Source organism: Arvicola amphibius, chromosome 2 (assembly GCF_903992535.2).
Source record: "Arvicola amphibius chromosome 2, mArvAmp1.2, whole genome shotgun sequence".
NCBI lineage: Eukaryota > Metazoa > Chordata > Mammalia > Rodentia > Cricetidae > Arvicola > Arvicola amphibius.
Genome location: NC_052048.2, coordinates 4,294,245 through 4,366,333, shown reverse-complemented (window position 1 = coordinate 4,366,333; position 72,089 = coordinate 4,294,245). Strand labels below are relative to the sequence as shown.

General features: G+C 44.7%; 1 protein-coding gene across 1 annotated transcript; it reads left to right on the top strand.

The window, feature by feature from the left end:
• The first annotated feature begins 25,014 nt into the window (after positions 1 to 25,014).
• Positions 25,015 to 69,639, top strand: Sspn (sarcospan). The gene is given in 5 exon segments (XM_038319981.1): positions 25,015 to 25,258; positions 63,292 to 63,378; positions 68,934 to 68,981; positions 68,983 to 69,156; positions 69,159 to 69,639. Coding segments are annotated over 5 exon segments (651 nt in total). The 5' UTR covers positions 25,015 to 25,060; the 3' UTR covers positions 69,303 to 69,639.
• Positions 69,640 to 72,089: the final 2,450 nt, after the last annotated feature.

Below are 72,089 nucleotides of genomic sequence, written 5' to 3'. Positions count from 1 at the left end.
AATTTGAAGCGAGTTTGAACTACCAGGTCTGCCAGAGCTATGGAGTTGCACTCTGTCTCAAATAAAAAACAAAAGCCAAGAAAGATACATAAAGATGGGATTAATAAAAGGGACATGTGAACATGACTGTTCGCTCCAGTGCAGCACCAATGACGGACCAAAGAAAGAATCCACCCAAGTTTAGCCTGGTGAACTAACTCTGTGGTATTTTGGGGTTACTTACAGGAGTGTGGCTGAGAGGCCACTTACAGGGTCTCTGGTTATTCAGTGGCAGCAGCCCCAACAAGAAGGTCACCCTAGCCTGGGTGAAGATGTGTGGGAGGTGAGGAGGATGTGTGGGAGTCCCTAGTACTCCCTACACTGCCTGCGGGGTGGGGGGTGGCAGGGGGCTCCACCTTGGCTCCCTACACAGCCTGGGGGGAGGGCTCCACCTTGGCTCCTTACATAGCTGGGGGAGATTCTACCTTGGCTTCCTACACAGCCTGAGGGGGCTCCTACCTTGGCTTCCTACACAGCCTGTGGGGGGGCTCCACCTTGACTCCCTAAATAGCCTGGGGGGATTCTACCTTGGCTTCCTACACAGCCTGTGGGGGGGCTCCTCCTTGGCTTCCTACACAGCCTGTGGGGGGGCTCCTCCTTGGCTCCCTAAATAGCCTGGGGGGAGCGACACTCGGGGCTCCACCTTGGTGCCCTCTCACATGGCCTATTTACTGTTCTCTAGCCCTGGGGAGGTACCTTGTTACTTTTGTAAAGGAGCCTTGTAAGTTTCAGGTGATTCCTGAGGCCCTGTAAGGTTCCCTTGATTTTAGGATATGCCCTCCAGCAGGGAGTGTCTCAGAAGGACAGGGGCAACCACCCAAAGCTGTTTTGTTTTCAAAGTAATCAGGAGGTTGGCATCGGAAGTGAGTGGGAAGACACTAAGAAGTTACTATGAAGCATGCTTAGAGATGGGAGTAAGGGACTTGAACAATTCCAGAATGGTGCAGTGGACGATCCCAGTGCCCAGTGTTCGGCCCAGCTGGATTGATGTACTCGGCTTCCCATGTGAAGGAAACAGCATTGCGCTGCAGAGGGCCCTCTGTCTTCTCTCTGATGCGGTGGATGCTGTGCTCAGGCAGGTTAACCGTCTTCAGTTGGTGTTGATTGAGCATCAGCGTCAGGGTCAAGGAGTGGCTGTGGGGTCCTGCTGCTCTGACCGCGATTCAGAAAGGAAAGAGAAGAGGAGCAAGAGGAAGGCGTGTGTGTTTCAAAGAAAGAGTCTCTTACGACTCATTAAACTAAGGACATCGTGTAAAAAGCTCTCTGAGAAGAGCGTGTACCCTAGACATGATATGATGGTAACACAGTGTGCCTGTGTGTATCAAATATGGTTTTAAATTAAATTGATAATTGTCACCTGTAGAGAAATATGATATCACTAACAACATTTAAAGGCAAGGAGTATGTATGTGTGTATATATGTACATGTGTATAAATATATGTATATGATATATGTGTACATATATGTGTATTTATATATGATGTATGGGTGCACGTATGTGCATGTACATGTAAGCGTGCATATGATGTATATGTGTATGTATATGATGTGTGTATACGTGTGTATATGGCATAGATGTGTATTATGATGTATATATGCGTCAGTGTATGTATGTATATTTATAAATGATATGTGCATATATGTGTTTATGTATATGTATATATACAAATTCCATTTACCAGTAACTACACAAAAAATCATTCCACTCATTTGAAGAGAAATTTTATATAACAGGTTTTTTGAAAATGGAAAAACTTTCAAAAGAAAATTATACGTTTATTAGACTCCTGGATCCAAAACACATTTTTAAAAAAATATACCACAGCTATATACCAGTGTGCACAGGGGAGAGGCACCCTGAAGGAAGTGACATCTTCATGAAAAAGCGTGTTTGCAAACATTCAAATCTGTGTTTCTGGTCGGGCTCCCATGGGAAGCCATCACTCTGAGAGGGAAGGAGCTCAAACAGCACTGCTGGTAGGTCTGAGCATGCTCCGAGCTGTCACCAGCTCCTGTGGGTAAGTCACTCCCTCCCAGGAGAGGGTAGAGTCCCTGCAATTCAGGCAGCTGGGTGTTGTGAGTGGTCACACTTGGAATACAGGTTCAATCTTACTTTGCATTTGATTGGCAAGAAAGACCCCTTCAACCAACAGGTCAGGCTAGGAGATCTATGGCCCTTCCATCTCCTAGGCATTGCCTCCCGACTGCCTGCTCATAAGTGGCCTTGGGTGGTGTCAGCAGACCTAAGTCCTGGGCTCCCTTGCTTGAACCAAGGTTTTCCTGTGTAGTCCACACTACCCTTGAACACAGTATAGTAGTTTTATTTTTTGATTTTTAAAGAAGTATCTATGTTGTTGAAGCACTATCAAAATAGCTCAGCCATGGACTCAGCTTGGGTGTTCATAAACAAATGAATTAAGAAGGGAAAATATAGTAGATATACATAATGCATATTATCTAGCAATAGAGGGGAATAAAATTATGCATTTTGGGGAAATGGTTGGGATTGGAGTCCATCATTTTAAGTAAAGTAAGTTAGACTCAGTAACATAAATATCACAGTTTTGTCATGCATTGATCCTAGACTCTCTCGGTCCCTCTCTGTCCTTCTCAGTCTCTGTCTCTGCCCCCCGCCTCCCGTGTGTGTGCGCGTGTGTGCATGTGTGTGCGTGTGTGTGCGTGTGACATGAAAGTCGAAATGATTCCCTGAGAAAGGGAAGGGGCCTGGAGGAGGGGTGGAGAGGAAGGGGAGGACATAGACAGGGACTGTGGTCAGAGTAGGTGATATAATGAAATTAAAGCATCTTTATTGAACTTATCACCATGGACAGTGAATATAAGATGATAAAAAGATCGTAGGCCTTTTGCAAATAATTTAAGGTGATGGCGGTCATCCAAGGGCAAATATCTGCCGGTCATCTCCCTGGAATCCAGAGGAAATGTCTGAGATGCCTCAGAAGCACTCCGGTACGCAGCAGGCATTTCTCCAGTTTTGAAACGCTCAAAGAATCAATCCTTTCTAGTCAGTTTTTGCCTCTGTCTCTGTGTGGCCAGCTTTCACAGACAGAAGCCTCTCAGGTAATATGTAAATTATTGTTGACTGTGAAGATTGCCTGAATTGAGACTAATGACAGGCATCATGGGGAGTTTGAAACAAATAATTACCGTTTCCTGATTTTACCGTTTGGCCCGGGGAGGGCGGGGAATGCTGTGGAAGGAATGCCCAAGGACGGAGAAAGCTCAGTGCTCAGCTCAGCCTCTGACTTCAGTGTGGGCTTTTTGAAGACCTTAAACACGTGAGTCAAGTTTTGCCCAGAAAGATTTTCCAAATTTTTTTCAGCATGAACCTGTCAAGCACTAGGCTTTGGGAGTGATTCCTGAGGGAAGCCTGAAGCCTGTCCGGGAGTCTTGGGACACCCAGACCCTCATCGTCCCTTCTGTGTGGGTGTAGAGCGCAGGAAGGAGGGTTTGGGATGCTGAGGGATGTCTGTGCTGCTGCCCTGCTTTCTGAGGTTGGCCCTGGACGGTCTGCGCTCCTAGAACAGGCACTAGCAAAGCTCCCTGCATATCCAAGATGGTGTCATAGGGTGACATGGTGCGTGGCTGCAAGGTGGTTGCTGCCTCCTTGGTCGGCCCACTCCAGATGATCACCTTTAGTCAAGATGGCAGGGAAGTCATGTGACATTGGTCTTTTCTAATCCTAGCAAAGATGGCTGCCATACACGTGGTTGCCCAAAGATGGTGAAGTCACATGACATCCACCTTCTCCAACCCTAGCAAAGATGGCAACCAGCCGTGTGGCTGTGTAAAGATGGTAGCAATCCAAAATGGAATCATGCCCATGGTTCCTTTAAAATTACACATACAGAGATATCAACTCCCAGTATTAATAGTTTTAACATTTATTTTTCAGATTTTATAGATTTTTAACCATATCCAATAAAATAAGCGTATAAATCTGTAGTGCAGAATGTTCACATAAACAAGTCTAATTCTTTTGGTGGTTCTCCTATGCTTTCTCTAACTCATCACTAGGTCAGGTGACTCAGACTGACAGGGCACAGAAGAAAGTTCCAAATACACCCGTGTCTAAAGGGAAAGCCTTAATCCAAGTCTAGAGCCAGCTTTCGAATAAAATAAAGCAGTATAAAACAATTTCAATGCTGTCTACACCCAACAAACCTCTGAACGCCTGCTAACCCTAATCCAGTGACCAGAGAGCTCAGAGGTAGATTCTGAGCCCCAGCCATAAATGCAGCCATAGCAGCGGCAATGACTGGCATCTGGCAACAGCAGAGACAGCCAAAATATTTAATCCATTTCTGTCTCAGATCCGTGCTTATAACAAAACTTAAAGACGACACACCAAAAAACACAGACAAAAGTTTCCAATGAAACAAGGACACACGACTCTCTCGAGAAACAGACAGATGAAACTTTCCAACAAGACAGACAATGCAACAAAACTTAGACACACCAGAAAACGTGAGACTAAAACTTTAAAACCAAACAAGCATATGCAACGTTCTCAGACACAGACAGACAGAACTTTCCGTGGGAAACAAAACTTTCCAACCAGATCCAGAACCAGATGGGTATATGCACTGAACCTGGATGGAAGGATGTTGGGGTCCTTTTGAACCCCTTCTATGTCCCAGGTGGGGACGTGCTTTCTTTCTAGCATGGCAGCTCACTCCAGTAGTCCACGAACTGAAGGCAGTCACAGAACTTTGAAACATCTCAATTCACCTGCCTCCTGAAGTGAACCCTTAGCTCCAGAATTCCAGAGTGAATGTCCAGCATTAGAATTTGTATGGGTGGCGTGAATCTCACCGGGACCTCCAGAAAACGTTGACCCCACTAGTTGAGAATAAGGCCACTACCGCAATTTAAAGCAATATTTAAAGCGAGCTTTAATTAAATACTGGCCAGGTGGTTGGGCTCTAGCCAGATCTGTCTCTAGGTTTCCAGAAGATGGCCCCACATCAGGTTTTGCAGTGGTTTAAGCATTTCCCATCAGGTCCTGTCTGGTGCAAACGCATATCCTGACGTACCTCCAGCGGACATCCAGTCGGGTTGAGTGTGTATCCTGACATATTTCCTGCCTGTGAACCTCCTGCCCACATGTGATCAAGCACACCCAGTAGAGATGGTCAAACAAATCTGTTTAGGGGGTGAAAAACAAGCGATTTGTGATCTCCCCTAAACAGTAGCTTCCAACATTTCAAGAAATATGTCTTTGAGCAAGAGACTTGTAAATCAGAGATATTTTTGTTTCATGGAGTCCATAGGCATAGTAATTAAAATTGGAAATGTAACTTTGGCTCACACATCTGTCTCGGACATACTGGACTGGAAGTCCTCAGATGCCCTAGGGAGGGGTTCCAAGGATAGAGAGAGGGAGTCAATATAGAGAAACGAGTTTTCAATGCTGAGCATTTGGGCAAAAGCTGAGACCTCTAAGAAGCAGTGGGAATGAGGGGCAAGATGAACTTCTGCAGATGCAACAGGACTGCCAGTGCTTGCCCAGCTCTCCACAGAGTGGGGTGGTGTGTGTAACAGCTGTGTGTGTTGCGATGTGTGAGTGTGTGCGTTGGGTATGAGCATGTGTGAGCGTATGTGTGGAGGGCAGAGGTCAATGTCGAATATCTTCCTCAACCCCTCTCCGCTTTGTTTTGTTTTTTTTTTTTGAGACAAGGTCTCTCATTGAACCTGGAGTTCACTGATTCATCTTGGCTAGCTGGCCCATGAGTCCCCGGATCCCCACCTCTGCCTCCCCAGTCCTAGGATTATAGGCATTTGCCACTGTGCCTGGCTTGTTACGTAGGAGCTGGCATCTGAACTCAGATTCTGGTGCTTATACGGCAAGCATTTTGCCAACTGAGCCTCTGGCATGGCCTAAGTAACTGCATTTATCTGTATGTTTGACTGTGTAGAGTGTGAGCTGGCATTGGCCCTATTGTGTGCAGTAAGATGGGAGTTTGAGGAGGATGAGCTAGCGTAGGTTATTCTTACTCTCTCAGTGTCAATCTAGTACAAAGCTGAACCAAGAAACTCATCTTCAAATGCATGCATTAATTCCAATTGCCCTAATTAGGAACTGTCCTGGGCCATTAATGGGCCAGCTTCCTTCCCTGACTTCCAAGCAGAGTTTGGAACAGGGTGCTATTCTGGGTACCCTTGTATTTCCTGAGACAAGAGGGTTGATTAGCAGATTGAGCCGCTCTCCCAGCAGCAAGGCGCTATAAGACACCGACAGAGCATCCCCACCGCCCGCTTCACCCCTTGTTCTTTAGTTAGCCTCCATCATTACTCTATGGCTTATGATTTGCTGACTCCAAATAATCTAGAGGAAATCTGCTTCAATGCAGAATCCAATTGGCTGTGCTTTAGAATCCAATGAATATGGATTTATTGAGAAAATTCCTCTTTCCATTCGGGAGTCTTTATTCTATCCTTAATATCAACTACGAACCAAATGGGGCAGACTCTGGGAGCATTGTCTTTGCCCTTTTACCAACAGAACCAATAAGGAGTGGAAGTGTGCTTGTCTGTTAAACATGGCGTACCTTCTGCTGTCATGCCGGCCATGGGAGCTCCTTGAGCAGGAACTGTTAATCCGTATTTTACAGATGTGGAAACCAAGACCAAGTATCCTGGCCAGAAGCCACTTTAAGTGACAGAGATTGAGTTCAAGTGTTCCCGGTTGGCTCTCTAGGGCTCTTAACTACAGCACCATTACAGTCAACCCTTCTGGGTTTTGTTTTGTTTTTCAAGACAAGATCTCTCTGTGTAGCTTTGGCTGTCCTGAAACTCTCTCTGTAGATCAGGCTGGCCTCAAACTCACAGAGATATGCCTTGTGGAATACTATTGTAACTGGGAAAAGATGTGTTACAATTGTTTATACTGCATTAGTTTAATTATGTAAAGATATGTTACATTTGTTTCACCTTGACTGACTAAGGCACCTGATTGGTCTAATAAAGAGCTGAATGGCCAATAACTAGGCAGAGAAAGGATAGGCAGGACTGGTGGGCAGAGGGACTCAATAGGAGAAATCTAGGCTTGGGAGAGGAATGGGAGAAGGAGAGAGAAGAGGGAGGAGAGGATACATCTGGGGCCCTAGAAGCCAGGCAGCCACCAGACAGCCAGACACGAGAAGCAATGAAAGTAAGAGATACACAAGCAGGAAGAAAGGTAAAAAAGCCCCAAGGCAAAAGGTAGGTAAAGAGAAACAGGTTAATTTAAGTTACAAGAGCAATGAGCCTAAGCTAGGCCAAGCATCCATAACTAATAAGAAGTCCTCCATGTCGTGGTTTGGGAGCAGTTTGGTGGCATAAAAGAAATAACCTGCTACGCTGCCTGACTTTGCCTCCCGAGTGCTGGGATTAAAGGTGAGCATTATGGTTGCTGCCTCTGCTGCCACCACAGCTGCCATTGCCACCGCTGCCACCACCACCACCACTTCCTGGCTCAGCTAACCCTTCTCTGTCTGAATCTGATGAACCATGCTATTGTCATGACTGTCCCTCTCTCTGGGCAACGTTCCTATTCTGATTCTACATGCATGTTAACTGGATCCCTTTGGCAGCTGCTGTTTCGACCCCTGTGGTTTGTGCTCCTGACTGGATGGACACTTCTGGCACTTCCAGGCACTTGCTCACACTTAGGCAAAGAGCTGCAGATGGGGTGACTTCCAGCTTCCATGGGTGAAGCTTCACGATGAGATGTGAACTGTCATTTCTTTACTTTTGATAATAATTTTTAGAGTTAGTAACGGAGCAATAGGTTTCATTATGACATCTTGATGTATGTACATACCTATCATATGTATGTATGTATGATGTATGTATGTATATATGTATGTATGTACATATGTATATTATAATTGTGCTTTGTTCTTATTCATCCCTATTTTCCCCCTCTTTAATGATGCCCCCGTATGTATGCAGATCTGTTTCCAAGCTCTTTCCTCTCAAAACTGCAGCTGCAGAGCCCGGTGCCTCCCTAGTACTCCCCCACTTGGAGCCCCGACACAGATCTCAGCTGTAGCCCCTCTCTTTGGGGCTCCCCAGGGCCACTTCCCTGCCAGGTTGTTCTTGTTCTGACGGTACCCATGTACACAGGTGCCTTATTATTTTCTCTAAGTTCTTTCCAAGTTTTTCTCTTCTTTAAGGCTATTTCTGTAGGGTTTGGGGTTCACACAAAAATATGCTTGCTTGCTGGACGGGAAGCCTTCTCTTGGGAAGTTATTTCAAGCATCGATGGATAAGATACTCTATCTTAGAATCTTATATTTCAATAAATTTGGAAATAAAATCCCAGAAGACTAAAATATATTGCCACGGACTTTTATTTCCCCTGTTATTATGCTGACCATGGCTCCTGTCTGTGGGCGATTAATCTAAATGGTGCCCTCAAGGATGGCTGAAAAAATGAAGACTTGTTTAAATGATGCCACAGAACAGGCAGACACGGGACATCGCAGAAACAGATATGGAACGGAAGTGCTTGGCTTTCTGGATTGAGCTGACAGGTTTCTACTGGACCATCCTGGTTAGAAGAAGCAGAGAGTCTGTGGATGAAAGCATTGTGGGGGGAATGGCACTGCTTAAACTGGTCTCCGTGAAAGTAAATATGCCTCAGTTACAGCCTAGTAAATACAAAACAAAAATAAACCAGCAAAACTCCTTGCAGTAACTGAAAAACGCCAGGCGTTGGCTGAGACTGAATGCAGACTTCCAGGGTATCATCACTCCTTTATTGCACACACAGTGATCTCTAAATATCACCTTGGCTAAATATTGTTTTTCCAGCTCTACTTAAACTGCAAATACTGACCACATCTTCCTGTGATTTCCTGTGGATAGCTTTATAGGGAGTGTGATTGACAGTCAATGACGTGCACATAGAATGTGCCACTTGGTAAGGTGTGTGTGTGTGAGCATGTGTGTGTGTGCACGCATGTGTGTGTACTTGTGTGAGAGTGTGCGTGGAGGCCAGAGGAGGTCCAGGTATGCTATCACTATTCACCACATTGCCCTTTGATAGGTTCTCTCATTGGAGCGGAAGTAAGGGTGTCAGCTAGCAAGCCCCACTCCCCCTTCTCCCAACATTGAGACTGTAGGTGCAGTTAGTCACACTCAGCTTTTACATGGGTGCTGGGGATTTGAACTCAGGTCCTCATGTGCGTGCAGGAGTCTGCTCTTACCACTGTGCCTTCTCTTCAGTCCCTGCCCAGTCTCTGAGGCATGGAGTGATTTCCCACTGTGGTTTCAGTTTGCGCCTGTGTATGGTGGGTTAGGAAACATTTTTCAGCTCTTGACTGGCCATCTGCTTTCTTCCACAAGGGTTCTGTCCAAACCGTTTGCTTATTTTCATTGGATCACTTTTGTAAATTGCTGAATTTGAGAATTCTTTGAGTATTTTTGGTCTAGGTTCTTCCTCCCAGTCTGTGAGTTTTCTTTGCATCCTCACTATCTACCTGGTCTTATTTATTTATGTGCATGGTTCATCGTGAACTTTATTTTTTTTTTGTTTTCTTTATGTTTTGAAAAGATTTTTAATTTGGAGAGCAGCAGTGCACTGTGTGGACCTGGATGTTCTGGAACTCACTATATGGACGAGACTGGCTTCAAATTCACAGAGATCTGCCCGCCTCTGCCTCCTGAGCTCTGGGATTAAAGGCGTGCACTACTACATCATGATAGTTACACTTATAACTGGTACATCTAGATGCTCAGCTATATAGAAAAGCTGAGTTGGTGCCAAAATAATAGTTCAGTAAGTGTATTCTAACGAGACAGTTTGCTTGAACTATTAGTCCATAATGGGAAGTTTAAGTGTGCATAATTCATAAAGATTATTTTTATTGACATTTATTGAGCTCTACATTTTTCTCTGCTACCCTCCCTGCTTCTCCCCTCCCCTCTTCAGCCATCCCCCAAGGTACCCATGCTCCCAATTTACTCAGGTGATCTAGTCTTTTTCTATTTTCTACTTCCCATGTAGATTAGATCTATGTAAGTCTCTCTTAGTGTCTGCATTGTTGTCTAAATTCTCTGGGATTGTGGTTTGTAGGCTGGCTTTCTTTGCTTTATGTTTAAAAAACACCTATGAGTGAGTACATGTGATAATTATCTTTCTGGGTCTTGGTTACCTCACTCAAAATAATGTTTTCTAGCTCCATCCATTTTCCTGCAAAATTCAAGATGTCGTTATTTTTTTCTTCTGTGTAGTACTCCATTGTGTAAATGTATCACAATTTTCTTATCTATTCTTCGGTCAAGGGGCATTTAGGTTGTTTCCAGGTTCTGGCTATGACAAACAAAGCTGCTATGAACATAGTTGAGCACATGTCCGTGTGGCATCATTGAGCATCCTTTGGATATACCCAAAAGTGGTATTACTGGGTCTTGAGGAAGGTTATTTCCTAATTTTCTGAGAAATCGCCACACTAACATCCAAAGGGGTTGTGCCAGCTTACATTCCCACCAGCAATGCAGGAGTGTTCCCTTTACCCCACAACCTCTCCAGCATAAGTTGTCATCAGTGTTTTTGATCTTGGCCATTCTTACAGGTATAAGATGGAATCTCAGAGTTGTTTTGATTGGCATTTCTCTGATGACTAAGGATGCTGAACATCCTTAAGTGTCTTTCAGCTATTTTAGATTCCTCTGTTGAGAGTTTTCTGTTTAGGTCTGTACTCTATTTTTTTTTTTGATTATGTGATCTTTTGGTGTTGAATTCTTGAGTTCTTTGTATATTTTGGAGATCAGACCTCTGTCTGATGTGGGATTAGTGAAGATCTTTTCCCATTCTGTAGGCTGTCGTTTTGTCTTGTTGACCATGTCAGAAGCTTTTCAGTTTCAGGAGGTCCCATTTATTAATTGTTTCTCTCAGTGTCTGTGCTGCTGGGGTTATATTTAGGAAGTGGTTCCCTGTGCCAATGCATTCAAGTGTATTTCCCACTTTCTCTTCTTTAAGATTCAGTATTGCTGGCTTTATGTTGAGGTCTTTGATCCATTTGTACTTGAGTTTTGTGCATGGTGATAGATATGGGTCTATTTTCATTCTTCTACATGTTGATATCCAGTTATGCCAGTACCACTTGTTAAATATGCTTTCTTTTATCCACTTGATATTTTTTGCTTCTTTATCGAAGATCAGGTGTTCGAAGATGTGTGGATTGATATTCGGGTCTTCTATTCGGTTCCATTGGTCCTCCTGTCTGTTCTTATGCTAATACCAGGCTGTTTTCAGTACTGTAGCTCTGTAGTAGAGTTTGAAGTCAGGGATTGTGATGCCTCCAGAAGTTCTTTTATTGTACAGGGTTGTTTTGGCTATCCTGGACTTTTTGCTTTTCCATATGAAGTTGAGTACTGTTCTTTTGAGGTCTTTGAAGAATTTTGCTGAGATTTTGATGGGCATTGTGTTGAATCTGTAGATTGTTTTTAGTAAGATTGCCATTTTTACTATGTTAATTCTGCCTACCCAAGAGCATGGGAGATCTTTCCACTTTCTGGTGTCTTCTTCAATTTCTTTCTTTAAAGATTTAAAGTTCTTGAGTTCGAGGCCAGCCTGGTCTACAAGAGCTAGCTCCAGGACAGGCTCTAGAAACTACAGGGAAACCCTGTCTCAAAAAACAAAAAACAAACAAACAAACAAACAAAAAAACAAATAAAGATTTAAAGTTCTTGTCATACAAGTCTTTCACTTGTTTGGTTAGAGTTACTCTGAGATATTTTATGCTATTTGTGGCTATTGTGAAGGGTATTGATTCCATAGAGATTATTTTCAAATTAAAGATTGTGATAAAAAACTAATAATTTTAGTAAGTACATTATAGTGTAAGTATAAAATTTGTTTTTATTCTCAGACAGGAACAATTCAGATCTGGAAATTCTTTGTGCATGCTCTCTTTTTTGCTCCCTCGCTCTTGCTCTCTCCCTTCCTCTGCTTTTCCTCTTTCCACTTACAGATCCTTCCGTCTGTTTCTGGCTTGTGGTCTCCCGCTCTCGCCATGAGCCTCTACACATACAGTTTCCCTTAGTTGTCTCGATCTGAATTGGTGTTGTGTAACTCTGTGGGTTTGTCATATGATAGAAGAGCTGCATTCACTAGGTGGCTCCTAGAACATCTGGTTTTGTGACTCATAAATGCAAGGGGGAGTTGATGCTGGGTGACGGTCTTTAGCTATTTACAAGATTAAATTCTTTCAGTGACACCACAGCCATCGAATTAATACAAGTAAAATAAAGCCAGTCAGGCAGTCTATGTCTATACTGGAATCGAGACCTGCCTGTGGCACTTTCTGAGCAAGCTGACGCAGTAAGTTCTGAATTAAAAGTCTGTTTGAGGGATGGGGAGCTGGCTTAGTGAGTGAAGTGCCTGAAAGCATGAGGATCAGAGTTCGAATCCCCAGCACCCATGTGAATGATGGATGGGCATGGTGGTCCATCTATAACCCCAGGGATGCCCAGAGTACCAGACTGTGAGAGACCCTGCATTAACATGAGAAGTGACCTCTGACCCCCACACATGATGAGTGGACACACACACACACTTGTGCGTGAAACAACACACATGAACATGCATACATACAAGCATGCATACCACATCACATATACATACAAAACAAAGACAATAACAAAACTCTTTAGTCTCTGCTATTGCTGTCTTAGTCGCTTGTCCAGATTAATGGTAGCCGTTCCTCCATAAACAGCTGGTTTTCATGATCTAGATTCCTTCAATGTCACTGCTTTGGCACCTTGTCCTGTGTAGTGGGAGCAGTACCCCCAAATTGATAAATACTTCCGAATAATTTCCCTCTTCTCTGGTTCCCAGTTCTCCTGCTCTGTTTACTCTGCTGCTTCACTGCTGGACCATAATGGTGGCCTCCTAGCGGGCGCCCCTGCTGCCTTTCTTCCCCTCTAGGTCCACTGTCCACGCTGTAGCTCCTGGCATCCTCACCACATGAGTCCAAGCACCTCACTTGCTCCCCAAGTTCTTGCATAGTTTTTACGACCTTAAGAATAAAGTCGAAGTTTCTCACTGTGAGCCTTTCAAGGTCTTTGTTGGACTCTACCTTAAGGTAGAGCACCACTGTAGGAAGAGAGACTGGGTAGAGTGGATGTTCTAATGGAGCAAGGGAGGAGCAGGGGGGTAGGGGTTTGCAGAAAGCACATTATGCATTTGTATGTGATCTGCTTTATGAGACGCAGTGCCATGTGTCACACATACAAGTAATTAAAGAATCTCAATAGCTGAGCAGTGTTGCGTTGTGGTAAAGACCCCAAGAGAAGATGCAAAGGAAATGACGTCAGTTGCGTGGCCACACCGCTCTTGTGCACCATCTTACTGCTGGTGTTCCCTCTGGGCTTCTAGCAAACTCTGGGAATTACTGGATATGAGAATTGCACTTCAGTGGCTCGTTATTCCAGCTGAGGCTCATTAGGGCCTGGCTGTGGGATTGGCTGATGTGTGGTTCTAAGGGCTCAGGTACGTGCTGGGCCACTGGGAATTTTCATCTATAACCGTCAAGGATGTTCAGCTTCAAATAGTCATGCTACCCCATGGCCACAGTCAAGGTCACCCTGGGGGAGGGACTGGGCAGCTGAGAGAAGTCCCCAAAGACCCCAGCTTGTTTACACTCACTAAAAGTCCAAGAAATCCCTGAAACTGTAAGTCAGAGACGCTTACCCTGGAGCTGAGTCCCCAGAGTGTAATGACTTTAAGTACTGTGGACTCTTCACGTATCAGGAGGCAGAGAGTGGAGAATGCCAGTTCTGGAGCCCTAGCCTGTAGATCTGTCATCCACATTCAGGGTTGTTCCCCCCGCCCCAAGTTAATCATCTCTGAAACATCCACAGAGACAGCCAGAGGTCTGTTTCCCAGGTAGATTCCAATTATAGTCAAGTTGACAGTGAAGTGGAGCCCACAGACCTCCCTTCCAATTTTTCATTTCTCTCTACATCCTATATGTTTTGTGCATGTGATATACATCGCCATTAAGAGTGAGAAAAGACACTTGTGTGCTTGGATTAAGTTTGCAAATGCTAGCCAAGGGTAAGAGCCCTAGCTGCACAGTTGGGCAAGTTAAGACCTGCGGACCAATGGTTACGCGGTAGCGATGCAGATATGGGGTGTCATCCAGCTTGAGTGGGGAGATGTGAGGATGGAGGGGAAACTAGAAAAAAACATTAAGAGCAAATTCTGAACTCCTTGGTTAAAATTCGGGGGATGTTCTTCAGTGGTAAAGCCACTATAAGGAGTCTTTGTTCCAGTAAGCAACTTCCCACCCGTGTTCATGTGAGCAACCCTAATTAAACTCAGGGTAACAAACACAACCCATGACTGTGCTGGAAAGAGGGGGGCACTTGAGAAGGGGGTGGAGAGAAGAAACAGTCCAATGGGACTGTGATGAGGGAGGGAGTGGGGAATGGAAATGGCCAAGATACATTGAAACCACATATGAAATTGTCAAAGAAAAATAAAAGTATAGGAACAGTGACACGGGACAGGTTGGATGCAGGGAACAGCAAATGGAACTGAGTCCAGGTCGGGTGCAGCTATGATTCTGAACACAGATCCAGGAAGTTGGGAGATGCCCACCAGCCTTGACCCCCACTCCCACCCCCTCCAGCCCCGCTGACATGTTCCAGTCAGGTTTCTAGTGAGCCTGGTGCCTGCTGCATTCTCTGAGTCTGGTGTGGGATAAAAACCTGAATGTCTTCTGAGGAACTTGAAGACACAAGACCTGTAAAGACCTGACAGCGGCATGGTTATCTGGGTCGGTTTAAATCGTGTGCACTGCAGAGACTCGGGTCTTCCGTGAGAGAGGCAGAACAGTAAACACGTCCGTCACAAGAGCTCAGGGAGTGAGTCAGATCATGGAGATGGGGTGGAAGGGATTCGGTCTTGCTTATGGCTGGATCTCATTCACAGTGATCCGCTGGTTCTTTCTAAATATGGAGTAGGGACCCACAACACAGAGTGCAATGGTCATTTGGTCTAAGAGGAGTCCAGAGCAGGGTGGGTCTCTTTCCCCAAAGGCCTGCTGTTTCTCACATGTGCATAGGAGGCCTTATTCACTAACACGGCAGTCAATGAGAGTCCCGCCAGTGTATTGTCAGTAGCTTTACAGATCCAGGATCAGAAAGGTTGATTCCATGGTGCAGCCTTGGGCTCAAATGCCTCCAAAAAAGGGGAGGGGAGCTTGTGGAATTGTGCTAGTACAGTGGTCAGAAGTCATTAGAAACAGCTAAAAAGCCATGCTTAGTGAAGGAGTCACCCAGCTGTGCCCGGTCATGCTCACACAGACATGTACAATGTTGTATGTTTCCCCCATGATTCTCACAGCTTAGGCATTGAAACCCCTAAACGCTGAACTGTCTTAGCAGGCATGTATTCATGTGTACCTTTAGGAAAATAACCCCCCTCTGCTGCCACCTTTCAGTGAGAAGGGTCCTGTGGGTCCCAAGTAGAGGCTGTCTCGTCTCCCCCAAGACCACCCCACGCTCCTACAGCCTGCTTTGGAACCAGAGAATCCTGGGAAGATGAAGCGTGGATTTGGGTGAAGTTGACGAACTTGTGTTTCTTTTCCTTCTCCAGTGTCTCCCTGGAGGTGTGAACAAATCCTGAAACTGCTAAAAAGAAAGGCGGAGTGAAGGAAGGAGGCCACGCGACGGGCCCGGGAGACGCAGAATCCAAGCAGGAGGTGTTGAACATTTGTTCACAGATCGGGCCCATGACGGCAAGACTTCTTTTCTTGAAACATGGAGCTGAGTGTCCTGACACCTCTCGACATTAGGCTGCTCAGAGAGCCTCGTCAGGAGCGGCAACCAGGATGAGGCTTGCGTGTCACCTCCCACACTACCCCCAGAAGACCTGTCCTACAAAATGACACACACGAGCACATGCCCCCCAGGTGTGGGCTCAGCAGGCAAGTAGGCAGTGCACCTCCTCTCCAAGAGAAAGCAGACGCAACTGACGTCAGCTTAAATAGTTACATCCAGGTCCATGTCCTGGGATACATGCGGCGCTATTTTAAGACGCACAGAAACTTGAAAGGTCTGTGAGGCCTTTGGGGAAGAAAGAGGAGGAAACTAGACACGCACACTTTAGCTCCTCCTGACTCCTCCAGCATCTCCCACATGGGTAGGAGCTCAACTTCCACTGAAGAACCCAAGCACGGCTCTGTGTACGAGTGTGCAGCAGGTGTTTGACGGACACAGCAACTGAAGACAAATGAAGACAAAAAAACTCGTGAGCTACTTAATTGTTTGCTCCTCTGGAAAGAAAGCAATAACATTTCCAAGAGAGCCAGGTGAGCTGACAACAGGGCTGTCTGAAATCCCAGCACTCCAGAGTTTGTATGAGAAAGGTTTCAATGAATTCCACCTCAGCCTATGCTACATAGTGAGTGCTAAGCTAGCCTGGGCTGTAGGGGGGACCCTGAATTGGCAACAAAAACTCCAATAAATGGAATGGTATGAGTTGGGATTCCCCTCTGTCTGCTGTGAATATGTTTTATTACCATTGGTTAACAAAGAATCCACTTTGGCCTATGGCAGGGTAGAGTATATGTTGGCAGAAAAACTAAACTGAATGTAGTAAGAAAGAAGGTAGAGTTAGGAAGACACCATGTAGCCACCCAAGAAGCAAGAGGTAACAAACCATGAGCCTCGTGGTAAAATATAAAATAATAAAAATGGGTTAACTTAAAATGTAAGAGCTAGCTAGGAATATGCCTGAGTCTTTGGCCACAATGTTGTAATTAATACAGTTTTTGTGTGATTATTTGGGTCTGGGTGGCCAGGAAATGAAAACAAGTCTCCGTTCACACTGGTACAGTGGCAGACACCTGTATCCCAGCATCCTGGAGGCAGAGGTAGGGTGATCGCAACCAGTTTGGTCTAGATCGTGAGTGCCCCTCTCATAATAACAAAACAAAACAAAAAAGTCCAGCTGTCTGTCAATTCCGCCAGCACTGTGCTCAGCTGGACCCTCTAGAACGTAGCCAGTGTTGCCAGGAGAGCAAATGAGTCAGCCTTGGCACAGACTCTTTGGCAAGGTTCACACTTGTGCTGAGTGTTCAAAGCTCAACCTTCTTTCTCATCCAGCCCTAAGGGAAGAAACCGTGGTCCGGAGAGCTCTCTCCTTTTAAAGTCTGGCTGTCTTCACTCGTTCTCTGGTCTAAGAAGATGCTCTGGTATCTTCTTAGATACCAGAACTGAGGGAACCCTTCCTTTGTTGTGGTCTTTGTCTATCAGGACTCTCTGTTGTCTTTTACTTGGAGCCATGGTAACAGCAAACACCCTTGAAGATCATCACCCCGGGGCCAGGGTCGAGGCCTTTCTCATTGCTGGAGGGGATTGGTTGACAGTTGTGGCCCTTCCATTCCACCTTGTTCTTAAGACCAGGTAATATTATAGTCCTGTTTTCCCACTAGTGACTCAAAACACGGAGTGCCGTGAGAACACGTCAGCAAACGCCGTTTCTTCAGAAAATGCAGGTCAGTTTATAAAAGCGATCAGATGGGCAGTGTTTTCTAAGAGCACTCGGTTGTGGAAGCGGAGACACTAATTGTAGACCAAAGTTTAGTTGCTTTTGTACTTTGTCGGGCAGTTGAACCCAACTTGTCCAGTGGGGTTATCACCTTTGGCCAGAAAATTGATCACCTGATAGAAATCCATCAACTAAATCCAGAGTACTGGTGTGTGCCCCTGGGACAGTTCTGAGAAGGTGACATGGGGTGATCTGGAAAGAACTCACAGACTGACCCTAGGAAACAGAATGCAGATGCACAAAGCTGCCGGTGTCCTTCTCTGCAGTCGCTTGGAAAGGCATGCCCCGGCACAACGTGGCTGTCACTCAAATAAATTTTTAAATTGTTCTTTAAGAATTGCCTTTGACGGATCTCTGAGTTCGAGGCCAGCCTGGTCTACAAGAGCTAGGTCCAGGACAGGCTCTAGAAACTACAGGGAAACCCTGTCTCGAAAAACCAAAAAAAAAAAAAAAAAAAAAAAAGAATTGCCTTTGAGTGCTGACAGCTCCATCATTTTTCTCTGTTTTTAAAATGGATTTGTACTATTTAAAATTTGAATGTCAATGAGTGTGTCTGCATGTATACCATGCACATGCGTGGGTGCCTGCAGAGGCCCGAAGAGTATGTCTGATCCCTGGAACTGGACTTCACAGTTGTGAGCCACCATTTGATTGCTAACAACCAAACTCTGGTCCTCTGCAAGAGCCGTATGTGCTCTTGAGCGCTGAGCCATCTCCTTGGTTCCTGTGGCTTCTGATGTTTTCAGAGGATGGACTTAACAGGAGGGATGACGGCTGTTGTTTAGCAGTAAGCAGGAGAGGCCTTGGGTGCGTGCTGAGCCGATTTGCAGTCAGCACTGACATTTGCCGGGAGTGAGGTCATGGGAAACTGGTGAACTGAAGCATTGGATCATTCATATTTTCATTCATTCATTCATCTCAGCAGCCAGTCCTCGGATCCCGGGAATGTGTGGTGAGAGCATTTAGGCATCAGGGATGAAGTCAATATCTCTCACCTCTTGCTTTAAATCTCTGCTCTAGGTTCATGATCACCATTTAAAAAAATAAACAAAAGCTACATTGATAATTATCAAATTTCCCCAAGAGAAATTCTGAAGGTTCTTGAATATCTGTAGTCTTGGCAAGTCAACATTGAACTTTGCATGGACCGAGATGCAGAACCTCTCATTTCAGAGGCATCCTTTGGTGCATGGTTTGCTAGTTCGGTGAATTCATTTCTTCCTTCCCTCCCTCCCTCCCTCCCTCTCATTGTGTCACACTGTTTCTATGGAGATACACACAAATATCTGTTCATCCCAGACAGGGAAACAGTAACAGCCAAAGCAAGGAACCCATGAAAGTCCAGTCGGTCAGTAGTGAGTGTGCTGGGGTCACTTACAGGAGCAGAAATCACTCAAAGGCTGCTGTGCCACCAAAGTCCACCCCAGTGTGGGTGCTGGGTCAAGATCGAAACCGTGGAGTGCAGGGCACAGCTGCAGGGGCTCCACAGGCAGGAGACCGCCTTTTCCAGATAACTCAGCCCCTCCTGGTGTCTGGTCTGCCAGTATCTCCCAACAGTTCTTACTGCTTATGTACATCGGGTGGGGTGGGTGGGGCGTGTTAAAGAGTCTGTTCAGTTTCAGAGACTTCAGAAGTCTTTGAGTTGCTTACTTCATAAGCTTGATGAGCTTCCCTGAAGGATGAAAGGCGTGAAACCTCTGAGGAAATTGCTATCCAACACCTTCATGTCTTCCTTCCTTCCTTCCTTCCTTCCTTCCTTCCTTCCTTCCTTCCTTCCTTCCTTCCTTCCTTCCTTCCTTTTCCCTCCCTCCCTTCTTCTCTCCCTCCCTCCCTCCCTCCCTCTCCTCCTCCTTTTTTTTGGGGGGGGTAACTTCTGCATGAGAGACACCCAAGTGAGAATCTGTGATTGTGAGCTCTGATTTGGGCTGAAGTTCCAGTTTAGTAAGGCAGCCAGGCTGCTTTGTAGACACGTGAACACCCCAGATGACGGTGTGCGGATGGCCAGGCAGAGGTGGTGCACGCCTTTAATCCCAGAACCAGGGAGGCAGAGGCAGCCTTGCCTACAAGAGCTAGTTCCAGGACAGTAGGACTGCTACACAGGGAAACCCTGTCTCGACAAACCGAAAAACAGTGTGCTGACTATTAACTAGGACCTGAAACCCCAAGTTGTGAGTGCTGGGGAGGGGGCAGTAGTTCAAGATGGCCTCGGAGGGACACTCCAGAGAGCGTCCATTTCTGATGCTTAGATGCTGTCACCGGCTCTGCCACTACCATTTTTTCTTCTGTTAGTTTTTTTCTTGTTTTCCATTGACCTGATAGTGACTCCTAGGGATTCTAAATTTAGTCAGGCTGACAATGAAGATTAACTATCAAAGTTAGGTTATCAAACATTTATTATTTGTTTGGTTTTGAGGTGGGGTTTCATACAGCCCAGACTGGCCAGGAACTTGCTATGTAGCTGGGGCTGGCCTTGAATTCCTTATTCTCCACCTTCCAAGTTCTAGAAATATAGGAGTGTGCCACCATGCCAAACAAAATGTTTTTGAGGTACCAGAGATCAGTAACTTCCACAAAATAATTTGAAATAAACTATGCACATTATATATGGAGAACCCTTTTGATTTTAATGTAAACTTCACGAAGCATCCTGAAGAATATTATAAAGAAAAAAAAAGCAGAGGGTAGGGAAGACAGCATCAAGATGACAGCTGATAGCTACTGATCACTTACAATTGACCAGTTATCAATAATTGATTGACAGTTGAGGTGAGATTAACAGTTTACAGAAATGGGGGTGAGAACAAGCCAACCCCACAGTGGTTAGTTGTAGATCCAAAGTTAACATGAAGAGCTGTGGTGACTACGTATGGAACTAAGTGCAGGGGACTGAGTCCGTTGAAGGTGTAACCATCACGCATGTTAACGGTGACCAGAAATACCAGTCTGGCCTTACGGCAGTGACTTGATCATTTAGCTGGGGAAGGGGATTAGTTGTCAAAATGAGACCCTCAGAGTTTGTGCATAGCACATAGAATGTTTACAGTGACTTTATGGTATTTTTGATGTTGTTCTATAGAAACCCGATTATCATTCATCCAAGGTGAATTGGTCCAATGTTTCTTAAAGACAACAATGGACAGATAAAATATGCAGTCAAAGATTTCCAGATTTGTTTATGTTGGAAATATTAGCCAGATCACTACTTAGGATCTATAAATTCATTTTGAGAGGCTGGGGAGACAGCTCAGTGGTAAAGAGCTCTCTGTGCAAGCATGGGGACTTGAGTTCAATCCCCAGCATCTACATTTAAACACCACACACAACTTTGTGTGTCTAAAATTCCAGCCCAGGGGAGTCAGAGACAAAAAGATCTAACAGCCAGCCAGGCTGAACCTGTGAGCTCCGGGGTGAGTGAGAGACGCTGTCTCAGAAAACAAGGTGGAGAGTGACTGAAGTGGACACCCAGCATTGAGTCTGGCCTCTCATGTGTATACAGCTAATGCAACTGCACTTGCTCATGCCCCTGTACACACACATGAACATGTACACATACAAGACATTTAGAAGGAACATACAATTTCTCTCTCACCAAGGAGGTACAATGGGGCTGCATATCACGAGAGTGCATGGTGTCTGCCTCATGGGCTCATGGGCCCACACCCCTGCTGATCTCAGCACCTTAAAACAGTGACAGGAAATATATACAGAGAAAAGCATTCCCTTAGCATGATCAACTGCTTAGGTACATATAAATGCAGTCTGTGCAATCAAACCCCCAAGTCTTTCAGCTCAAATATCAGTGGAAAGAAAGAAATTTAGGTTTAACTTTTCAGGTTTTAGCCATGGGTTTAAAGGGGAAAAAAAACTAGAGCAAACCACTTGCCCCATCTTGGGAAATTCCCACTTAAATAGATACAGTGTCAGATGGTGTCTAGTCTCGACAGTGCATTGGTGTGCACACATACCTGCATGTATGAATGTGCATCTTGTGTGTGCAGTGTGCGCGGATGCCAGAAAAGGGCACCCAATTGTGGAACTGGAGTTAAGAGTGGGTGTGAGATGCCCAATATGGGTGCTGGGGATTGACCCCAGGTTCTCTGCAAGAACGGCAAGGGTCTTTAACTTCAGAGCCGTTTCTTTAGCCCTAGGGATGGATGTGTTGTTTATCTGTGAACTTGATACAGCTAGGGTCATCCACGAAGAGGGACCCTCAGTTGAGAAGATGAGTCCATAGATTGGCCTCTGAGTAAACCCGTGGGAGCATTTCTTTTTTTTGTCTGTGAGAGCCCCAAATTTATTTATTTTTTTTTGTTTATTTATTTTTTTATTAAAAATTTCCATCTCCTCCCTTCCTCCTTCCCCTTCCCTCCCCTCCCCTCTACCCATACTCCCACTCCCTCCCTCTCCAGGCCAAAGAGCCATCAGGGTTCCCTACACTATGTTGAGTCTAAGGTCCTCCCAACTCCCTCCAAGTCCAGGAAGGTGAGCAACCAAACTGACAAGGCTCACACAGAGCCCGTCCTTGTCGTAGAGACCAAGCCCATTGCCATTGTCCTTGGCTTCTTGGTCAGCCTCCACCGTCAGCCACTTTCAGAGAGTCCGGTTTGGTCGGATGTTCCATCAGTCCCATTCCAACTGGACTTGGTGACCTCGCGTTAGTTCTGTCCTGCCGTCTCAGTGGGTGAACGCATCCCTCGCGGTTCTGACTTTCTTTCTCATGTTCTCTCTCCTTCTGCTCCTCATCAGGACCTTGGGAGCTCAGTCCGGTGCTCCAATGTGGGGCTCTGTCTCTATCTCCATCCATCGCCAGATGAAGGTTCTATGGTGATATGCAAGATATTTATGAGTATGGCAATTGGATCTGGCCTTTTCCGGCTCCCTCTCCTCAGCTGCCCAAGGAACTGGCTGGGGGCATCTCCCTGGACACCTGGGAACCCCTCTAGAGTCAAGTCTCTTGACAACCCTCAGATGGCTCCCTTAATTAAGATATATGCTTCCCTGCTCCCATGTCCACCCTTCCTATATCCCAAGCATCCCATTCCCCCAAGCTCTCCCCATCCCCGTGGGAGCATTTCTTGATTAGTTATTGGTGCAGGGTGGGACAGCTCACTGGCGTGGTGACATCCCTGGGCAGACGGTCCTGGGTCCTCCAGGAGAAGCCAAGCTGAGAGAGCCAGGATGAACGAGCTAGACGCAGCGTCCTTCCATGGCTTCTGCTTCGCTCCCTGCCCTGACTGCCCTCATGACAGACTGTGACCGGAAGCTTGTAAGCTGGAATAAACCTTTTCCTCCCCAAATTGCTTTTGGCCTCTTAGCAATTAATTGTGGCGTCTTAGCACAGCAATGGGAAGGCTGGCTGGGACAGTGGTAGTGCAGTAGCGTATGTGGCAAAGCAATGCTTGGTCTTCCTCTGCAGAGGTCCCTGTGCTCCCGTCAGCCCTAGCCTTGAACCTACAGCCCACCTGCTCCCTTCTCTGCAGTGTCCAGGAACACGGGCCAGTGCTGCGAGGCCCAGCTAGGAGCTACGCTAGATGAATGAATAACTAGTTATAGTTTGCTGCCCCACTGTGATTTTTTATTAGATTTATATAGAAAACACAAGGTTTTTTTTTTTTGGTTTTATGTATTTATGATTTATTTATTTATTTTTGCTGGGCTGTCCTCGTCAGTGGGAATCATCTTCTGTTTTAATACCAGCTTTTGTCTGTTCCTTCTGGAAATCCTCATGGTTCTGTGACCCCCAACACTGATAGTCGCCTTCCTGGGCTGCACTGGGCCCCTGGTGAGTGTGGCAGGGATCAGGTCATCCTGATTGGGAACTGAATGTGTGCTTTGGGTTCTGCTTCTGACTTACTGACGTAATCTGTGAACCATATTTTTCCTCACTGGTGTCTAGAAAAAGCGTTAGGTGAGTGTCGCATGTCGTTGACTAAATACCTCCGCACCGCGCGTGGATGCAGCAAATAGTAATTAGTTCGGAATCCTGAGGGGGCAGTGGGAAGTTAGACTTGGCCATTTCAACCTGCCCAGGAATAGGTGCCATTTATTTCTTAACATCTTGGAAACATAATTTCCTCTTGAATAAAGTTTCTGAATGTTAAGGTGACCGTACAAAAGGAAGTCTAAACTCCGCCCCCAATGGGACTAATTCTTAGAGGTTTCATGCTGTAGTGTGTCCTGAATGCTGCTGTATGAAGACGTACAGAAACGGGAATAATTGGGATTACCTATCTGTTCTGTGCCTTCTACTGGGGGGATCAGATCTGTAGCCACCTGCCCTAGCACAGTGAAGGTGCTAAAAGTAGCTCTTAAAGGTTGCCTGGGTGCAACTGTGCATCTCTGTCTACAGTGCTCAACACCCCTAGACACGTAGTCAAAATGTGGAGACTCACTGGGGGCCTCAAAGACACTATTATAAGAGCTTTTAAATTCAGGGGCTGGGTGTGGTGGTGCACACCTGTAATTCCAGCGCTTGGGAAGTGGAGGCAGGAGGATTAAGAATTCACAGTCTCGGGGCAATGGTGGCGCACGCTTTTAATCCCAGCACTCTGGGAGGAGGCAGAGGTAGGCAGATCTCTGAGTTCACGGCCAGCCTGGTCTACAAGAGCTAATTCCAAGATGGGTTTCAAAGCTACAGAGAAACCCTGTCTCGAAAAAAAACAAAAACCAAAATAATAATAATTTCAGGGTCATACAGCAAGTTTGAATCCAGCCAGCCAGGGCTGCAATACCAATACAAATGAGGACAAAGAGCTTTTTTAAACAAACATGGGGGAGGTGTCACCATTAGCCCAGCCGCTCTGGGAACAAAATTATTCCATTGTTAAATTATTATTATTATTATTAATTATTATTATTATGTGTATAGCGTGTAAGTCACGTGTGTATGAATGAGGTCAGGGATTCAGCTTTTCTGGTTTTCCCTTTACACTTGTGGGTCCTGGAGATCACACTCAGGAATAAAAAGCAACTCAGTGGAGAAAAAAATATTTTACTTTTTTCTGTCCTCTTCCCTTTTTTTCTTTTCCATTTTCTTTATTTTTCCTCCTCTGCTCCTTCCTTCCTTCCTCCTCCCTCCCTCCCTTGTTAGTTGAACTACAAATTTAGGAAAAAAAAGCATAATTTAACTTTTGGCAATGACTTCACAGCTGTTAGTGCAGCCGAGCCCGTTTTTGTGTCCAATGATCTATTAATTAAACTCAAGCGGTTTCAGCATTCATCACCTTTCTTGCATGTCCTGGAAACTAAAAAGCACAGCGGGCTGGCATTCCTATCACACAGATTCCAGGCACCCGGTCCCTACGCGTTGGCAGTTGGCGACCCCCCTCGGGTCCCCCTCGGCCTCTGGTGGCCTGAGAGTGTTTTCCACATTTGCTCAACCCCTTCGCTGTCGACCAGGCAGGCCCAGCCGCGGCCCAAGCACAGCCACCACAGCCACCACTGACCGGAACATGGGGCGCAAGTCGAGCCCCGGGGCGCAGGAGCGCGTGGACGAGGAGGCGCGGACCTGCTGCGGCTGCCGCTTCCCACTGTTGCTGGCGCTGCTGCAGCTGGCTCTGGGCATCGCGGTGACCGTGCTGGGCTTCCTCATGGCGAGCATCAGCCCCTCCCTGCTAGTCAGAGACACTCCGTTCTGGGCTGGGATCATTGTAAGCATCGAGTCTGTTCTGCCTAAGCGCCAGCGGGCATGCCAAGCCGCGTGGCGGAGTGGAGACTAACCCAGTTGCATGCGCTCCCCCACCCCATCTGCACCCCTAACTGCTTGGAGAGTGACTGTGGGCACACTTGGGCTCCCTGCAGCCAGGCTGGACTCAGGGGATTCTGGTCTCCTCCTGCCTGAGGCTGCTTGCTCCTCCCAGGGCCCTGGCTCTCAATCTGCTGGAGCAGGAAAGGCCCAGTGGGTTATTTTGCACAGCCTCTAAGACAACTCTGAAGATCCACCCTGCGTGGCTGGGTCTTGACCCATTGCCCAGTCCCACGCCTGTCTGTCTAAGTAGCACAAAGTGAAGCTCAGCTTGGGAAAAGCAGGGTAGGAAAACCTGAACTTGGAGTCACGCTGGTTTTGTTAAACTTCAATGCCTTGTTCTCAGGCAGGGCCGGAGAACACCCGCAAGCACAGACCAGACCTACACAGTGTCTGACTATGGCAGAAATGTGTTAGGGACTGTCTTAATTGGCATCCAGCACTGTGAGTTAATGTGGGAATTCTTTAAGGTAAAATAGGTTCAGCTTACTGAATACCTACTGTGTGCCCGCCCTTCTGGAGATCTACCCTTGTGTTGTTCCATACCTCCGCTTTTAGGGAACAGTCCTCAAGCCAGAGAAGCCAGGCCGGCCCCGCCCAAGGTCATGAGCTCTGAAAGCATTCGGACAGCCAGGGTGGCATCTCTGTAGTCAGAGTCTGGCTTGCTATTTTAATACCATTGTATCTAAAGCCAGTGCTAAACTCTCTGACAGGTTGTTTCAGTTGATCGTGAAACAGTGAGGATTGTTACTCCTCTTTGGACAAGAGGAAGCCCAGTAAGATCAAGTAAATGACACCCTCACGCCCAGAAGGTAAAACGGCCTCAGGAGAGACCATCATTGGCCCTTCTGCCTTCCAGCTCAGACGGTCATTACTGTTGCTGACCACACAAGGAAACCCCCAACATAGCTGTGTACGGTGCAGAACTTAGAGACACCTGATGCATATGCATGGGTGCAGATATTTTTAAATTAAGATTATTTGAGCTCACAGATCTTTAAAGAGGAATTTAAAACATTTAATTCGTGTCCCGAGAATTCCCTTGAAATTATCGTGATTGGAGTTTTCTAAGCCAAATGATTTTAAAAATAACTTCTCGCTTAGACATACTGGATATTTTAGTCGCCTCGATGGCTGTCAACAGACTCTGGGTGTGGGGGGAAGATATCTGTCCTTGAAGGTTAGACAAATGAAAGGGTCAGGGATGAAACTGGTTTTGAGAACTGACTTTTATCTCATCTTCAAGACCAGTTCCAAAGAAATGATGAGAAGAGACAAAACCATGTTTTAATGTTCAAGGCATGATACAGAAATCCTGAAACCTGGGGAATCCAAAGCTCCTGTGAGGTTTGCCTAATGGCTTCCTGGGTGTGGCGCAGAGATGCTTCTACACAGCAAGGGACTCTTTCTCTTGTTTCTTCTTCATAGCCTAGGGTTCACTTGAAGCTCCCCCACAGCATGGGGCCCTGCTTGAGTTTCCCTTCCACAGAGAATCTGGGTAGAGTAGTGTGTGCATCCAACACAGATGTCCCCAGCCTACTGAGGGAGCCTCTGAGACACCAGGTGGGGGGCACGTCTCATCTCAGCAGGATGAGGGCTGTGGGCAGTGTGTCACTGTCTCCCAGACACAGGGACCCTGTGCTTGCTTGACCACAGTGGGTGGTTGGTCTCAGGGCTTCCAGGCTGCCAGGAAGGGAGAGGCAGGAGGCAGATGGTGAAGGGCAGGTGTGTAAACACCACACCAGGTGGGGAGTCCCGGCTCTAACATTATTTGCTGAATAACTGTGCGTAAGTTAGTTAATGTCTCTAGGCTTCAATTTTGGGGGCTTGGGGTCATGTTTCTGTCTGTCTGTCTGTGTCCATGTATGCACACATATGTGTCTAGGAGGGCACGCACGCACACACACACATATACATGTCTGTCTGTCTGTATGTATGTATGTATACCTGTGGAGGTCAGAGGGGCAATGCTGTGATGTCTTCTTCAATCATGCCCCAACCCTGTTTTTGAGGCAATGTCTCTCACTGACCCCCAAAACCTACCAACTTGGCTAGATTAGCTGGCCAAGGAGCACCCCACCCCCGATCTCCCCATCTCTGATGCTGCCTTGATGAGGTCACAGACACCTGTAGCCACACCTAGCTCTTTATGTGGGCGCTGGGGTTCTGACTCAGGTCCACACGTTTGTGCATCAGCCGTCTCCCCAGCCCTGGTTTCTGCTTCTTTATTACTAATATAGTAAGTCCTACCCCTTAGGGTCACCCTGAGGAGATCAATACACAGGAAGCAGCCCCCAGCACAGTGCCAGCCCATAGCTAACAGGATGACTGACCCACCATGCTTTAGGTTTGGGGAACAGACCCTGCTGGTGATGCTCATCAAGGTCCATCCCCCTGGGGTCTTTTTCTGTTGAGGATGCAGAGTGGTTGTAGTCTGGTCTAGCCTAGGAGGTCCTTAAAAGTTGCCCTGTGCAGAGGCTCCGTACCAAACTCCTGGCCGAAGAGAGCCACACCCACTTCCGGAATGCAGGCGGAGGTTCCCACACTGTCCACAGCTGTGTGTGCTTCATATTTTTGTTTATCCAAGCAGTCTCTTGGCATAAGGATTGGCTTCGGTTTTCAGACTCTGCTGTCCTGTTACCTTGAGGTCTGGGTGATGGCATTTCCTTCGTACAGCTCGGATACCTGGGTGAGCCCACACAGGGGGCTTCTTCTCTTTGGCCAGGGCCTGTGTGACTTGTTCCGTGACCTTGTACTAAAGGGGCCTTGGGTGATTTATGCTTGGAAATTTCAGGTGTGTAAGGTGGTGGGGGACCACTGTGACTCCGCTTTTGAGTTACCAAAGATTTCCGTATAGGCGAGGAAGACATTGAATGTGGCTGCGGTTGGGGCTGTGACACACCTCAGAGTCCTTTGTAGGTGGCAGAGGTTATAAATCACCAATGATAATGAGAAGAGAGGCGGTATCTCTGAGGACAAATGGGGTTGTGGGCAGAGCCCCCAGGAGAGCGACGGTGGTCCTCTGTGCCTGCACATTCTTTCTTTATTTACTGTTTGAATCAGATTACCGATCTAGGTTTTAATTTTATGTTTGGTCTTCAAGACAGGGTCTCATGTGGGGACTTGACTTAGCCAACTTTTTGTAGCTAGCCTTGAATTCCTGATCTTTCTACCTCCACGTCCCACATGCCCAAGCCATTTCATTTCTCCTTATGCCAGTGAAGGAATCCAGTACTGTGGGAATTGAGCAAGCGCAGTTCTGATTGAGATGTCTTATGTGTTTAAACTTGGGTTTATTCTTCTCTGTTCAGTAACATGTGTTAGGGGCATCTGCCTGCATCTAAGATGGCATTCCCACAGCTGGGGGACATCTCCAGTTGCTGATGGACTGGCCCCTCATCACATCTGACAGTAATGAATAGCGCCCATTAGAAATGTACCCCACACCCATCTCTACTTGGAGTCCCCAGCGGTGGTTTATTTTTGTTGGCATCTCTGCCCTAAAGTCAATTTCAGCGCCTGTTCCCACATCTCCCCTCCCCTGAGGACATTGTGATGTTCTGGTCTCTAGTACCAGCTCATCTCTACTCACCAAGTAGGCGAGGCGGATGAGAACTTCCTCTCATCTTCCTGCCTCTGCCTCCTGAATGCTGGAATTGCAGGCGGGTGCAGCCACTCCCTGCCTACTGCTATGTTCCTAAGCTGCTAGGCCTCTCCCTCCATCGTCCCCACATCATGTCCACTAGAATCCAAACTCTGAGATACAAGTCATATTAGTCCTGTCAAAATTTAAGGCAAAAGCTTAAAAGAAAGGGAATTGTGTTTCCTGTATTCAACGGCCGTCACGAAACCCATCGAATGAATGGGAATGATGAGAAATCCTGTTGGCTATTTCCTGAACAATGCCAGGAATAATGGTGCATGGAAGTTATCCCAGCACTCTAGAGGCTGATGCAGGAGGATTGCAAGTTTCAGGCCAATCTAGACAGCAGAGTGATATCCTATCTCAAAATATAGGCGCACATACACACAAAGATTTCAATATTTCTAATTTCAATGTTTCAATTTTAGATTTCTCTGGGGGATTAGAAATGCATTTGGATGTTTCAGATTGGCTTAGGACTTGACATAATGAAAGAGAAACCCATGGATGGCCGTTCTTAAGAGAGAATTGTCAGAATGGGGGCTCGGTGAGGATTTACCGTGAAATTTGCAAGCGGATCTAGAACACGTAGAAAGTCAGGCTGAGGTGTAGTTATTGTTTACAGTTCACAACTAGAGGAAGCTAGATGCACGGTGTAGCTAAGGAGCTCCACCATCACGAAGACCGGCCGGAAGGGCACAGGTTTGGTGCTGGCTTTCATAAAGTTAGGAAGCCAAGGGGACTGTCACTTTCCACACAGGAGTTCTGAGATTTGAAAAATTAAATCTGGAATAATATTTTTAGAAACACACTGTGTAATAATTTATTATTTTTCATACTAGGACTTTAATATGTGTTCCCAAACCCGGTACAACACCTTGGGTACCACTGGGTGACAGGTTTTATTACGTGACTGTCAGCACAGGGTTGTTAGAACGCAGGAATAATGAGTACAGGGCTCATCCAACCAATCCCCACGGAGCACACATAACAGATGAATAGTAAGAAAATAACTTGATAGCCATGTGAAATTCTCACATCAAATATAAAAATTTTAATGAGTATATGAAAATAGCATGGAATATTTAAGAACTTCAGGGTAGAAGAGGAAGGTTAGGACAGAACAAAATCCACAAGAGACAAATGGGCTAAAACTTTGCTGGTAGGCCACGACCTCGTGGTGATATACAGAATTATAGAAATGGGTTAAATTAAGATGTAAGAGTTAGACAATAAGAAGCTAGAGCTAATGGTCCAAACAGTGATTTAATTAATACAGTTTCTGTGTGATTATTTCCGTTCCGGGTGACAGGGGCAAACAAGAGGCTTCCTCCAACAGTGGGAGGGTGCTAAGGACCTAAAGATGCGTCCTTCAGTTAATGAGGAAATGCTGCCATTTCTGATATATTTAAAAAATCTTTCACTTCAGATATATTCCACTCAGAAGTTTACCCAGAAGAGTGTCTGGATACATCTTTGAGATGTCAACGTGAGTCACCTGAGTCTCTGATGTTTTTGCAAGAGTAATTCTAGTGCATAAACTTTGGGGGGGTCTAACTGAAAGAAAAGGGAAGTAATATATGATTTAACCCCCTACCCACTAAGCTGCAGTGTGTCCCCTAAACATAATTTATCGCACTGAAATCTATTTCTCTCAAGCTTGCTGTTATCCACAGTTTCTGTCTGAACTTATATATCCCCACTTTAAAGTAATAGAACTGCATACTGAAGTGAGAGAAATTTTAGCTATAGCATTTAAGAGGACTCTAAAGTAAGAATAATATGTTGTTATTGCTGCCTGCGTCTCTGAGCTCCTGGAATGTTCAGAACACTAACACATGATTTCCAAGATGTTTCAAAGTGGTTTGTGGCTTGCTAATCGTTTAGAGGACCAGAGTTTGGTTCTCAGCACCCAGGTCAGGTAGTTAACAACTTCCTGTCACTGCAGCTCCAAGGGATCTGATGCCCTCTTGTGGCCTCCGCAGGTACCTGCATGGACATTTGCATACACACTCACAAAATAATAAAGTAAATCTTAAAATAATAACTAAGTAGTAATAACAACCACAATAACAACCACAGAGTAGATGAATTCACTTGGCTTAGTTTGCTTTTCCATGGCTACAATAAATGACCTCTGGGGCTGAATGTGCCGGAGTTGGCTGGTGGTGGCCATAAGTCCCCTGCGAGGGAAGCAACGGGTAAATCTGTAATTTTCAGTCTCAGCACCCACAGATTTCTGATACGCTGCTCACTTCTCGCTTGCTGTGAGGAAATGTCTGGACTCCCAGAGCCATCCTTGCCATTTCTGTTAAGATCGCTGTCTGGTTGGCTGGCTTGTGTTGCTGTGCTCCGAGATAAGACATCAGCATTAAAAGGACGTGTGCAGACCATGCTAAAGACTCCAGCCTGCAAATCTTGATGCAACTCCAGGACAAGATTAAAACTCAGTCACTGGACACGAACTAGGTAGATGCAGTCCCATCTGGGGAGCCCTAGTCCATATCAGTCTGAAATGCCAGTCACAAAAACTAGTCAGAATGTGGAGCTGTATGGGGTTGGAAGGGGTCTCAGGATACCATGGGTTTTTTATTTTACCGTATTTCCCTAGTTTTCACAGTGTGTGTGTGTGTGTGTGTGCGTGTGTGTGTGTGTGTGTGTGTGGTGTGTGTGTGTACATGCCATGGCACGTGTGTGGATGTCAGAGGACAGCTTTGGGGCTTTGGGGACTTAGTTCTTTCCTCCCACCATGTGAACCCTACAAACCAAACTCAGGGTTGGTTGTAGCAAGTTTAGCTTTTGAACCATCTCGCTGGGCATGCTGTTTTGTTTTTGAGACAGGGTTTCATGTATCCCGGGTTGACCTTGAACTTCTGATCTAACTACTTTTCTCTCCCCACTTCTGGAATTATAGGCCAGTGTCACTGTACCTAAAGAGAGCGACGCTTTTGTTCAGTGACTTGTAAGCAGGTTCCTTGTCGAATTGCTGAAGGCCTTAGAGTTTCCTAGTGACTTGCTGAAGGCCTTAGAGATTCCTAGAACAGTGAGCGAAAATTCTCAGTTGATGAAAGCCAAAATACAGTGTGTGTGTGTGTGTGTGTGTGTGTGCGCGCGCGCGAGTGCACGCACGCACACATGTGCATACTCATGCCTTAGGGAAACATTTGGAAGAGGTTGCTTTTTAAAAAAATGATTACATCATTTACTACATTCCCTTTCCTTCCTCTAATTCCTCCCTCAAATTACTGGTCTCTTTCTCTTTAATTGTTATATGCACACACACACATAAATATATATGTATATATTACATATATGTGTGTCGTAGGTTTTTATTGCTATGAGTTGCTATGACCACAGCAACTCTTATAAAGGAAACATTTAATTGAGTTTGCTCACTCACAGCTTCAGAGGTTCACTCCATTGTCCTCATGACAGGGAGCATGGCAGTGTGCAGGCAGACATGGTGCTGGAGGTGAGAGGTCTACATCTTGACTCAGAGGCAACAGGAAGTCAACTGACTGTCACACTGAGAGAAGTTTGAGCAAGAGATCTCAAAGCCTACCCTCACAGTGACACTCTTCCTTCAACAAGGTCACACCTCCTAATAGTGCCACTCCCTTTGGGGGCCCCCAAATACTTATAGTCATATTATAATGCAAACAAAATGCATTCAGTCCAACTTCAAAAGTTCCAGTCTTCTCTAACAGTGTCAAAGTTGTTACAAAGTCCAAAGTCTTTTCTGAGACACAGCAATCTCTTAAGTGTATCCCCCTTTAAAAGTCAAAAGGCAGATCACAAAGTTACCATTCCAAAACACACGGAAGGGAGCATAATGAGGAAATACTGAACCAAAGCAAGACCAAACCCAGCTGGGCAAACTTCAAACTCTATATTGAATAGCTCTTCAGATCTCAAAATCTGAGAGTTAGAGATCTTAATTCAGCTTTATTGACTAATCTTTTGGGCTGGTTCCACTCCCAGTTAGCAGCTCTTCTCAGCAGGTGTCCCATGACTCTGGGATCTCTAACATCTTGGATACTTCAAGGCAATCCAGACTTCAACTTCACATCTTCGCACAATGGCCTCTCTAAGCCTTCATTCAGAGCCATCCCTAGTACATGTCTGGCCTCAGGGGTATTCCGTCGGTGAAGAGGCAACTTCCTTAACCCATTTCTTCTATCCTTAATATTCGCAACCCTGTGGCTGAAGCTGCCAACTTCTGCTGTTTGCTGGGGCTGGAACGTGGCCCCTTTGTTCCACTGCATCTTCACCAGCTTTCTGTTTTCCACATTTGCTGCCAAAGCTTGGCTGTTCTTGAACTTGTTTGATGCATTTTTCTAATTATTCTTTATCAGTAAAAACTTAAGAGTCAGATATTAGGGTAAGAACCTGTTTGATCAGAGAAGCATCAAAGAAGCAACCAGTGACCTCCTATCTCTTTTGTTCCTCCATCCAAAAGGATCAAGATCTCTAGCGCTGCCCTACTAATTCTTGTGTCTGTTTGTCCTCAGTCCTCCAAAACCTCTATGATTAATTTTGGTCAACTAGTAGCTAGTTCTGACCTCTGATTAAAAAAAACCTTTAATATCAGTCTTGGGAGTGTCAGAATGCAATCAAAATATTATACAACATCCCCCCCCCTTTGTCTAAATAAAAAGGAGGGTTTTAACTCTGAAACAAAAGAACTATATACAATAAGAAAAATTATCAGGTAACAATTACATTTACAGTGTCCAGTACATTTGGATTTGGCAAATTCAGAGAAAATACTCCATTATCTAACCTATCTTAGTGAGTTCCAAGTTTTGCACTTAATTCACTTCCTATCCTAACTTGTATTACCACCCACGCTATTCTTTTATGTATATCAACCTTAAATACTTTATACCTCTTTCATGAGTTTTTTTTCTGAATTTGGTAGCAAGGAAAACTATAAATATAATTATCTAGTCTTCAACTTCTTCAGAGACTTGTGAAGGATATAAGATTACCTGAGTAAACAGGAAGTGCAGAGCAAACAACTTCCAAAAATATAGAAATGACAAAAGCAGCTGGCTGCCTGGAGAGTCACTTGAGGTTCTCCATAAGATTATGACATTTATCTTCAGCCTACAGGCTTTGTCTGACAGACTTTTCTGTGAAGCAGAAATTTTAAAGGCCTGTCCTACCTTGTCTTGGCAAAGTTTGGCAGTCAGTTTTTTTGTGTGTGTGTTTAGCTTGTTCTATTTGGACAGTATACTGTCAGCTGTCAAGACAAGGACAAATTTGGCAACAAAGAAAGCAAACTCCATATGGAGTTTCTTCATTGCCCATCATCTTCCCTAAGGTAAATTGGTACTGCCAGGAGAAGACGTATTTCATTGTCATGAAAAGCCTTATGTTACTAAAAAAAAAACATCTTAAATGACATATTCAATAGATCTCTGAAGTGTTTGGAGATGACCTGTCTATCTAAAATATAGCTGTTTGATTTTGAAAATATACCTAATCTGACTACAAGTTTGATTGTTATAGGTGGCTAACTAGTAACCTGCATTTCTTTATTATCCTAAATAGATTGTAATAATAACTTTCAAGGACTAAAAATATATATTACATTGTTAAGTGAGCTGCATAGATATAATACCTTAAACAAGAGTGTTTGTGTGTATTAACAAAAATAAACTTAAGTTTTGTGTCAATATACAAAATCCATACCAATATAAAATATTTAAGATTAATAGTTGCTTTTTTAAGTTTAAAAGTGGATTCGGTAATCTACCCCTTTATCCTATTATTCCTATAGCCCCCATTTTTCTTTTAAGTATGAGATACCTGAGTCTAATCTCTTTTGCTCAGCATTTTCTTGACCATGATCAATCATTACATGTAACCAACCCCCTACACAATGACAAATATCGATAGCCCATTGAATGACCAAAACCACCCCTCCGCCTACTGGGAATGTGTGCTTTGTGTTCTTTGGGTTGCTTCCTGTTGTTTAGGGATGATGGCATCTCTAGGACACCCTGAGAAAATTAAGATGATGGTCAGCTCCTGGGAGAGATAGTTGTATCATTTCTTCTTCAGTTTCTGTGTAATAGGCAAGTGTAGGACTTGTCTGAAGTCCTGGCTTGAGTAGTCTACAAGACTGGACTATCTTAGCTAACCAACTTGAAATTGTCCTGAGCAGTTTTTACTCTAAAACTTTTATTTGGGTGGTGTTTGTCAGCTTAGTGGCATTACCACAATCCAGGTGGAATTGTTGTTGTGGGGCCCCATCTTCCTTTTGGAGACTTCAAAGGTTGCTGTTAGAAATGGCCATGGTTCACTGCAGAAAATTTAAACATTTTACATGTCATATGCAGCAGATCTTGGATAGGGTAAAGGACCACAATTTGTTAAGTACATTGGGGTACACAAAGTTAATTCCTAGTTACTGGAGACATAAGCCCAAAATCATGTACAGGAAGCTAGATGAAATCTATTTCTAAAATTAGTACTCTATATGACAGTACTCTATCTCATAGCAGAAAGTTTATCTTATAAATTTTGAGATATTTATACCTTAAGACAAGTTTTGAAGGTTCAAAATAAAACCAAAGGCTTATGAGACTTAGTGGCAATGAAATAGCCACTTAATTTTGGTTTGTCTTCTGTCCCATACCGGGTGGCTCTTCTGACATGAGACAAAGATTTGGGATTTTCTTTTAACACACATGCTTGGGTTTAGAGAAGGAGTGAGCTACCTCCAACTCCAAAGCCAGCTTTAATTTTTAATTGAACTGGGACTACAAAAAGACAATTTGTGTTAAATATCTGTAGAGAATAGCAGAAACAAAGATTTAAAGATTTATGAAATTTTATTCTGTTGGAAATGTGCTATATATCATTATACCAATTTACACTTTTTCTTGGGACATTTTTTTCTGGATGATTCACCCTTTTTTCTTCAGATGTCTCATGCATCCAGTGATCTTCAGATTCCTTAGTTGGGTGTCTTCATTCTCCTGGAAAGACAAAAATAAAACCCTGCCTCAACCCTAACTTTGAGGAGTCTCCATTTTGGAAGGTTATATCTGATAAAATGGAAGGCATTTATTAGTCTTATAAGTTAGTTTAGATTAAATGGCCATGATGTTTGATGAACTAACACTTCTTCTAATCAAGAGGTCTCTCTTGTTTGAGTCTAATCTTTATCAATTTTGATGGTATTCACACCTTTTCTTCTCCCATGGAAATAAGAACAAAACTTCTTCCCCAAGGTAACACATATGTTGCTTTCCATCCCGAGGTTAACACATCTTTAAAGAATACAGCTGATTTAATTCAGCATTCTTCTACTATCCAGCATCTCTCCACAGCTGTCCTTCCTTTCTCATTAGCAGTTAAAATTTTAAAGTTAATGAAGCATTGTGAAATCTCTGGGGGTCTTTATCATCCTTTTCTGTTTATTAATCATATCTTTTAGCATGTGATTAGATCTTTCTATAACTGCTTGTCCTGTAGGGTTGTGTGGTATACCTGTAACGTGCTTTATAGTATAATAAGCAAGAAATTGTTTCATTTTCCTAAAGACATATGCTGGGCATTGTCAGTCTTAATTTGTGCAGGTATCCCCATGATGGCCATAACTTCTAACAAATGTGTAATTACAGAATCAGCCTTTTCAGAACACAAAGAGTAACCTATTATAATCCTAAATATGTATCTGTGGTATGCTATAAATATTTTGATTTTCCAAACTCTGCAAAAAATGAAACACATTCACTTGCCAAATTTCATTTTTTTTTTAAAAAAAAATCCTTTTGTAGTACTCCTGCAGGTTGTGGAGTTTGGTTATACAAAAACAAGTAGGACATTTTCTTTTAATTTCCTGGCTTGTTGACAAATGATAGAAAAATCTATCTTCAAACCTTTGCTACTAACATGTTGTTTCCTATGAAATCCTGAATCTTCTAGCACATTTCCTACCAATAGATGATCAATTTCATCATTACCTTGTGCTAGAGGGCCTGGTAGACCCGTATGGGATCTGTTACATGTTACATACAAGGGATGATTTCTATTTCTGAGTATTTCTTGTAATTGAATAAATAACAAAGTTAATTCTTAATTATTTGGAATAAGTTCAGCTGTTTCAATATGTAAAACAACTCTGCATATTGATAGTCAGTAACTATATTAAGGGGTTCTGGAAAATCTGATAATACCATGAGAATAGCATATAATTCTGACTTTTGAACAGAATCATAAGGGCTTTGAGTTACCTTACTTGGATTTCCTGACTTATAACCTGCCTTTCCTGATTTATTTGCATCTGTATAGAAGGTAGCTTCTCCAGAAATTGGTGTTCCCTGTACAATGTGAGGAGGGTTCTAGTTAGTTCCCTTTAAAAACTGAAATCTTTTGCTTTGGGAATATTTGATGCTAATATCTCCAAAAAATGACTTCAAGCTCTTTGCCAATTTTCATTTCCTGTCCAGGATGAGGAAATTTCAACATTAATCAAAAGTATGACAATTTCTGCTGGGCTCTAGTCCTACTAATTGATGAAGTTTTAGTTTTCCTTTCAGAATCAATTCAGAAAAATTTTTACATAGATCTCTAATTTTTTATGAGACAGGGCTTCTCTGTAGTGTTGGTTCCTGTCCTGGAACTAGCTCTTGTGGATCAGGTTGGTCTCAAACTCACAGAGATCCCTTGCCTCTGCCTCTCGAGTGCTGGGATTAAAGGCGTGTGCTACCACTCTCTGGCTGGTATTTAATTTTTTACTCCATTTGTATGATAAAAATCCATTCTAAGATATTATCTTTCTGCATAAGAATTCCCACAGGTGAATGCATAGAAGGTAAAATATCCAGAACACAGTCAAGCTCTGGATCGAAATGTTCCACATGTGTGTCTTGTAATTTCATTTATGCCAGAGCCAATTCTCTCTCAGCCTCAACTGATATTTTTCTTACACTATCAAGTCCTTATCCCCTTGTAATGTTTGAAATAAATTGCTTAGTTCTTGCATTGTCAATTCAATTGTGGGCCATAGCCAGTTAATATCTCTCAGCATTTTTCAAAATAATTAAGAATTTATAATTGATTTCTCCTGATTTGTACTTTTTGTGGTCGAATTTTTATAAACCTATATTATATCCTAGGTAATTAATAGAATCTCCTCTCTGTATTATTTCAGGAGCAATTTGTAATCCCCAACAAGGCAAAATTTATTTCTTCAGACATTCTCTCTAAGGTGTCTGTATCAGAATCAGCTAGTAAGCTACATATAATGATAAATTATAGATTTATAAATGATTTCCAATGGCTGTTGTAGAAAATATTGACATAAGGTAGGGTTTTTTAACATCCATCATGGAAGAATTTTCCACTGATAACTTTTAACGTACTCGGAATTATTATAAGTAGGCACTGTAAAGGCAAATTTTTCTCCATCCTGTTCTCCAAAAGGTATATTTAAAAAGCAGTCTTTTAAGTCCATCACTATAATAGATTATCCTTTAGGTAATAAATAAGGCAAGGGAACTGCAGTAAAGAGCCATTGGCCGAGTTGCCTTATTAATAGCTCGTGAATCTGTTGCCATTCTTTATTCTTCAGATCTCTTTTTAATGACAAAAATAGGAAAACCCCAAGGACTGGTTGATTCTTCACTATGCTGACTATTTGGCTGCTCCTGTACCAGCTGTTCTGAAGCCTGTAATTCTTCTGATGTCAAAGGCCATTGTTCCACCCAGACAGGTTTGTCAGTTAACCATTTTAAAGGTAGGGCTGTTGGTGCCCTTTAAAGATCAGCAGCTGTTGTGCCTGTTTGTGTGACCTGAATGGTCCATGATTGTTCTTGATAAAACCTTTTAATATTTCTCTCAAAAACATATGTTAGTTAATGGTCTGTTTCTGAGATTGGAGGGATGTTAATCTGGGTATTCCATTGCTATAACAAATCATGTACCCGTAAATCCATTGCTATGTTATGATGTAGGAGGGTCTTCTATCTATGTATTACTTTCATTGGTTAATAAAGAAACTGTCTTGGCTTTTTGATAGGGCAGGATTTAGATAGGTGGAGTAGACAGAACAGAATGCTGGGAGAAAGAAGCAGAGTCAGGCAGACGCCATGAAGCTCCGGCCCAAGATGGACGTAGGTCAGGATCTTTCCCAGTAAGCCACAGCCTCGTGGTGCTACACAGATTTAATGGAAATGGGTTAATCAAGATGTGAGAGTTAGCCAGTAAGAGGCTAGAAATAATGGGCCAGGCAGTGTTGAAATGAATACAGTTTGTGTGTTGTTATTTCCGGTGTAAAGCTAGCCGTGCGGGAGCCGAGCAGAACGAAAAGCAGGCCTGCTCGCCTCGTCACTACAATGTTAGGCATTTATGGCTTTAATTTTCCTTTCTGTCCTTCTGGCCTTATACACACAACCAATCTTGTGCTTTGTTTTACCTGAGAGAATGTTGTAATCCCTAGAAGCTTAAAATTTACTTCCTGAAGAGGCCAACTTGGATACCAAGATTTTAATGCAATTATTATTACATCTGCCCCTGTGTCTACCAAACCCTCAATTTCTTGTGTCTTTAATTTTAATGCTTGGCTGTTTATAGAAGTTTGCCCAAATATTGTTTTATGGTTTCTCCTCAAAATTCATTTTATCTTCTGAAGCTTTTCTGTCATCTAGAGCAGTATGCTTTTTCACAACAGGCATGAAGTCTTTTAATTCCTCTGAGGAGGAGTTTCCCCAGTGCTCACAGGGAATGATTGAACCACATTTGACACAAGGGCCTGTGAGAGTTCCCCTAAGGTATTTCCTGATGACAAAGGGTTACCCTGCCTGTCACATGTTGATCTGGATTCATTTGTCCAATGTCAGCCTTTGCCACAATCCTATTTATTCCAGAAGGCTGGGGCCTTCTATTGGGATTGCCTCTATGATGACAGAAGTTACAAAATAATCCCACACTAGTTCAGAATTAAGTATAACAAAGGGTTATTTATTTAGGGGAGACTCACAGATCACTGATCTACCTCTACAAGAAATATTGTTCCTAGGAATGCCTTGCCTACAATCCCTTTTCAGATGACCTAGTTTACCACAATTAAAACATCTGATCTTTTTGATTTTTCTTAACAATTTTTGAGATCATTTCTCCTACCCAGGTATCATTTTGAGCATAAGATCCAAAATGCTGATCCTGCTGCTAAAGACCTAATCACCCTGTTGCATTCTGAACTAGCATTTTCAAAAGCCAAAGATTCAATTAATCTAACTTCCGGATCTGATATCATTCTATTTATAGCTGTGGTCAGTCTTTGTAAGGAATCAGGAAGATTCTTTTGGGCCCTGTATCATTTTAGTAATGGCTCAGTCCTCTTTCCTGCTCAGTCCTCTTTCCTGATTCTTCAGTTCTGTCCCACACATTGAAAGCTGCTGTGTGATATCGAGCAAAGGTGTGGTCATCAAATTTAATCTGTCTGTAAGTCAGCATGTTGACCCTCACCAAGAATTTGATCTTGGAGAATCTCATAACCTCTAACCCTACCTTGTTCTTCTATGACCCTAGCTTCCACCACCCTTTCCCACTGTAGCTGAGGACCAGATTCTGTTGTGTAATGTTTTGCTCCTTTGGCTTTTGGGGGCCCACCACCCAGTTCCCAAATCAATCACACGCGGAGGCTTATTCTTAGTTATGAATTCCTGGCCTCAGCTTGACTTGTTTCTTGCCAGCTTTTCTTATCTTAAAATGTCCCAACTTTTGCTTCTGAACCTTTATTTTTGTCTATTTTTGTATACCTTTCTTTCCTTCTAACTTCCTAGCTGGCTGGGGTGGCTGGCCCCTCTGATGTCGCCCTCTCCTTGTTCTCTCATTTGCTCCTCATTCCCCTTGTCTCAGAGTTCCTCCTATTTATTCTCTTTGCCTTGCCAGCCCACACCTATCCTTGTTTCTGCCTCACTCTTGGCCATTCTTCTCCTTATTAGGACCACCAGGTGTTCTAGACAGGCACAGGAACACAGCTTCACAGAGTTAAACAAATGCAGCGTAAACAAAAGTCACACACCTGAAAATAATATTCCCCAACGAGATTCCAATACTGCTGTAACTAAATCTTTCCAGTCTTGTGGAACAATTCTGAGTGGCCCGTGAATTTAACATTTGTTTCACAGAAGGTGAATGCGTACCATATGAAAACTATTGCTTCCTAAAATCTTTTCAAATCTAACATTTCTACAGGACCCCCAGTTACCTTCTGCATAGCCCCAGGAATGCCTAGCATCTGGGTGGCCGTTCTGAACGGTAAACTGGGTAAGTTAAGGTTGGTTTCTAGTGACCTGGCGCTGCCTCCCTTCAGTTTTATAATGCAGGGGTGCAGTAGCTTCTGCCTCCAAACTCATCTGTCTACATGTGAATACTTTTCTTAGTTAATTAGTATGTCTTTCTAAGGATTGTATCTTATTAGTTAATTTTTTATATTTGGCACTGAGATCCAAAAAGCTTTTTAGGAATAAAACATGAATTACCAAACTGATAGGGATTATAATTGACCTAATGTCAATATCAATTTACATTGATTATCCCCTCATTTAATTGTTCCCATTTCAACCATACATTGTGGAACCATACAGAGGACCTAACTCCTTGCATCCTAACATTGCTTCCCATTTTTAAAATGGGGGAAACCTTTAAAAAAATGATTCCCCTCCTTAAAAATCCCAGTTGTTCACCATATCTGCTGGCATTCACAGTGGAGATGTTCCACTGTTGCTGCATAGCACAGGTGGGCACAGACCACAGGTGGTACAGCTGCATAGCACAGGTGGGCAGAGACCACAGGTGATACAGGTGCATATCACAGGTGGGCAGAGACCAGAGCTGGTACAGCTGCATCAGCACAGGTGGGCAGAGACCACAGGTGGTAAGATGTAGAGAATAGGTGGGCCGAGACCACAGGTGGTAAGATTGTAGAGCATAGGTGGGCAGAGACCACAGGTTGGTAAGATGCATAGCACAGGTGGGCAGAGACCACAGCTGGTACAGCTGCAAGCTGGGAGCTGAGAGTGTGTGGCAGTCGCAGCAACAACAGAAGCTGGAAGGTTGTCAAGACAGCCTAACCTGGGTTGAGAGTGGCACGAGGAGGGGTCCAGGGAAAGCCCACAACCCGTGAGGAGAGGGAACCAGCTGCCTGGAAAGTAGACACGAGAATGTGTGGAAGAAGCCACCTGTAGTGGGAAGTGAAGGCACAGGCCGCCTGAAGGCAGAGCTTAGCTGGCCAGTGCTAGGAGGCAGGTGGCTAACTCAGGACGGCATTTGGAGCACAGTGCGTGTGGAGTTGTGGTCTGTGGAGTTTGTGGCCAGGAATGGGTGGCAACTGGAGGCTGTTGTAGAGAGAGGCTACAACAGGAAAATCCCAGACTCCTTCAGAGGGCCTGGGGTAAGGGAAGAAAAGCCAGCCGTCGGTAGCTCCAGAAGTAGCTCCAGCAGCTGCAAAGCCAGGGTAGGGGCTACCTCATGATTTTGTGCCCCGAGTTGGATGCCAAATGAGGCATTTATTGAATTATTCTGTATTAATAAAAATTTGGGAGGTCAGATATCAGGGTAAGAAACTGAATGATCAGGGAAGCCAGTGGAAAAGCAACCAATGATCTATCTCTTCCGTTTCTCTATCCCAAAGGGCGAGACCCTCTCTAAACCCTACATATATATCCTGGTCTTTCTTCCTCAGTTCTCCAAAACCGCTCTGGTTAATTTTGGTCAGCTAGTAGCTATTCTATCACCCTCTGATTCAACAACCTTTATAGTCTCTTCCTGGGAGCTGTCAGATAGCGACCCAAAATATCCACACAACATTCACTCTCTTAGACCAGATTGGCCTCAAAACTCAGAGATCCGCCTTGACCTCTGCTTTCCCAGTGCTTGGATTACAGGCGCTGTGCACACGCCACACCTTGGCTCTAAGCTTTTCTTTGTTCCTTTTTATTATAAATCTTTATTAGAATACCACCCAAAGCCACACAACAGAGTCTATACTAGGCTGTTTTGAGATTTCCTCTGTCAATAGAATTAATCCAAAAATTCTTTACTTTAGCCTCAGGCAATCTTCAGACAAGGGCAAAGGCAGACACTTTTGTTGCCAAAACATCATAAGAATGATCTCTAGGCAAATGCTGAAGTTGTTCTCCTCTGAGACCTTTAAAGGAGCCCTCCCAGTTCATCAGATCATGCGCAGCACCCACTGGCTTCCATGTTTCTGCTAGGGGGGGGGGCATTATGCAGCACCTAATGCCTTAACTGCTTTCCTAACCCACAGTCCCAAAGTCCATATTCCTCCCAACAAAGCACAGTTGGCCGATCACAGCAACACACCAGTCCCTGGTACCAACTTCTTAGTTTGGGTTTTCATTATTGTGAAGAGGCACCATGACTATGGTAACTCCTATAAAGAAAAGTTAATTGGGGTGGCTAACTTACAGTTTCAGAGGTTCAGTCCATTATCATCATGGCAGGGAGCTTGGTAGTCCCACATCTTGATTTCAGAGGCAATGGGAAGTCCACTGACTGTCACAACTGAGAGAAGCTTGAGTAAGAGACCCCAAAGTCCCGCTCCCATGGTGACACACTTCTTTCAGTAAGGCCACACCTCCTAATAACGCCACTCCCTTTGGGGGCCATTTTCTTTCAAACACCACAATGTGCATACATGTATAAATACAGGATGTCTATTGGTGCTGTCCTTGCTCGAGTCTTGCTTAGGAAGCCATGTTGTTGAATTGTCATGGGTGACACTCTTGTCACTTCCAGGAGACGCAGTATATCACAACAGATTTCCTCTGCCCTGACAGTTCTTCCACATGTTCCTGAGCCTTGGGGTGCTGTAGACGTTTTCCACTGGGTCTGAGCACCCCAGGATCACTTGTTCTCTGCGACTTGATGAGTTGTGGTTTTTTTCTGCCCTGGTCTGTGTTGCACGGAGAAAGCTTTGGTGAGAGGCGGGATCAGTACTTAGAGTGAAGAAGTCCCTGGCTTCGTTAGCTCTCACAAGCACGTGTGTGGGGTTCGGTCAAGTCCTGCCTCCCTTCCCGGCTCCAGGTAATACCTTGATGTTAAAATGTCACTACCTGACATCTTGGCTTCTGAGGTCAGTGTGCTTAGCTGAGTGGTGTGGTGGAAGATGCTCACAGTGTGAGCAACTTCAGGAGCCTGCTCTCCTGTGAGGGAGATTGATCCATATTTGTTGTAATGGTTGGTGTTAATTATCAACTCAGCAGGGTCCTGAGATCTCCTGGGAGATGGACCTCTGTATCTGCTTGCTGGGGGATTATCCTGCTTGCCTTAATTGAGTGGGAGGAAGGGCTCCCTGTGGTGGGCATCATCTCCAGCAGGGGATCCTGAACTGTAGGACCTGGAGAAAGCTAGGTGAGTCCATACTAGCATTTGTCTGTCTCTGCTTCTTGGCTGCAAGTGCCATGCGGCCTGTCCTCTCTAGCCGCTGTTTGCTGTGACTTCTCTGTCATCATAGACTGTAATCTGGAAACTACAGGCCAAAATAAACCCTCTCTCTTAAATTGCTGTAGTTGGGCTATTTTATCACAGGAAAGGAAATAAACTAATCCTTGGTGTTCTAGAACTCTAAGAAGCCACCCCTCTGCTTCACTTTCTAACTCGCAGTTATTGTTTATAGTTTTTGATGTTAGTAATGAAATGTCCGTTAGCATTTTGTTTATAGACTGCATCACAGATCTCCAAGTGTGTCTCCACGCTGGCCCTCCTCACAGCGCAGCCTCTCATCCAGGGGTTCCTCCTGGGTGGTGGCCCACTTATGGGTTCAAGGACAGACACCTTGTGGGGTTCTGTTTGTCAGTCATGAAATCCCTACCAGGCTTTGCTTTTCCTTTGCCAAGCGCTGCACAAGTCTGAGCCATCCCAGAGAGAAAGCTGGGAGGGCAGCTCTCAGATGCCAAATAGAAAGCCGTTCAGGGCAGTCGGCCCTAGCTCTGTTCTAAACCCAGCTGCCAGCAGGAGGCACAACTAGGGCTGAAGATCAAGAGCCTTCCTGTGCCTCCTCTGGTATGTGTGTGTACACGTGTGTGTACACATGTCCACAGCCTTCCTGCACCTCCTCTGGTATGTGTGTGTACATGTGTGTATACACGTGCCCACAGCCTTCCTGTGCCTTCTCTGGTATGTGTGTGTACACGTGTATATTCACGTGCCCACAGCCTTCCTGTGCCTTCTCTGGTATGTGTGTGTACACGTGTATATTCACGTGCCCACAGCCTTCCTGTGCCTCCTCTGGTATGTGTGTGCACGCACGTGTGTGTACACATGTCCACAGCCCTCCTGCACCTCCTCTGGTATGTGTGTGTACATGTGTGTATACACGTGCCCACAGCCTTCCTGTGCCTCCTCTGGTATGTGTGTGTACACGTGTGTGTACACATGTCCAGAGCCTTCCTGTGCCTCCTCTGGTATGTGTGTGCGCATGTGCGGGCACGTGTGTGTGCTCGGCCAGGGGTCCACACAGTATCTTACCACAATCTTTTTCCCTCACTTTGAGAGCCGGGGTCTCTCACTGAACCTGGAGCTCACTGAATGGGCTGGACTGGCTGGCACAGAAAGCCGCCAGGACCAGTCTTTCCCTGCTTTCCCGGTTCTGGGATTAGCGACAGACACATGGCCTTGTTGGGCTTTGTCCTTGGGTTCTCAGGCTTGCTTGGCAGGGACCTTATTTACTGAGCCACCTTCCTCGTGACAGGAGTGCTCCCTGCTGCTTTTGATCACCCACAGGAGTGCTCCCACGCCGCCTTTCCTGGGGGTGATCAAAAGGCCAGTAGGTGACTGGTTATTATTAGGAATAAAGGGTCTGCTGGGGGCCTATGAAGAACGACTCTGATGTCTGTCAGTGTAGACATGAGCAGCCACCCCCCTGGCCGGGACCGTCCTCCTCCTGAGAGGAGCTGCGAGACCCTTCCCATGGCATCTCACTCCGATGTTGTCTGGGAAGTGCTTGATGCAGCAATCTTTGTCACCTTGCCTTACATGCTTCCTTATGATAAGCTATTGTCAAGGCTTCTTCTCTTGAGTGGAGGATAATAGCCGGAGATAGAGCAATGGCTCGTGTGTTAGCCACTCCAGAGACCATGTTACCATGCTAACTGTGGGAGAAGTCATCCTGACTATTCTACAAGGGGACCCTGTTCAGACCGTGAGCCCCAGGCTGCCCCTCATCTCCTGGTCAGCTGTGTAGTGGAAGCTGTAAAAGCTGAGGCCTTTTGTGGTCCTAGGGAAAAGGCGAAGGCAGGGCTGCCCTGCTTTCGGGGAAGAAGGAGAGTGCCGTTATCTGAGTGGTACGAGAAGGGTAAGTAAAGGTGTCAAGGCAACCACCGAGGGGGAAAAGAGGAGAGCTTTGCTGTGCATGGAAGATGGAGCTCCGACATTATCCTCAGGAGCCCCCTTCTCGGGACAGCCATGTCCTGTTCTCCTGTTGTCTCTCCTCCACCCTGACTCTCAAATAGAGGTCCAAACACGCCTGAAGAGGCAGTTTACTGGATGTTTACTGAAGGCTTCAGGGTTCTGAGACCAACTATGATTTTAAAAATGAACACGGGGTGACCAAAGCAATTGTGTCCCGGAACCCTCCGTAAATAATATCCAGTCAGTCATCAGACCCAGTGCGTCACAGATTTTTCCACATCGAGACCTCCCTGAAGCCTCACCCCGCTTCTCCCTGGCCTCGGGCCTCACAAAAGCCCTGTGTCTGTCTAGCCACCGTGTGGAGAGGCACACAGGACAGACTGCGGGCTGCTGGGGACACTGACCTCCTCGTATTGAAAGGACAGGAAGATTCTCAAACACAAGGTTATGCTCACATTAATTAGTTAATGTTCCCTTATAGCCAATTTATATATTTAAAAAAACATTGTCAGGTCGAGAAGGCCACTCGATAGTATGTAAGGATCAAACATGATGGTTCATTTGCTCTGCATGTCATATGATGTACAGGTGAGTAGTTTCTGTCAAGTGTGCTATTCTCATGTATGAGCCTAGGGACATTAGACCTTGTCTGTAGCCATTTCTTTTGTTCTTTCCCCTCCCCTTATTCTTCCCCCATCCCTGCCCCACCCCATCTTCCTCCCTCCTCCTGCTCCTCCTTATCCTTCAAGATAGGGTCTTATTGGCCTGGAGCTCACCAAATTCTAGGCTGGCCTACCAACAAGCCCAGGGGCCTACCAATCTCCACACTGCTTGCTGAGATTACAAGCATCACCTCACATCTGGCTCTTTTGCTTGTGGGTTTGGGGGGACTTGAACTCAGGTCCTTACGTTTACAGATTAGACACTTTACTGTCTGTCACTCCAGCCTAATTGTTGGGAATTCCTATGGCTTTGGCTTTAAATTTTAGCGTGTGTACGTGTGTACATAAACACAAGTACTGACCTTCGCTGTTAATTCTCTGTGTGTTTACTAATTTTGGTTTGCCTTTCAGAGCTGTTGTGAGGCAACTCAATATGGCCTATTTGAGTGTATCCTCCAGGTAGTTTGGTCTTACCCAGCATTCCAATGGCTTCATAAGATCATATAACCATTTCTCTTAGCCCACTTGTTATGAAGGTTCAGGCAGACTCAAAAGAGATAGGACTTTGTAATGAGCTTCCATGTTCCCATCCCCCAGCTTTGATAATTATCATCTTCTATTTTTTCTTGTTTGTTCTGTATGTCCTCGTAATTCTCTGCCTAACCATTTATAGTTATTTTGAAGTAAACCCCAGTCTTGATACCATTTTACCCATAAATATTTTGCTCTTTAAGTCAAATGGTAAAGAATATAATATAATCAAATTCTAATATCACACATAAAATAAGATCTTACTAGGAGCAGACCAGTGTTCAAACATCCTTAATTTGTGAATATTTCTTCATAGTTTCTTAAAGATCTAGTTGTAATTAGTTAACATGATTTTTATTTCTCCTTCACTAAAACATTTGCGCCCTTTATTTTCCATACTCCCATTATTTATTTATCAAAACAGCCAAGTGTTAATCAAGGTCAGTTTCATGTCTTAACAGGTTCCAGAATCATGCAGATAGTTTAGAAGGCCTCACCCCAACCCATGCCCCACTGGCCGAGACAATTCTGGAGCCATCAGAGCTGGTGGCTGACTACTTTGTAGACTTGTCAGGATGAAGCCAAGCTAAAGGCGCAGACTTGGTTCCTTGGTTCCATCTTAATGCCTAGAAGGATGCTCAGACCTGTCAGGGGCCTATGTAACTGTTAAATCCGGTCTCTTCTTACCCAGAAATGGTCACATCCTCCTACACTGTGCCCCGCATCTCTCTAAGACCTTTCCCATTATCAACTCATTTTATTTTCTTGCTAGTGAATATAAAGGATATTTGCTATATTTAACCCAGTATTTTAAAGTGTTCTTTGTATTAGGAGTTTTCATGTAATTTAGTCCTTAATATTATACAAAATAAAACTTCTTGATGCTTTTTAAAATTATTTTTGGATCAACTTACAATTTTCTTCAACCTTCCAGAGTCACAGTTTTCTATAAAGGAATACAATATTTTTAATTTACTACATTTTTTGTAAGTAATGAGCTAATATATACAATATCAGTTTGCTTTTTTGAGTAGGGGGAGTATTGGACATGACTTAAAGAATAAATGAATATAGCTGGATTTTAGACAAAGGAGTGGTAGTGCCCCAGGCAGATAAGAAAAGGATATTTTCTGTCAACAATCCAGCTTCTTTCCCATTGATACTTAACCTAGTTTTCATCCTTGACTTCTTTGTTGCTTCAAGATTCAGTTGTCCGTATATATTCAATCTTTTGAGGATGTAATTGTGAACTTTCTCAGCAGTTCCTGTAAATGACGAACCTTCACCCAAATGCACAGATCTGTGTTATGCTGTGGAAAGACAACACCAGGAAGATGATGGGATAGGTGTGGGTTCGTCAGAGCGATGAGACATGCAGGCAGAGAGCCCAGTGGCTTACAGCTATGAATTGCTTACAATGGTTTTCAAATGAGGCTTTAGAACATCCGCATCATCCGCATCGGGGCTCCCGAGTGCTGGCACGCTTCCCACGTATCTTCCCGGTTTTCCAGCAGAAATCTTGCTTTGGCAGAAGCATCCGGGAAAAAGGCGCAGTACCTGTAGGATTCGGGAATTCACACTCCCCTGACCCAGCCACTGTTCGCACATTCAACTCGTCCTTCTCCATTCTGTGGGAATCACTGTGTACATGGTACAAGGTGGCAGTCAGCGCCTGCCGCAGCACTGTGTGCTGGGAGCCGGGCAGTGGCTTTAGTGGGGAGCGCATCTTCCCACTCGTGTGCTTGAGAAACAGGTCTGGCTAAACACAGCTGTACACATTCCAAGCTTCATTGGTGGAAAATACAACAGAAGAAACAGTTGTGCTCATTGGAGGTGTCCAATCGCGATGAAGCCCGTCGCTTTAAATTGGACAGAAGGTTTTGAAGAGTGACAGGGGCGTTGCCGGTTTAAAAAGTTTTCCCGGAGCCCTGTGCTTATCCTGGCGGTCAGAGCTTTGGCCCCAGCAGAGCAGGTGGCTCTTGTTGTTGCTGTGAGGGCGGTGAGAGCAACACTTGTCTTTTTTTTTTTATTATCTCAGAAATTTTGTTTCCACGATTTATTTTGTAAAAAGATGTAAATAGCAAATCTGTGGGCCAGGCTAGGTTGACTTTTGTATTTTAAGGTAATTGCCATATTATTAGTGTTAGTTTAAATTCAGCGTCTTTACACACTTGCGTATGAACAGTGTATATGAACAGTTCTTGTTATTCAGAGAGGTGCTTGCCACACTGAAACTTCTCAGAAAATGGACAAGAACTGAGAAGAAAATGGGAAAGAAAACAGGGTTGCACGGATGTCACTTGTCATTAGGCAAGCCTTTCCTTCTAAACCCTGAGAGGCTACACTTCATGCAATAGAGTTATCATTTACGGTCCATTCTGACATAGAAATTTCAACCTATACCTTCTAATATTTACTTCTTTTAAAAGTAAATAAAATATCTGTGCGTGGTAGTACGTACCTGTCATCGCGGCACGCGGGGACCACAGCAGGAGGCTGAGGAGTTTGAGGTCATCCTCAGGGCATCGTGAGCTCCCTGCCAGCCTGGGCTTCATTCAACCTTGTCTTCCTTACGAGTTAAATATAAAAGAGTTTCCCACCTTCCCTGGAAGATATGGCGATTACAAAGCCTCGTAGGCCAAAACTCAGATCGCATCTCTCCAGGGGCAGGCAGAGCGATTCTCCCCCGCTAACCTTTCTATTGACAAGCTCTGCCCCTGTGGAAACTGTTAAGACGTAAGTAAAGGTAAGCAGTGAAGTGAGCAGCCTCTAGGACGGCAGCTTCTGAAGACAAAGGACAGGGCCCTGACCACCCTCCTGCCAGGTCACAGGTCAACAAGGTGCCCGGTGGCAGTAGTTCCCGGGTGTGTGATTCATTTTCTCTGCAGCTTTGTGTATACTAGAAAAGAAGCCACTACTCTGAATCTGACTTATGAAATCAAAGTTGTTTTTTGTTTTGTTTTGTTTTTATAAAAGATTATAGTTAAAGCCCCAAGTCTGACGCCTGCACCCTTCTGTCACCTTGCACGTCACTTCTGTGCTCTGATAACGTCTTGCGCACTTAGTTGGCTGGAACTGTTTTTTTTTTTTTTAATAATACTAGTTTTGAATCTATTATGGCCAGAAATTATTTTTTCAATGAGCATTTTCTTCCAGCATTTCTAAATGCTCTCCTCTATAGAATTGTAATAGGGTAGGGTAATCAGAACATACACAGCACACAGCGGTCACTGAGAGTGGCCTCTCTGGGCGTTTGGTAACAAATTGGCCTCTAGCAGAAGCGGAATGAAGCAGAAAGAGACGGCCTCTATCACCTAGGTATTTGCGAACTGTTCACGTCAGCGTCACTGGAGAGCTGCCTGACAGTGGCCCTTGCAGGCGCAGGCCAGGACACTCCATGAATGGATTCTTTTACCCTCTGGGTGGTGTTTATCAGCTGCCTTGCTGGGTGTTGTTACACCAAGGCCTTTCCGTTTGTTGTCGTGTTAACTCCTTCAGCAGCGCAGGGAGCAGACATCTCTGAGGACCTAGACATGGAGGAACTATCAGGTCCATGGCTGAGTCTCCGTCTTAAGCTGTGAGGAGCACCTTACTATGAAACCGCGGACACGTTTCCTTTTTTCTGTTCCCTTGGTCCATGTGTGTCACATATGTTGCTGTGAGGTCTTGGGTAATGTGCAGTGGATCCGTGCAAATTCACAGGAGTGTGTGTGTGTGTGTGTGTGCATGTACATGCATGCATGCTCCTGAATGTGCCTATGCAAGCTTGCATATTGGAATTGTTGATATTACACATTCTTGTGTCTCAGGCAAAACTGTCATTTAAGAATGAATTGCTATTTTGTGTCACTTTGTCCTGCTGGAGAAGAACGTTGAGGTGTTGTCTGTAGCCCCCAGTCAGTGCTGTGTTACAGCCCCTTTATTGGTGTCTAAGGGCGTCCCCTCTACTCAGGGCCATCGAGGCAGGGGTTTGGGTGTCACTCCGTGGTGCGCGATAGGAATGCAGTGACTTTGTTAGAAGAACAGAGTGAGATTACGTCTAAGATATGCATTATTCATTTCCAGCTCAGATTTCAGAGTCAGTGACTGGCAGAGACTGAGCTCATGCGAGATGGAAATAAAACGGGACCTGCGGCTGTTCCAGGCACGCTACTTAAAAGTCTTTGAAACAATTTATAAATTAGCCAGTATGACTTTCGCTACTGAGTACGCGATAAGAGAGACTCCCTGGTTGGGATGAACCCCCAGTGTTTCACCCATGACTCAGCCATTCAGGGGAGGAGCGGGAGCTGGCAGGCTCCACACATCTCTGCCACTTGCTGCCAGCATTCCTCCAGGGAGACACCGTGGCCTGCGGTGGCAAGGAGACAGTGCGCTCGGACGAGTCCACTGCTAACTCTGGCGTTATATTCTGTGACGCCTACCATCAAGCCTTTGTTGACTTAATCTTATTACGTTTTCCATTCCTTGTCTATAAAACAGAATTAGTAGCAGTGGCTTCCGAGGACACCTTTGAGTGTGAAATAGGAGCCAGGTGTGGCACACACTTGTAAACCCACCACCTAGGAAGTGGAGTCGGGAAGGGTGGGAGTTTAAGGTCGTGTTTAACGGCATAGTTTAGAAGACAGAGCATGTGGAATCAGCGGTCTCAGCTGTGAGCCTGGCTAAGTTGATGGTACATTTGGGACCTTTTAATAGACTTTCAGCTTGGTCTCTGACGGCCACAATAACTATGGCATTAGTAATCACTAGCTAATGATATACCAGCCAGTGCTGGTGTCCTCTGTATGGCAGGATTATCCCAGCTGCTCTCCTCACGTTTGTGTTAGTCATCAGATTAACCACTGCAGCAGAGCGTCCTTTCTTCTTCTTGCAGATGGGGGGACGGAGAACTCAGAGAATCAGTTAAAGCCAGGCATGGTGACGCATGCCTGCAACCCCAGTGCTCAGGGGGTAGAGAGAGGAAGGTCCGAGTTCAAGGCTGCTTCCAGCTACATAGTGATTTCCAAGCCAGCTTGGATTTCATGATATTCTGTCCTCAGATGGGGGATCAGGGGCAAAAGACTTACATCTAAAACAGTCCATGAGTAAAGGAATGGAGTCAGAATTCAGGCTGTGAAACCTGCGGGTCCCACCACACTGCTCTAGTAGCAAGTACAGTTCCATGCTTGGCTTTCAGCTGAGCCAAGCAACTAGATTTCATTTGTTAAAGGAATTGTGACTTAGTGTTTTGTGCTTTCTTTCTTCTTCTTTCTTTCTTTCTTTCTTTCTTTCTTCTTTCTTTCTTCTTTCTTTCCTTTCTTCCTTTCTTTCTTCTCTTTTGGTGTATAATCTAATCAGGAAGAATACATCTCTGTGTCTTACTATTTGCATTTTGCCTAAATCCACATGAAAAGTGGCATGGCCAACACACACTAGAGGATTCCTTCACAGCCCCCATTGTGCTTAAATTCTGTCTGATTCAACTCCGAAAGCTTCATCTCTAACAAACGGTACATGGGCAAAAGAGATATAACTGTTTTCGATGACTAGAACATTATCAAGTGGATAAAGATTTAACAATAATTGGGAGGGAACATAGTATTGGCTGCTTATTTCACAAGGGGATGTGAATATCCCTTTGTTCATTGTTACCATGTTGCATATACTACCTTCCTATTACCCATTTAGCAGATATACAGGCTACCAAATCAACTAACATTCTAGTATAGCGCATGTATTCAAATAATTCTATTTTATTTACTAATGCTCTTGGCATACTAGAGTATTGATGCTGATAACTTTATTATTATATGTTATTATGTGTTGTATTTTGTGATTAATCTGATGCCATGCTTTGACAAACATATCATGATATATCAGAGACTCAGGGAGTCTCTGAACTATCCGCATGTGTTACGTTACACATCATCCTGATATACTGGACAGTTATCACCCATATCAGATCAAAGCAAAGTGATCTTTTCCAAAATATAGATAGGTAGATAGATAGATAGATAGATAGATAGATGATAGATAGATAGATAGATAGATAGATAGATAGATAGATAGATAGACAGACAGATACTACCTGCTGTCTCAAGCATCTGATGGGTCCTTAGACTGTATCTCTCATAGTTAAGGATGGACTAGAGTGTAGTGAGATTTGTCTTTGGCTCTCTCCTGTGCCCCTTTGTATTGAGTCTGTGCTTATTTCAGGGATTTTAAGCAGTTAGTAGAGTTTAATTTACCAGACGCAGAATAAGCCAACCTCACTGGGTGAGCAGCTGCTCCCGTCAAAGCAGAGGCAGATGTGGTGGGAGGGAGTGGGGAGGGAAGCCTGGCATCTCATCAGTCTCTTTGGGTATTGTGAAGTCTACTATGGTAGAGTCTACCCCATGGAAGTGACTGAAAGTGGCAAACTGCCCCAAGCCATCGTGGAACAATGACTGTCACACCCCTGAAGACGTGGTCCGATTTTGGAAAAGATCACTTTGCTTTGATCTGATATGGGTGATAACTGTCCAGTGTATCAGGATGATGTGTAATGTAACACATGCTGATAGTTCAGAGACTCCCTGAGCCTTCCTAATAAAAAGCTGAATGACCAATATAGCAAGACAGAGGCAGGATAGTGGGGGGTTGGCAGCAGAGAGGATGAGTAGGAGGAGAAATTTAGACTCAAAAAGCAAAGAAGAGAGAATGATGGGAAAAGAAGAGGAAGTTGCCCAGGGGCAGCCACCAGGCAGTCACCAGCCAGTTACTAAGTAGGACATACAGAATGAAAGGAAGATTAAACTCTCTGAGGTAAAATGTAGATGAAGAGAAACAGGTTAATATGAGTTATAAGAGCTAGAGGGACAAGCATAAGATAAGGCCACACATTTGTAATTAATATTACGTCTCCACATCATGGTTTGGGGGCTGATGAGCCAAGAAAGCCTGCTACATTCTCCACGGCACTGAACACAATATAAGTGGCCATTGATAATACATGCTGTTTTCACCATTAGTAAATAAATCTCTACAGAGTTCTGCTGTCTTGATAGACCCCACACAGACACTTAAGGGATTGTGTTTACACATGGACCTGTGTATCCCAGTGGTGTGGGAGGTCCTTTTGTCTATATATTGCTTTTATTGGCTAATGAACAAAGAAACTGGCTTGGCCTGATAGGGTAGTAGACAGAGCTAGGTGGGGAAAACTAAACGGAATGCTGGGAGAAAGGAAGGTGGAGTCAGAGAGAAGCCATGGAGCTGCCAGAGACAGACTCTGGGAACTTTAGCCAGTAAACCTCTGTCACGTGGCAATGCACAGATTAATAGAAATGGGTTAAATTAATATGTAAGAGATTAGTCAATAAGAAGCTAGAGATAATTGGCCAAGCAGTGATTTAATTAATCAGTTTCTGTGATTATTTTGTGTCTAAGCTAACCGGGCAGCCGGGAGCCAACCATCAGCCTCCCGCTACATCTCAGGGTGTGGCCCAGGACCAGCAGCAGGATTGGAATTTGTAGGAATTCGGATTCGGATTCTGGGGTCTCAACCCCACACCTGTCAATCAGAACGTGACGATGGGATGGACCAAGGTTTTTTAGGTGATTCTGAACCAGGCTCCTTGGCCTTCTCTAATGAGGAAGCAGCAATGAGAATCGAGTAAGAAAAAACAATCTCCAGCCATGCTTACATATCCCCTGCAGTCCTGAAATCATGATCCAATAAGCAACCTTTAAGAGTTCTTTTGTTATTTTTTATTATCTATTTTCCTGGCACATTATTTGTTAACAAGTGTCTTGAGTAAGACAACAAACATCACACTGAAATCTCAATACCTTTATTGTGTGAAAATGACTCCAAATAGTTTACCTTCCCTTACATGATATAGGTGACATTTATAGACAGTCCCTTCAGAAAAATCCAGCGAGATGCAGCTGCTCTTCTTCCGCGAGTGGTCCATTGACTTCGTGACCATAGGAAGAGGTTAAGTCTCATTGTTACAATATTTATTGTGTGGAAGCTCTTTGCATCCAGTCCTTACAGAAAATAGCGTCACGTTTACGTTTACGAGTGATCCGTGGGGCCAGGAAGGGAAGAGAAATAATAAGAGGTATTTGACAGGAGACATTTATATCCCTCAGTAACCTTGCCTAGCATCTCTGTCAACAACACTGAGTGAAGAAAACAGATAAATTGAAAGTAGGGAAAATATCGCAAGGCCAGAATATAAATATACACTGAGACAGGTAAATGACAGTAATTCTAATTTTTTAATGTTTTGGGTGGGTACCTTCTTGCCATGGCAAATGGAGAAATATCTTACCCACGCATCTCCCTGCCTTGCTCCCGCTTCCCACTCATGATTATTTAAGGGATGTATCTGCAGCCCATGATGTCAGCAAGGCCACTGTGTGGCAAGACCTGGGACCCTCTGTCTGGAAACAGACCCGACATTCAGAGAACATTTCAGCCCTGCTTAGCTCTCCAGCGCACAAGAAGCAGACTTTCCCCTGTACAGACAAAACTGTCCCTCTACAGATTGTGGGGTTTAGAAGCAAAGAGCTGTAGATGATATGTCTGAAAATAGGTTAAAATTATTTTTATCTTTTGATCCTTTCCATTACTAACAAATACTTCAAGGGTTTTCTTATTAATAGAGATTTCTACCAGTGGCGGACTGACCTCCCAAAGCCTTCAGGGACCAGGGCCCTGTTGCTTCTTGGTACTGATGTTCAGGGCTCTTGATACTGTCTCCTCGGGCTTCGTATAGTGTGGCACGACATGGCCCACCTGGACCTGTGTCTGGCCCCAATGAGTAACTTCTGAAAAGCCCCACACTAATGTCCACTTATACTCTTGGGCCTCCTTTCACCGTATGAAATGGGAGCTCTGGCCCAGATTCCCAGGAGATCTTGCATTAGCATGCCTTCCCCTTCCCTGCCTGGAAACCAGAACACCCTGTCTTCTGGGCATGTCCCACATCCTGCCAGCTCAGGAAGTGGGCCCTTCAGTCTGGCATGAGAAACTCTAGTTCTTTCCCTAATGCCATAAAACCTTTAGCATGAAGTATTCAATAAAAATATTTCTAGAACATTCTTGTACACACTACCAATAAAAGAAAAAATTATTAGTCCATGCAAGGCTGTGGATAAGAAGACCCCAATCTCAGCTTATACAGGCTAACTTATTAGCATATGTTGAGTTTGCTCAAGCACTATAACAATATGACACAACGTACCAAAGTTAAAAGAAGTATATTTAAGGTACTTTCTGCGCAAAGTGGGTAACTTGGATGGTTTTCTATTTTCACTAGACTCTCTAGTTGGGCAGTATTTCCTACCGTTTAACTGCCTCGTACGGGTACACGACAAACATATCAGCATCCATCTTCCTCCAGAGAGCTTCCCTCAGCCTCCATGAGGTCAGTTGCACCATCTGTACATTCCCACCGCTAACATGATGTTCACGCCTTCATTGCATATACCTTGACTCTATCACGCTGGGTCAGCCTGGAGTGAGACTGTGGTTTTCGTCTCTCAGTTCCCAGAGTCGAGTATAGACCGTGTTGCCCTGACGTCAGTAGACGGACGGGTGGTGTGCTGTTGATGTGGCCAGGCTATGACTATGTGCTGGAGCTCAGGCCTAGTGAAGGTGACACAGGAGGGGCTCTTTGATGTGGAGGGTCTATGATGCTGTTTAAGATGCTGGCCAGTCTGTCCTGCTCCCTAGAAGGTACGTGTCTCGTAGTGAGGAAGGAAGGAGAGCTGGGCGATTGCGATTTCAGCCCAGCGTCCTCCAGCGACCAAGACAATTATGTGGGAGAAATCTCAGTCCTGTTGGCAGAGACTAAGGCGAAAGCCCAGGCATGTACTTCGGGATGTGACAAGAGCGGGTTTGGAACAAAACAAAACAAGGTTCCTTTGGTTCAGTTCTGCAGATCCTCCCTGTGAGGGTGGGGAGTGAACCCTGCACTGCACGGGAACGCTTAAAAATGTACTTAAAGACGTGAAATGAAGTAGGGGGTGGTTGCCGAAGAGAAAGGGGCTCATTGGGATGGGAGGAGGTGGTGAGGGGAGTGGAAGAATGCCATGGGACAATGGCCTGTAGCCTGTCACTTGTATTTTCAATAAACGCCCATTGGCCAGCAGCCAGGCTGGAAGTACAGGTGGGGAAAACAGGCCGGAAGTAGAGATGGGGCAGTGAGAATTCTGGAAGAGGGAAGTTTCAGCCTGCAGTCGTCACCCAGATGCAGAGCAATCAAGCTGGTGACTGCCTCTCCAAAAAAAGGTACTAAGCCACGTGGCTAATACAGACAAGAATAATGGGCTATGTAAGTTATAAGAAGTTAATAAGAAGCCTGAGATACTAGGCCAACCATTTTGTGATTAATGTGGTCCTCTGTGTGTTTCTTTGGGACTTAACGACTGTGGGAACTGGGTGGGACAGAATCCTCGGCCAACAAAAATGGTGCCCAACGAGTGGACAACTGCATTCATATAAAGCCTGAGAGAGCTTGGGAAATAATTCTAGACAAAAAGAGCAGAGTTAAGCATGGATTCTTTTCAGCAACATTTTCTCAGGTGGGCACTGCCACAAAACACTTAAATGGTGTTTATGAATAGCCTACAGCATGCTTCTGGTGGCGGCACATACCTTAAAAATGCCATAGAGTTGTGGCAATAAACATGGCTTTGGCCAGTACCTCCACCATGAAGTTAGATTCTCAGAAACCTAAGGAATGGGATGAATCTAGCCATCAAAGCCATGGCTCTAAATCCTAGCCACATCGCTTAGCAAATTAAAGACTCATGTGGTTAGAAAAAGAGAGATATACAGTAAGATAGATTCAGATAAAAAAAACTTAAATAGTTTGCAATGTGTTTTAAAATAAATGTAGGTTTTGGAGAGAAAAGAAAAAAAGGATAAAGTCCTTACAAATAAAAAGAAAGAGAGTAGTTGGGGTATGGTGGCACACACCTTTAATTCCACCATTTGGGAGCAGAGGCAGGTAGATCTCTGTGAGTTCAAGGACAATCTGGTTTACAGAGTGAATTTCAGGACAGCCAAAGATACACAGAGAAGAAATCCTGTCTCAAAAAGCCAAAAATTAAAAATAAATATAAAAGAAATGAGGTTAAAATAAGCTGCGTAAGATGAAAATGTACAAGAATCTGGATACCTGTATGTTATTGTGTTATTTAAATTGTTTGATGGATGAGGAAGGAACAAAAGCTGCTAAAAGACATTTGATTATAAATGCTGCTGGAATAATCCAACATATGTATTTTGAAAATATCTTGACTACAAAATTTAAGTCAAAAGTATGTTACTTTGGAGAAGAGGTTTTGCTTTTGTTTCCACAGGAAATGAGAGGCTGTGGATTCATTCTGGGTTAAGAAAAATCAGATTTGATCAAGGAAGACCCCTGAGAAATATCCAATAGGAGCAGATGGCCCAGATGATCCAAACATTTCAAAAGACCTCTGTTATAGTTTCCTTTGAGTTCTGCATAGAGCAGTTTTCAAGACTGCTAGCTGAGATGATCAAGCCTCACAGAAATTTTCGGTCAGGACTTTACCATAATTCAAAATCTTCTTTAGGTCCCCATAAGATGATCAGTGCCCCCAATCAGCAGGAAGTAGCCTGGAAAACTATGCCCACATTCCCAAAAAATGGATTATGTATATTTGTCTTTGTTTAGAGTGTTGGTTACAAGTTGTTATGGATAATGGTCAGGAGAAAAGCTAAACAAAGGAGATTAGATTCAGAGTTCTTGTGTAAAGAAAAGGGGGGAGGTGCTGTGGGACAATGGTCTGTACCCTGTGACTTCTATTTTTAATAAACACTGTTTTGCCAGTAGCCAGGCAGGAAGTAGAGGTGGGGGCAGCGAGAATTCTGGGAAGAGGGAAGTTTCAGCCTGCAGTTGTCACCCCAGATGCAGAGCAATCAAGCTGTGACCTTCCTCACCGAAAAAGGTACTAAGCCACATGGCTAATACAGACAAGAATAATGGGCTAATGTAAGTTATAAGAGTTAATAAGAAGCCTGAGCTACTAGGCCAACCATTTTATGATTAATGTAAACCTCTGTGTGTTTCTTTGGGACTTTACAAGTTCAGGAACCAATCAGGACAGAAACCTCGGCCAACAGATGAATGTGATTAAGACTTATTATATATGTGTATGAAAATGTCATAAGATCTGTTGTTGTGTATTATTATACATGCTAATAAAATAATAAATTTCACCAGGTGGTAGAGGCACATGCCTTTAATCCCGGCACTCAGGAAGCAGAGGCAGGTGGACCTCTGTGAGTTTGAGACTAGCCTGGTCTACAGAGTGTGTTCCAGGACTGGCTCTAAAGCTACACAGAGACACTCTGTCTTGACAAATCAAAATGTAAAATAATAATAGTAATAAAATTTAAAAGTACTTTTAAAAGGAACTTGCTCCCGACTTAGAAGCATGACCTGCACAGCCTCTCATCTCCCCTGCCCTGCACCCGCATGTCCGTGTTGCAGAACCGCCTCCCCAAATCTTACTTTATTTCCATTCACATCGCTACGGTTTCCAATGGTGTGCTTCTCTAGAATGTCACCTGGAGCTTACAGTGGTCCTCCTGCCTCACCTCCAGAGTGCTGAGATGACAGGCATGGGACCACCACACCCAGCTAATGACCAATCTTGCTCAGATTGCAGAAAGAGTATCTCAGGATCCTCATCGTATCAGCAAACATCTCTGCCCATCTTCCTGAAGTGTATCTGAAGCCACGCCCCTTCCCTGCTGGAGAGCCTAGCCACCTCCTCATCACCCCTCTGTCCTGTATCTCTACCCTGCCTTTTCCATGCTACAGCTACATTTTCTTACAGTTCTGCTGTGGGTCTCTGTCTGTTATGCTAGGATGCTCTCTCTGCCCCTGTCCCATTGCTGGGCTGTGGCTCCTGTATCTGCCTTCAGCTAGGCTGCCTGCAGTGTGGCTCCTGGCTTCCCCTCATCTCCCCAGTACCCACTTGACAGGGCTCTGTGAGGATGACATGAGAAAGACACAGAAGGCCCTTAGACAGGCTGCTGTGGCTGTCACTATTATTAGACCTTTTCAAGCCCACATTTTAAGGGAAGCCTTCTATATTTTCCTATTAGATTTCTTTAAACTTTTATAATTCTCTGAGTGGCATGGAACCAAAAGTGTTCTTCCAGAGAGAGAGGAGAGGAGAGAGAGAGAGAGAGAGAGGAGGGAGAGGAGGAGAGAGGAGAGGAGAGAGAGACGAAGGGAGAGAGAGTGTTTATTTCAGACTCTACTGGATATACACTAATCAGATTAAATTCAATTTATCATTGTAAATGTTCTGAGCTATCTTTTTTTGAGCTAAGATCCTAGAGGTATTTTTCTTTTTTATAGGTTATATTTCTTTTTTATTGTTTTTATTGAGCTATACATTTTTTCTCCACTCCCCCCCCTTCTTCCCCTCTCCCCTTTTACCCTCTCCTATAAGCCCCATGCTTCCCAATTTACTCAGGAGTAAATTGTCTTTTTCACCTTTCTATGTAGATCCATTTATGTCTCTCTTAGGGTCTTCTGTGTTGTCTAGTTTCTCTGTGGTTGTGGCCTGTAGGCTGGTTTTTTTATTTCATGTCCAAAAGCCACTTCTGAGTGAGTACATATTATATTTGTCTTCTCTGGGTCTGAATTATCTCACTCAATATGTTTTTTCTAGATTTATCCATTGCCTGCAAATTTCAAGTGGTCATTATTTTTTCCTGCTGTGTGGTACTCCATTGTGCAAATGTACCACATTTTCCTATCCATTCTTCAGTTGAGGGCCATCTAGGCTGTTTCCAGGTTCTGGCTATGACAAATAATACTGTTATGAACAGAGTTGAGCACTTATCTTTGTGGTATGATTGAAAGCCTTTTGGGGTATATACCAACAGTGGTATTTCTGGGTCTTGAGGAAGGTTGTTTCCTGATATTCTGAGAAATTTTCATACTGAAAATCCAAGGGGCTGTACAAGTTTGCACTCCCCACCAGCAATGCAGGAATGTTTTCCTTACCCCACATCCTCTCCAGCATAAACTGTCATCATTGTTTTTGATCTTGGCCCTTCTTTCAAGTGTAAGATGGAATCTCAGAGCTATTTTTATTTGCATTTCTCTGATGGCCAAGGATGTTGAACATTTCCTTAAGTGTCTTTCAGCCATTTTAGATTCCTCTGTTGAAAGTTCTCTGTTTAGGTCTGTACCCCATTTTTTATTGGATTATTTGTTCTTTTGATGATGTCAAGTTTCTTGAGTTTTTTGTGTATCTTGGAGATCAGACCTCTGTCCAATGTGGGGTTGGTGAACATCTTTTCTCATTCTGTAGGCTGTCGTTTGTCTTGTTGACCATGTCCTTTGCTTTACAGAAGCTTCTCAGTTTCAGGAGGTCCCATTTATTGTTTCTCTCAGTGTCTGTGCTACTAGGGTTATATCTAGGACTGGTTTCCTGTGCCGGCTTTCTCTTCTATGAGGTTCAATGTGGTTAATTTTATGTTGAGGTCTTTGATCCATTTGGACTTAAGTTTTATGCATGACAATAGATATGTATTTATTTGCATTATTCTCCATGTTTATAACCAGTTATGCCAGCACCGTTTGTTGAATATGCTTTGTTTTCTATTTATAGTTTTGGCTTCTTGTAAAACATCAGGTGTTCGTAGGTGTGTGGATATATATCTGAGTCTTCAATTTGATTCCATTGGTCCTCCTGTCTATTTTTATGCCCCTACCAGGCTGTTTCAGTACTGTAGCTCTGTAGTAGAGTTTTGAAGTCAGGGGTTGTGATGCCTCCAGAAGTTCTTTTGTTGTACAGGATTGTTTTGACTCTCCTGGGTTTTTTGTTGTTGTTGTTGTTTTGTTTATCCATATGAAGTTGAGGATTGTTCTTTCGAGGTCTGTGAGGAATTTGCTGGGATTTTGATGGGCATTGCATTGAATCTATAGATTGCTTTTGATAAGACTGTCATTTTTACTATGTTAATTCTACCTACCTAAGAGCATGGAAGATCTTTCCATTTTCTGGTGTCTTCTTCAATTTCTGAACTGTCTTCTAAAGTACCAATACAGAGGAACTTAATAATACTGGATAAATTGAATTAATGTCTTTGCCATTTTAAAACCATGTTCCACTGGGCTAGATAGATGGCTCCACGTTTAAAAGTGCATGAAGTTGGGTGATGGTGGCACACACCTTAAATCCCAGCACTCAGAAGTCAGAGACAAACGGATCTCTGTGATCTCAAGGCCAACTTGGTCTACAACAGCGAGTTCCAGGAAGCTAGGGCTGTTAAACAGAGCAACCCTGTCTTGGAAAACAAAGACAAACAAACAAAAAATTGCAGACAGCTCAGGCAGAGGACCTAGCCTAGTTCAGTTCCCAGCACCCATGTTAGATTATTTACAGCTGCCTACAATGCCAGCTCCAAGGAATCTGACGCCCTCTTCTGGCCTCTGAGGACACTGCAGTCATGTACACATACCCACACATGGAAACACAAACACATGCTCGATTCAAAATAGTAAAACTACATCTTTAAGTTGTGTTGAATGAAAACCTGTAGCACATAATAAATAAAATAAAGCGAAGGGCTTTGCAGTGTGGATGATCCTGGGGGAGGGACCCTGAGCTCAGAGTTGCTGGAGTCCTGACATTCACGCTCCAATAATGTTCTGTGTACTGTGTCCCCTGCCGCAGGTCTGCGTGGTGGCCTACCTTGGACTTTTCATGCTCTGTGTCTCATACCAAGTTGATGAGAGAACATGCGTCCAGTTTTCTATGAAAGTAAGTTGTTCCTCCTTTTTTTGGAATCATTACATAGGAAGAAACGTGAATCAAAATAAAGAGTGCTTTTCAGTGTTACCTGTCTGATGAGTCTAGAAACTTCACTTTCAGGCAGCCCGAAATGTGTTTGAGGAGGATGTTGGTCCAGACGCAGAGGTAGTGCCAGTCCTTTGACCTAATTTCCATGAGTTAGGTGGTTCCCAAGCATGTGCAGTGGGAACTTCAGTGCTCCTAAAAAAGAGTATTGAACAGTCACCAGCTCCAGGAAAACCCTGGGCAGGGAAAGGTCTCCCTGGGTGCCCACTGCCATATCTTGGGGTTATTTGGATGGAATGTTTCAATAATAAAGTAATCTGAGTGTATTTCCTCTTGTTGATGGGATCACTTAGACAGAAAGGGAATTGGGTGAAGTCAGTGGGTCCTGCCAAGAGTCTGTGGGAAATGGCAAGGCTGTGCATGACTTGATGGCTTGGCAATTATCTGTCTCTCGTTGCTGTGAACTTTTTGCCTGTAGTGGAAAGCATATTTGGTTGCAGTCTCTTTAAGTACACAGCAGATTATACTTACACACTTCCGTCGGAGGGGAGGAGCGTAGAGCAACCTGAGCAGCCTGGCTGGTGGGTTTCACTCAGTGCCATCGCCAAGGATAGAGACCGCTCTGTATGTTTCTCTTGTCCCTCTGCCATTGACTTTTCTCCTGGGTGTGTTCTTCTCTACAATCGGGAAGCATGAAACCCAAGAATAAGTCAACAATGTCATTTAACAGCCACAAAGATACAAGATAGGATGTGTTAGTGGGGATGTAGCTTGGTGAGTACCGCGCTTGCCTAGTGTGGCCAAAGCCCTGGATTTGACTCCCAGCACCAAATAAATGAAGCCTGGTGGCGCCCGACTGTAATCTCTCCATTCATGAAGTAGAAACGGGGATCAGAAGCGCAAGGCCGGCCTCAGCCATATACCGAGCTGGAGACCAGCTGAGCTACATGGAATCCTGTCTCAAAAGGAGGAGGAGGAGAGGGAAAATGTCAGATACTCAAAGATGCTGGTGTAAAAAGCAATGTGCTCATTTGAAGGACGGATGTGCCTCATCTTGTGGGTGCTGGAAACTGAGCCTGGGTCCTCTGGAAGAGCGGCAGAGTTCTCAACCCCTGAACCCCCTCTCCAGCCCTGGAATGAACTTTTTTGATAGAAGCATTTTTTTTTTAAGAAGACAAGAGAGAGCAGACACCAGTTCAGGCTCTTCTATGCTGAGGCTGGCCAGACAGCAAGGCAAGGTGGGAAGAAGAGGAAAGCTCCTTGACTTCCTCAGTCCCTTTGTGAGTCCTGGAAAAGCAGGGGTGAAGCCTCACTTTCAGTGAGTCCCCCTACCAGGCATCTCAATATCTGTACCTTAAAAAAGACAGGGGGCCGGGGAGGGAAGAAAAGAAAGAGAGTGACTGGCAGTGTCAGGCAGGCTGCAGACCCCACGGGCAGATCTCATTAGCTCTCTCCTTTCTCACAGGACAGACACACAGACAGGAGGCCCTTCCTCCTCCCTGAAGGGGACCTTCAGCCAGGCTGCTGCCACAGCAATCTAAGATTCTCTCTGTGGCATCTTCAGTCCTAAAACAGCTTTGCCCAGGCTCCATTAGGACGCAGTTCATGTCCCCATGCCTCCCATGTCGTCTTAGGGGAGTGAAATGGGCCTTCAGGCTTCAGGAGGGGCTTGTCAGTGCGTGGCTGCATTTTCACCCTATATCTCAGAGCTAAGCTCTTTAGTTTATTTTCTCTTATTGAGCACCCTGATAGACAGGCCAGACCATCATGCTACGGTGATGGAGTCTTCTGGTACAAACTCACACATGTACAGTGCTCATACACACACACACACACACACACACACACAAACACATACTCATACACATAAAACCACACTCACATACCCACACAAGCACACACACATGCACACTGCTCACACACACATACAAACACACACATACAAACACAAACACACTCACATACACATACAAACACACACTCACATATATATATCAGACAGATAAATACATGTTGTTGGAGCCCTGTTCATTTGTTCCTGGCCACTTAGATCCGAAATAACTACACAGAAACTACGTTATTTGCAATACTGTTTGGCCCATAGCTTAAAAGTATTTCTGGCTAACTCTTATATCTTAAATTAATCCATTTCTCTTAATCTGTGCATTGTCACATGGCTGCGGCTTACCGGCAAGGTTCAGCACGTCTGTCACCCCTCCCCAGTGGCTTCATGGCTTCTCCTTGACCTCCGCCCTCTTTCTCCCAGAATTCAGTTTAGTTTTCCCCACCTAGTTCTGTTCGTTCCTGCCATAGGCTCAAAGCAGTTTTCTTTATTCATTAACTAATAAAAGACAGAAGGACTTCCCATACCAAACACACTCACAAACACACAGACACACATACAAACACACTCTCACACACACTCACATGTACACAAACATATAAAAGCTCAGACACACACATACACATGCACACACGCGTGCACAAACATACATGCATGCACGCACTCCCCTGCTTTTAGACCAGGAGACCACCAGCGTTTTTCCTGCTTTTCCCTTGGACTCTGCCTCTGGACCTGGAAGGTCACTGGGTGTGGACCCTCCCACCTGCCCTCTGGGTGCTCTCCTGCCTTTGCTTGGGCTGCTTGGTGGCAGCAGAGAGGCCTTACCAATCTGGCCAGAGGGGAGATCATTAAATCCAAGCAGCCCCCCTCCTCCAGTGCCACCAACTGGGACAGCCTCAGCAGGTTCCAATTACAGCAAGGCAGGAGCAAGCTTGGGGATTACATAAGCACAGAGCTGGCCTCTAGGGATGTTCTGCAGGGACACCCACACAGTCTGCTGCCACATCCCAAGGTCACTCCACACACCTGCCTTCATTGATAGCTTATTCCCGTTGTGTGGGCAAAACAAGGTGCCTGGTTTTAAACTGTGGATTTCAAGGCAGAGCCTGTTGCTGTCAGGAAGGGGCCTTGCAGATGTCACCAGCAGGCCTGAGTGTGCAACTGTGACCTAAGAGACAAGAAGCTCTCCTGACTCTGATGGGTGCCCAGGTCACTTTGCTGAGGGATGAGGCACTTCTCGGCCCTTGTCCCTGAGCAGCTGGGTTCTGTATATTAAGGAGCTAGATTACAATTAAGCAATCTCTGTGTTTGTGTCAATGTTTACCCCTTCTGCAAGCTAATCTGCATAGTTCCGCCCGCTCGATGGAAAGCAAGGCAGACAGAAGAGCCAGTCCTGGCCGGTTCCTGGAAATGGCAGCCTTCCTTCTCCACTGGTTTAATTCCTGTGCCCGTCGGAGAGGCCGACTCTTGGTCCTCGTAGTGATAATAGGAAGTCAGGTTAGAAACAGCATTCCACATTTGCAGGTGAAGAGACACTGGTTAATATGTCCAATAGACGAGTCCCCTAGGTAGCGTTCAGGACTGAAACCTTAATCAGGTAGCCCGGTCCGGCCTGGCTCAGCTGCTGGTTCATGTCCTTCACTGTTGTGTCCTTGTTAAACGGTCTCTGGCAAATACGTGTCTGAGCCAAAATGTATCATTTAAACATTTTTAAACTGAATTTATTATTTGTCGTCTGTGTCTGTGTGCTATGATGTGTGTGGACAGGCCAGGGTGCATCTTGCGGGGCGTTGGCTCACCCCTCCCACCATGTGGGTCCCAGGTATGGAACTCAGGTCATCAGACTTGGTGGCAGGAGCCCCTCCCCACGAAACCGTGGTGCCAGCCAGCCCTGCTTTCTTTAAAGTAGACAAACGTCTTGTTGTCAACAAATGGGCTTTCCCCCGTAGTAAGTGTTCTAAATATCTACTGTTTAAGGACGTGTGTGCATCTGGGGGTGATTGTGATCGTGTGCACATGGCAGGGTATGCTCTGGGGAGAGGGGCAACTGCAGGATCTAGCTGGTGGTGGCCAAAACCAGAAACGTGTGGCCGCAATTCAATCTGGGGCTGTTCTGCTAAGCCGATGGCTACCCAGAGGGAAATGGCCACTTTTAACTGGGGTTCCTCCTGCTAGCGGTCACACGTGACCAGCATAAACTGGCTCTCACGCCAGGAATCTAAACCCCATCACCAAGCCCAAAGATTTCAGAATAATCCACAATATTTTTTAATATTCCATGCCGTTAGCCTTACACAATAAACCCATATTTTAACATCTAAACACACCAAGTCTTCATAAAATATTGTCACTGAGTGTTCTGGGGACAGCACCAAAGCACTCCTTTTAATATCACAAATTAAATAAATCCTTTCTAATTTTATAATGATGCCACTTGCATTTATCTGATTCTTTCCCTCCAAGGAAAAATAATCATGTCAAATACAAATTGTTCCTGTTATGTTTCTAAGATACACGATGTTTTAGCCAGGCATGGTGGTACCTGCCTGAAATCCCAGCCTTTAAGGGGAGGAGGCTTTAAGGCTGGCCTTGGTCAGACACCAGAATTGCTCCCAGTAAGGGGTAGCTTTTTTCTCTATGGAAGCATAAATCTTACCCTACAAACTATAGACACAAGTCCCAAAGTTTGTGGAACTGGTCTTTGTTTGGACCCCACACAGGGAAACCACTAAGAGAGGCATGTCTGGTGTGTGAACCCAGTCACAAGGGCATCTCTTGTGCCGTTACAGTGACATTTATTGTGGTTGTGTCAGTGAGAACCCAGGAGTTTCCGTCACAGTGTTCCAGAGCTGGGTAAACTAAGCCAGGGACCCTTAAGAAGGCACAATCCCTCCCGAGCACAGTTAGGACTTAGCCAGCACACCAACCCCAGAGCTAATGTATAGGCCACCTGCCTCCTGTCTCCACCATTCACCGTTTCTGCCCAGAGGCCACTCGCTTAGGGATCTTGACCATCATGGCTGTAGTGTGATAGCCGCTACATTCATTGCGTTCTGTTTTCCCATAACCTTTATTGTTAGCTGCTCAATGTGCAATAGTTTTGACCCAACACGGCACTCCTCGTAGTAAAGGAAGCCTGTCCTTTACTTTTGAATCCCATTTCCATCCTATGACCGGCCTTTCTCAACTTAAAGAATAAGTGCGTGTGTCACGTGGGAGAGAGGGCTTGTTTGGGATTCATTTACATACCTGCTAAATTAGACGTAAAACATTCCAGTCAAGCTAAGAGAGGTCATTGCAGGTCATGGAAAAAAAGCCAACAAGCTGCCCACATGACAAATAGTTTGAGCGTGATTCCCAGTAAATATCTCTGAAGCTGGCCACGGTGGCATGCATCTATGATGCCAGCACTTGAACACTGGAGGCAGGAGGATTGGGCAATCAAGCCAGTCCTCAGCCATAGAGCAAGTTCAGGGTCAGCCTGGGGTACCCGAGGGACCCTGTTGCAGAAATCAGTCATCTTGCTAATCAGCGTGAAGTATAGCCGTGTCTTGGTATTATGGCTTGAGAAGAGAATGGCCCTTGCCTCAGAGAACTCAGCCAAACAGCGTGGGCTAGTCTGCTTTGTGTGGGCCCCTCTCTTCTCTGTAACAGGAAGCCTTTTCTCTCTCTTCAGGTGCTCTACTTCCTGCTTGAGTGCCCTGGCCTGGTGGTCTGCACGCTGGGCCGTGGCATTCGCTGCCCACCACTGCTCCCTGATTGCCCAGTTTACCTGTGAGAGCTCTCTGGATTCTTGCCTGTGCAAACTGCCTTCCTCGGAGCCTCTCAGCAGGACCTTTGTGTACAGGGATGTGGCCGACTGTAGCAGCATCACGGGCACTTTCAAACTGTTCCTAATTCCTCCAGATGGTCCTCAAACCTCTTCTGTGGCCTTGTGTGCTTGCTGGCTTGCTTTGTGATGTGGAAACACAGGTACCAGGTCTTTTATGTGGGTGTTAGGCTGCGCTCCCTGATGGCTTCTGATGCTCAGCCACAAAAGGCCTAAGAGCTTGGCTCAAGGGTAGAGGAGGAAATAGAACCCTGACTAGCCAAGGTGAAAAAATGCAATTTCTAAAGGCAAACTTTGAAAACAATTATTCATTCTCTAAGGGAATATTTTTAGATTTTTTTCAGAAAACAAAGACCTTTTTTAGATCTCTATTGGTACATTTTAAAATGTTCTTGTGAGGACAGGGTGGAGAGATGAGATGGCTCACACGTCCTCCTGCAGAGGACCCGAGTTCAAGTTTCAGTTTCAGAACTCAAGTTGGGTGGCTCACACCTCCCTGTATCTCCAGTTCTGTGGGCATGGGGTACACCCCCACACATACAAAACCATGCACATAATTTTTTTTTTTAAAAAAAAACAACTTATTTTTTTAAAGTTTTTTTTTTTTATGAGAACAAGATTCAAGTTGATTTGACAAACCCTGAAAGGAAAGGATTGACAAGGGAGGGCTGAGCGACCGAGATCTCGTCCTGCATTCTGGGGCTTGCTCCTTACTCTCATCCGTGACTCATGTAGACCTCCTTTCCTGTCCGTCCAGTGTGATGGTGTGTGAACTGGCGTCCAAGGGCCGCTTCCTAGACTGGAGATTCTTCTAGTTCCTTCTACTACCTGCCATTATTCACGTGGTGTCTCTGAGAATGGTAGAGGTCTGGAGGAATATGAATCCTCTGTGCTGAATGCTTTTATTTTTCACAGCAGAGATGTCTTAAGGATTGAAATAGCTTTAAAAACCCAAACCTAGTAGAAACCGGAAAGGCTGAGTAAATTATAAACACCTGGGCTGGGGTGCAGCCTTCTGGCTGCCTAGCTCTGCTCCGTGAGTGGGCTGCAGCCTCCATGACGGTCCTCTGCAGCCTCCCTCCGCGACTGTCCACTTCACCTAATTGAAAGGTGGCTCCGTTGCATTCTAACGATGTAGAAAGTTTAAAATAATTATATTATGCCTGTAGTCTATCATCTAAAACAAATCATTAGAATAATTTCCAGCTAATTGTTCATTTATAATCGTGCTCAGAAGTCTGTTTAATGAGCTCTGGCTGTACTTAGGCAGCGCTGTTGGTGTTAAGAAAAATTATAGCCACAAGGGAAGATGTCTGAAGATCCCACTTTCTGGAAGCCAACCACTGCAGAAAAGAACTTGTGATTTACAACGCTCTTGGAGAAAAAAAGCAAGGGCATTTGTCATAGGAAACACACTATTAGCACAGGGGTGATGTGTTGGAAAGTGTCTCCCTTGACAACCAAGCACCTTTGTTGGTGATTGGGTAGCGCTGGTGAGTGCTCTCATAAGCTTGGCCTTCCTATGAAGTCCTGCTAATGCTGACTTTCTCAGTGGACCTAGACACAAATGTCTCAAAGTCATCATTTGGCGATATGTCCATGTTAGAGGGTGATTTAGTTTCGTTAGACTAAAGACACAGGTACTTTGCTGTGCTGCTGTCATCACTAAGTTCGGAAGAGCACCGAGGAAGGTGCTCACCTGGGAAACCCACGTCGTGTAAAAACCACCATGAATCTCTCTCTCAGTCTCTGTTTTTAAAAGTAGAAGCTCCAGGCCACAGTGCAGCCAAGTTTGCTCTCCAGCTTGCTTGTTCATTTACTTTGCTTCGTCAGAACATCTGCCTTAGAGGGGACATTCGTCCTCCTTTGCCCTTGAGGGTGGGGGGAGAGTTCCATGATTGTGGCAATGGAGTCAGCCTTGTGTGACACACACACCCAAGTGTTAGGCTAGTCAGCTGGAGGACTGACGCTGGAGTTTACTCCGGGAACACTTCTTATGGTCTGACTTGCTCTGAGTCTGCCCTTCTCGCCTGCTGGCTCAGGCCAGGAAGGCCCATCCGAGAGGAGAGTGGGGTAAAACCTCACCAGAGGTCTGAGCTCAACGTTACAGCACTAACCCTCCAGATACTGACCCTGAAACGCTTCCATCTTGTTAACAATAAACCAACTCTGGCTGGGGGGATAGCTTGGTTTGCCAAGTTGCTCGCCACCCCGTAAGAACTTGGTCCTTAGAACCCAGCTAAAAAGGTCAGGCCTAGTGACATGCGCTTGTAATGCTGGGACAGGTAGAGACAGGTTAGATCGCTGGGACTCCTGGACCAGCCAGCTTTCATTTAATGATTGAATTCTGGGTCCCCGGTAAGAGTTTGTCTCAAGAACACAAACAAAGGAACTAAAGTGGACAGCTGACCTCTGGCCTCCACGTGTATCACACACACGTCGCCACCTATGCACATGTAAGGGAATAACCGAATTCACATTGACTTGTGGTAGTTTTCTATGGAAATAGTAAAATGTTAGGGTATCTGGGATCTCACAGGCTGTCCTTTCAAAAGTGAGGCTGTGGTCACGGAGGCTTCTGTGCACGGGGCACACGGGACACCTTTCACAGCTTCGACCAGCAAACCCAATAGGGTTTTTGTTTGTTTTTTTGTTCATTTGTTTGTTTTTAATGAGAAAATTAAGATCCCTACACAGTTAGGTTGCTCTATACTTTACAAACGACTCACGGGCATTTTAAAGGGTAGAATAATTTTTAGCCTGCAGGTTTCTTCTTTTCTTACATAGTCAGAAGTAGGCATGGTCTGCATAGAATGGGGATTTTGCTATGATATGATCAAATTATTCTTAACTCCCCAAAGAGAGGGGAACATTGTAAGTGCATAGAAGGAGCAAATCCAAATGAATGGACCCTTTGCTAAAGTGCACTGGTACGTGTAAGAATTGCGTTGCATGGATAACAAACGGCTTTGGGCTGGATTTACAGTATTTTGACATTGTTTT